At 59.0% G+C, this 56696-nt stretch overlaps 8 protein-coding genes across 13 annotated transcripts; 3 read left to right on the forward strand and 5 right to left on the reverse strand.

The window, feature by feature from the left end:
* Positions 1-17705: 17705 nt before the first annotated feature.
* SYT7 (synaptotagmin 7) lies at positions 17706-32305 on the forward strand (the record flags this gene model as incomplete). Of its 5 annotated transcripts, XM_079537702.1 has the most annotated exons (13): positions 17706-17736; positions 23040-23143; positions 23477-23556; positions 24284-24415; positions 24914-25129; positions 27115-27471; positions 28309-28434; positions 30007-30142; positions 30473-30743; positions 30818-30987; positions 31556-31670; positions 31768-31967; positions 32201-32305. In XM_079537702.1, 13 exons carry the CDS (start codon positions 17706-17708, stop codon positions 32303-32305), a joined length of 2043 nt encoding a protein of 680 aa, XP_079393828.1. The 5 variants fall into 5 exon arrangements, with proteins under 5 accessions (XP_079393828.1, XP_079393829.1, XP_079393831.1 ...); XM_079537703.1 differs by lacking the exons at positions 27115-27471; positions 28309-28434; XM_079537705.1 differs by lacking the exons at positions 24914-25129; positions 27115-27471; positions 28309-28434.
* Positions 32306-36026: 3721 nt separating this feature from the next.
* Positions 36027-36830, reverse strand: LRRC10B (leucine rich repeat containing 10B; the record flags this gene model as incomplete). The annotated part of the gene is made up of 1 exon (XM_079537717.1): positions 36027-36830. One exon carries the CDS (start codon positions 36828-36830, stop codon positions 36027-36029), a length of 804 nt encoding a protein of 267 aa, XP_079393843.1.
* A 529-nt stretch (positions 36831-37359) lies between these two features.
* On the reverse strand, positions 37360-39019 carry SDHAF2 (succinate dehydrogenase complex assembly factor 2; the record flags this gene model as incomplete). Its single annotated transcript, XM_079537722.1, has 4 exons — positions 37360-37504; positions 37579-37688; positions 37787-38010; positions 39005-39019. 4 exons carry the CDS (start codon positions 39017-39019, stop codon positions 37374-37376), a joined length of 480 nt encoding a protein of 159 aa, XP_079393848.1. The 3' UTR covers positions 37360-37373.
* A 493-nt stretch (positions 39020-39512) lies between these two features.
* CPSF7 (cleavage and polyadenylation specific factor 7) lies at positions 39513-44498 on the forward strand (the record flags this gene model as incomplete). Of its 2 annotated transcripts, none has more annotated exons than XM_079537710.1 (8): positions 39513-39566; positions 41219-41437; positions 41678-41781; positions 42042-42196; positions 43338-43803; positions 43879-43997; positions 44089-44257; positions 44330-44498. In XM_079537710.1, the coding sequence occupies 8 exons, from the start codon at positions 39513-39515 to the stop codon at positions 44496-44498; spliced, it is 1455 nt and encodes a 484-aa protein (XP_079393836.1). The 2 variants fall into 2 exon arrangements, with proteins under 2 accessions (XP_079393836.1, XP_079393837.1); XM_079537711.1 differs by having other exon boundaries at positions 42042-42187; positions 43395-43803.
* A 2642-nt stretch (positions 44499-47140) lies between these two features.
* TMEM216 (transmembrane protein 216) lies at positions 47141-47795 on the reverse strand (the record flags this gene model as incomplete). The annotated part of the gene is made up of 4 exons (XM_079537049.1): positions 47141-47346; positions 47430-47522; positions 47588-47689; positions 47783-47795. The coding sequence occupies 4 exons, from the start codon at positions 47793-47795 to the stop codon at positions 47141-47143; spliced, it is 414 nt and encodes a 137-aa protein (XP_079393175.1).
* Positions 47796-48299: 504 nt separating this feature from the next.
* On the reverse strand, positions 48300-49673 carry TMEM138 (transmembrane protein 138; the record flags this gene model as incomplete). The annotated part of the gene is made up of 4 exons (XM_079537724.1): positions 48300-48412; positions 48516-48591; positions 49296-49467; positions 49546-49673. The coding sequence occupies 4 exons, from the start codon at positions 49671-49673 to the stop codon at positions 48300-48302; spliced, it is 489 nt and encodes a 162-aa protein (XP_079393850.1).
* An 811-nt stretch (positions 49674-50484) lies between these two features.
* On the forward strand, positions 50485-52453 carry CYB561A3 (cytochrome b561 family member A3; the record flags this gene model as incomplete). Its single annotated transcript, XM_079537718.1, has 6 exons — positions 50485-50546; positions 51015-51220; positions 51285-51493; positions 51564-51718; positions 52117-52279; positions 52430-52453. 6 exons carry the CDS (start codon positions 50485-50487, stop codon positions 52451-52453), a joined length of 819 nt encoding a protein of 272 aa, XP_079393844.1.
* Positions 52454-53184: 731 nt separating this feature from the next.
* On the reverse strand, positions 53185-56437 carry TKFC (triokinase and FMN cyclase; the record flags this gene model as incomplete). The annotated part of the gene is made up of 16 exons (XM_079537051.1): positions 56251-56437; positions 56060-56170; positions 55816-55997; positions 55667-55745; positions 55360-55449; positions 55216-55250; positions 55059-55143; positions 54898-54987; positions 54712-54828; positions 54436-54555; positions 54203-54340; positions 53888-53994; positions 53704-53807; positions 53602-53635; positions 53438-53527; positions 53185-53337 (listed from the first exon to the last, which is right to left on the reverse strand). Exons 2-16 carry the CDS (start codon positions 56151-56153, stop codon positions 53185-53187), a joined length of 1518 nt encoding a protein of 505 aa, XP_079393177.1. The 5' UTR covers positions 56154-56170; positions 56251-56437.
* Positions 56438-56696: the final 259 nt, after the last annotated feature.

A 56696-nucleotide genomic window follows, 5' to 3' on the forward strand; every position in this document is an offset into this window, starting at 1 on the left:
TCAGTAGGAATTTCATTCAAAATCATCAACAAGGTACAGCAGTATTCTGTTCTGCATTTAAACTCAAATTTTGTGTGTGTTCTATGCTAGGACATTCTAATTCTCTGTATGTTGCTCCTTCAAAGCCTGCAGCAGCACTGCAAACAGTTAATTGCCTTCTCCAGCAGACCAGCTAAGGGTACGTTAGTTTCATAATGCTTTTGGATTCATATGCACCATATGACAAACTCAGGCACTCAAACAAGCCAGCAGGATGAAGAGACTGCTCAGCATCTTGTACTACAGAACCATACATACAGCAATTGCACTCAGAGGAGACATGAAGCATGCTGTACTATCAGGGAGCAGAGTGAGATGTAGGTGTTCGTTTCCATTGGACAAACTTTTCCCATTTTTTCCTTAACTCCCATTCCTTCACATTTCAAAGCTCACACCTAGATAGATTCTGCTGCAGGCAAGTTTTTAAGGTTTTTCCCTCAGGTTTCTCTTCAGAAAAAGTAAAGCCACCAAGTGTCAGATTGAAGCTGAAGGAATGCAGGTCTAACCAGAAGTATCACAGCCATTCCCACCACCATGACAAACATGTCCTGCATGTTTGTTTTGGCAGACATGGACTTGAATGCCATTATCATGTATGTACAGTGAGAATAAAGAAGATACCTGCACAAAGCTTCAAGTTAAAAGCTTGATTTACTCAAGAGGAATCTGTTCCTGCATGAATAAACATCCTAACGCTATCCACATACCTCACAAGTCCTGTTGTCAGAGTACAGATAATATAAAAAGGGTGGTGAGGCACTGGAACAGGCTGCCCAAGGAGGCTGTGGATGCCCCATCCCTGCAGGCATTCAAGGCCGGGCTGGATGTGGCTCTGGGCAGCCTGGTCTGCTGGTTGGTGACCTGCACATAGCAAGGGGTTGGAACTGGATGATCTTTGTGGTCCTTTCCAACCCAGGCCATTCTGTGATAAAGGGCATTTTCATAAACCCCAAAGTCTTCCTTCTAGGAATCAACCAGCCCCAAAATTCTCTAAAAGCAGATGAAAATAATGTCACTGCTCCAAGCATCTCAATGGCTGCCTTACTGAATATAACTCCCTCAAAAACTGCTGCTGAACCCAGCTCAGGAGGTTCTTATCCACCTGCTGCATCGTTCTTAGAATCTGATCATCAGCTGTAAGCAAGGGCTGCTAATTGCCACCAGGGTGGCAAGTTGAAAAGTGAAGGTTTCTCAGACAACAAGCAGGGCACAGGCAGATTCCCCATCACACAAACTACCAGAGCCGTTTCTATGAGTTTCTAGAGTAGCTGTAAAATCTTTTGCTGTGCAAGGAAAAAGTCCCAAGCATCCTTCCCCCAGCAGCAGGGAGCACAGAATCCCCTCTGAACTAATGCAAGATCATGACACTGCAGGCAAGACCTTAAGTGATTCAAAATCCCCCCTCACCTCCCAAAGTCAAGCAGCCTACCAAGCATATTGGGGTTTATGCTCTTGAATGTTAGCAGCCCTGCAATTCTGCAGGCCCCCATCTTGCCTGAAAGGCATCTGCAGAAGCAAAAAATCTGATGTTTGCATTGCTTTTGGAGAGTTTTCTAAGTCACGGAGGCTTGAAGGAACACGTGAATCCTGCTTGCAAATTCATACAATTCTACTGTAACACAGAAACCAAACTGACCTAGTTTTGAGACTCCATCTGAAGATTAATTCACTTCTATGATGAGGCTGCACCTGAAATACCCCTGTGCCCGTTTTTGTCTTTGGTACCGTAAAAAACCATCATAAAAAACATCTGCGTCTTCAACACCCTAGGACTAAAGCTCACATCTCAAGGATGCAAGCTCCATCCCCACTGAAGAAATATTTCCGACCTCCTCACTTTTCTTAATTTTAATCATTCGCAGTGTTGCACAACTGTTCCTTCCTAGGGCTCAAAAAGAGGAACAGGCAGACGCAGCAGAGGGAAGTTTGCCCTTTTCATTGCCCATTTCCAGCGACAACTAAGCCTTCAGAAGCCACAGACATCCCAGTTTCTAAGAACTCTGCTATGATTCTGCAGACAGTGATTGAAAGGATCTAGCCTGGTGCCCTAAAATGGAACTCTGATCGAGCCTCATTTTACAGAGCAGCGCTAACGAGCTTGGTGCAGCAGTATGTAGTTCACAACACCAAGCCCAGAACTTTGCAGCATGCTGCAAAGGGAGTAAAGTTTTACAAACACGGCAAAGATGGTGAGCCCCAAACAGTGATCAAAAGAGAGAATATCTGTCCAGCTCCTTTCTGGATTTTAGTTACAGAAGTTCCATACTACATCCCTCACCCACAGTGGTGTTTCTGTCTGGACCTTGCCCATTAGCCATCACAGGGCTGCTTGCCTGCACATTCACCAGGCTGAGCAGTAATCTGATCAGCAGCTTTAGGAACCCAATGCAATTTTTATGACACAGAAAGCTAACACCTAGAACCACGAATAGCTTCACCTAGATAACATTCTCCATTTTAAAGCCTTTCCAGCGGTGACCAACTCCTCCCCAGTCACACACAAACCCCCTGAAAGGTTTAGACAATTCCCCACTGAAGCAGATGTCATAGAAGCCAAAGATTAAAGAATTTGGCTTTGCAGAAGACACTTTCTACAGCTTCATTGTCACCCAACCAGGGCTATTTTTAAAACACTTTGTCTGACCACAGGATTTCCGAAGCTTCTCCTCACTCAACCAGAAAGCAGCAGGATGCAGCCACACACCCTCAGGTAACGCTTTTATCCTGTAATCTCACCTTGGAGGAGGTTGCACTTTCACACAGAACCATTTTCTTCCAACAAACCATCAAGGACCGGCTCCCAACACACGACACTTACACCAGCGTACAGTCTACCTTCCCGCTGGGAACCGACTCCGCGCACCAGGATCTGCACAGCCAGCAACCTCCACGCTCCCCACGTCCCCAGCACACAGGCAGGCGGGCGGCAATCCCCACAAAGCTCACAGCACGGATCCTGGAAGCCCGGCAACGCCCCGGCTATAACACCTCGGTGACGCATCCCTCGAGCAGCAGGCGCATCTCTGACCTTAACTACAGACGGGGCCGGTCGCCCGCCGCGGCAGACGCATGGCACGGGAGCGCTCGCGGTGCTGGGAGCTCCTCCAGGCGCCGGTCCCTGTGGAGATGCGACCAAGGCTGAGAGACGGAACCCGCGCGTCACACCCACAGCGCTCAGCTGTCGCGGGCGGCGACAGCACGGCCGGCGCGGTGCCCCCGAAGCCGCCCGCGGGAAGGGACCGGCTCCTCCCATAGAGCCACATCGCGGCGGCGTCCCCGCCGAAGCCGAAGGGCGGCAGCGACAGCCGGTGGGACGCGGCACCCCGGGGGCGAGCAAAGAGCCGGGAGCGGCCGCAGCCGCTAAGGGCCGGAGGCCGCCCAGGCCGGCACCTGCCGCGAGGCCTCCTCCCTTCCCCTCCGGGCCCTGCCCGCCCCTCCTGCCGTGAGGCCCTGCCGCTGCCTGCCTGCCTCTCCCGGGGCCGCCCCCGCCGGCCCGCTACTCTCCGCCGGCCCGTTACTCTCCGCCGACCGCCCTCACCTCCGCGCCGCCTCCCCCGCCGCAGGCCCAGGGCCGTCGCCGCCGCCTCCGCCTCCATGCCGGGGGCCGCGCGGCCCCCCGATTCTCTAACACCGCCTCCGCCCGTGCCGGGCCGCCCACTGCGTCAGCTTCGTAAGGGCCGCTACGCAGCCAGCGGTCGCCATGGAGACGGCCGAGGGGAGCGGGGAGGCAGGGGAGGCGGCGGCGCCCCCTGGCGGGGATGAAGCCTTCCTGCAGCGCTGGGGGAGCGGCCCCGCCTGGGCCAGGGGGGCTGATGATGATGATGATGATGATGATGATGATGATGATGAGTATTATTATACCGTTTGCTTTAATTACCACCACCCCAGATACAGCACATCCAATTGCACTGCTCTTAAATTGGGCTTATGCTCACCTCAGTCAGCCCCACAAACTCCTCCAGGAGAATTGCAATAAAGTCATCAATGGAAAAACAAAACAATATCAACAGGACTCCTACTTAGCATCCTCTGAGAGCACAGAGGACTCCTTGACAGCGTCTGCCTCCTGTTCGGTCACTGGGGTAAATCCATAAGCCAGCCTCATGCCTGGTGCACCTCCATGTATAGTTTGGAGCCGCCCTGAGATCACTTCATGCGTCTGAACAAACTCTCATCACCAGGTGATCATCGCAGCTGCTTCAGCAGTGGATGGCACAGGATGTCTGAGCCAAACGCAGAGAGAAACCAGCCCAGAGCTCTGCTGGGCACAGCTAAATTCAAAGGGAAGGACAAGAAGGACCACCTCCAGCAAATGAGCAATAGCCTCACTTCAGTGTTCATAGAGTCAGAGAATGGTTTGAGTTGGAAGGGACCTTAAAGATCATCCAGTTCTAACCCTCTGCTGTGGACAGGATTTCTACCCAGCAGATCAGGGCCCCATCTAGCCTGGCCTTGAGCCAGGGCCCCTACCTCCAAGGGTAGGGCATCTACAATGTTCTACAATGTCCCCCCTGGGGGATGTACCCTAGCACTCACCTGCTGTGTGTCTCACTCTGGGAATTAACTGCATTTCTATCGAGAACGACCTGCAAATCAGAGACACACCACACTGACGCCAATACCAGAGACAATCACAACATCAGAATTTTGAAAATGGAAGCAATAGGATCTCCTGGCCACCGTTTCCATTGCATCAAGTGCCTGCCTGTGCTTTCCCCAGCCTGCTGACTCTCCACCACCGTGTCAGCTCCATCATCTGCCACTGAAGTGCTTCAAAACCAGCACCTTTGGGCTGGCTCTGCCCAGCTCAGGAGCTCCTCACGCTGTGAGCACCAGGTCATTCACTGTCCACACCCAGAGCTCCCTGGGAAAGCTGCTCAGCCTCCATGCACACAGAAGAAGCTGTAATCCCAGCCACCACCTCTCTGGAGAGATGTTGAGGGTCAAAAACAGGAGCTTCCACCCAGTGGGGCACTGGAAACGGACATTTTGGAGATGCTGGTAGCACATGGCCAGGTTCCTAACATGTCACACTGGAGGGCTACAGGGTGCTCTGGAGCTGAAACGCCTCCCAGAATCGGGTAGGGCAGACCAGGATCTCCTTGCACACAATGAGGAGCATCTGTCACACACACGTGTGTGCTCAGTTATTGCACTGGCCTTGACAAAAAGCCTTGAAGCTGTTTCTCCCGCAGGTTGCACTCAGCAATTCAGTGCAACCCTTACTGCTAATGATTCCAAGCACAAACTCATCCTCCAGCTGCTTTTCTAAATCTGTGCCAAATCTAACTATGGAAGCCAAGCCCCAAAGACTTGCTATAAATCCTGCCAGCACTTCCCCCTCCCAAGGACATTATCCAGCATTACCCAAGCTGTGACTCTTCAGCCCCAAAATTTCTCACTGGTAAATAGCCATCTCCTCTGAAGAGGAACGTTAAATAATATTTAAGTGGTGTTTTCCTCACTGCTGAGGCTGGCCTGCAATACTCAGGGCCTTCTCCAGGCCACCAGCTTTTGGTGGGCTCTCCCCCCGGGGACCTTTGGGTGGGGAAAGCAATGCTGGTGGCTGGTGGTAACTTACCCTTCTCCTCTTGGAGGAAGCCTCAATCTCAGCAGTTTTTTTCTGCCCTGCTTTTGTTCCTCCTCCCTGCTCAACTCTCAGATGCCCTTGGCTCCATCCTCCTTGTTAAAGCCTCTCTCAGAAAGGTAGCTCCAGAAATGAATCAGAATTTTTAACGGCAGCCTTAGGGGCATGAGATGGACTCACCCCCCAAGCAGAGAGCCAGTCCCTCCCCAGGGCTCTGCAGGGGAACACCAGCTAAGACACAAAATGTGGGAAGGTAGCCCAGGGGCTTACCAAGAAGAAGCCGACGGTGGCTTCCTGCAATGGCAATCAGAGCAGCAGGAGAGAAAAGTCTGCAGTTCAGCTGTGTTGTGCCTATCGGTGGTGGAGAGAAGCAATGGCAAGAGAGTACAGAGCCTGCTGTGTGCTCAGCCAGCAGCCCCGCAGCCTCCCAGGCTCTCCAGAAGGGACCACAGGTTCCACTGAGGGATGCAGGCACTGCACACAGGGCGCAGGTGCCGTGTGGAGGATGCCACTGCTCTTCTGTTGCCTCATCTGGACATCAGTCAGATGCAATTCAAATCAGCAGATGGAGCCAGGGCACCGGGGTAATTCCATTAGGCCAAATGCACTCTCATCTCTGCTAGCCTGGGAATCTGTGCTGGCTCTGGAGGTGGTCATTAGGAGGGCTTGGGTGGCTGCACTGAGCCAAGAGGTTTCACATCAGGGATTCCTCTCTCCTGGCTCCTTTCCCATTCTTCACACCAGGCCACCCCTCCATAATCAAGGACCTCTAAGACTTTTCCAACACACTTGGCTTCAGCCCAGCTCCACTCAGATGGATGGGGAATCTCTGCTCTTGCCTGTGGAGTGCTTCCCAGCTCGTGCCACTTCCTCCCAGCTGCACCAGTCAGTGTGGGCAGCCCAGCATGCAGGTGGAAGGGGAGACTTGGGGTAATGCAAGTGGTACTACAGAGACCTATGTCCCAGAATAATTATCTCACAGAGAAGTTGCCAGTTTTCTCTTGCAGCTTGAGTAGTATGGGTAGCAGAGCATCACTCCTTCCAACACAGATTGCTCCATACTTGCAGCAGCAGCAATGTCAGAGCTGTGCTCAAAGCCCCACGTGGCCTTGGCTTTAATGAGGGGGTTCCAGGAACTGCCCTCGCTGCCCAGAACCCATTTCTGATGGCAGAAGAACAGCAGCACCCCAGCTGCTCCTTCCTCAGTCTCCTGTGGGACATGGCACAGCCAGCCAGCTGGAAGAGCCAACAAGCACCAAGCAGCTGGGTAAGCATCAGGGCTCCAGGGTGGATGTGCACTTCTGGAGCGCCACATTCCTCTGCCTGGTTCTGCTGGGAGGAAAATGCAGCATGAGAAGCAAGTGAGTGAGGAGGTGTGGAGGTAGTGTGGAGGTGCTGGTGTGTGAGTGCTGAGAGACAGGGACCTGCGAGCAGCCTGAGCCCCAGCTGTGCCCACGCACCTCCACTGCTGCAATTTTGTTCTGCGAGTTACCAGCTCAGCACACACATCATTAGCCAATCAGCAGCCATCAGATTAACACATCACAGCTCCAGCTCTGCTTCTCCAAAGCCACATCCCTAGAAATGAGGGTTTGAATTCCCTGAATGTTCCCAGAATGTGAGCAAATGGAGCCGCGTGAGCAGGGTATGTCCCCTGCATGGGACACTGCTCTTTGGGGTGAGGGCAGTGACAAATCAGGGATGATCTGGAGAGCAAAGGGAACTGAGAGAAAGGGTCTGGTGGTCAGGATCTGCTTTGGATACCCAATGAAGGAGAAAAGGACAAATGGTTACTAAGGGAAATGGGACAGATGGCTGGCATGGGAACTCGCTGACACCTGGAGACTTCAAACTCTTTTTAGGGGAGCGGCAGAGGAGAGCAAGCAAATACACAGCAGAAAGAGGATAGCTACTGCCTTCCTCCACCTCTGAGTGCCAGTGCAGCTTGGTTATTAATGGGAAAGGTCAGATGAGCCACAGGAGACACGCGTCAGCTTATCAGGATCTCTGGCCCTGGCAGCCCAGCATCACTGTGAGGGCAGGGACACAGCACAGTCCTCTGACATGCCTGTCACCACAGGGCAGGGTAAAGTCACGGCCCCGAGAGGCAGTGCTGGCTCTGGGAAAGTGGCTGTCTGCAAAACACCGTCACTCCTGGCCATGCTGTCTCCGAGATGCATTCGCACCTCTCGTTGACATTTAAAACCATCTGAGCCTTTTGGCTTCTCGCTGCTGTCATGCCAGTGCCAGGTCTTTTCTGGCTCTTGAAGTCTTCCAGCCCATCTCCCTGCAGAGGCAGCCGTGCCAACAGGTCCCCGAACTGCAACAGTGGGGCGAGGAGGAGTGGGGCGAGGGCGGGCGGCTTTGCTGCAGTGTCATCTGCCGGGGTGGGAGAGGTGCCAGGAGCCAGTCAGCTCCCGAGGGCCATAAACAAGTCTCTGAAGGGAAGAGCTGAGGAGCAGAAAAAAAGCTTTGGCAGCACAGGCAGCAGAGCTCAGGCTGAGCCACGCAGTGCTGAGGGGCTGAACACAGCTCTGCGTGCTTGGGAATTGGGGAGGAGAGGTGTTGCAGGCTGAGCTGTGGGGCTGAGGGTGATCCCACCACCCAGCAACACCACAGACTGCAAAACACAGTAGGGCTGTGCCACACCATGGGCACTCGGAGGACTGAGAGCCACCCCAAAGGTCCTCGAGGAGCTGCAGAGCTCAGCAAGCAAGTACCCAAAAAGGGTACCGACCAGACACCTGGGGATGGTCCCAGCAGCTGGAGACAGAACCAAGAGCATAGCTGAGCTCAGAAGGATGAAGAACGTGCCACCATTGCTCTGCATCTGTGTGAGACCGCTGCAGGTCCACAGGGAAGAGGAGGATGGTGGGGATGGGCACCAGCTTGCCTTTTCTGTTGCCTGTGTAGGCAGCCCCACCACAAAGCCACCGCTCAGAGCAGCTACACATGTCAGCAGCTAGCTTACTGCGTGCCAAACTGCCGCTGCTGCTGTTGAGATAAACCCACACAAACAAACAAATTTTTTGGCAAGCCAAGGAGATATATTATCTCACACTGCTCACATGCCACGGGCTAACCATACTCCAGTTTGTCCCCTCCTGGTGGGGTGGAGTAGCCAAAGGCACATCTTGTCCCCTTGCAGCAAGGGCTGTGCAATGGGCACAGCCCCCACTGTGCCACATGCCATCAGCTCAGGCATGCAGCAGGCAGCATGAGCTGGGAAAGCTGACACAGAGCTGCCTTAACAGCAAGGGAATAAGTCTTGCAGAGGACTCTGTGGGAGCTCCTGCACACTGGCTGGGCTTGCAAGCACATCTGGAGCTCAAGTGCAGAAAGGCTCAAATATTTTTTTCCTAAGTTCTCTCTCCTTGCTCCATTACCACAATACCAAAGATGATAGAGGGAAAAAATGAGGGTGCCCCAAGCACCTCTGGCACCTCCCCTCCCACACAGGGCACTGCCAATGCAAGGGAAGCCCCTCAGATGGGACAGACATGCTCTGTCCATCACTGGTGGCCTCAGGGCTGGGCACAAGCAAGCATCGCAGCACTAAGGCTGACAGCTGGACACAATGAGTCCAGCTGTGACAGGACTGTCCTGTAAATAAGCCTGGTGAGAGGTTAAGAGCCTGCTTTTCAACATTAGGCTGGTGTAATTACTCACATCCTAAAAGCCTTGGCCTCAGCTGCTCATGGTGACACCAATTACACACCCATGGCCACATAGTGCCAGACAGCTGCTGCCAGTGGGTCACCCAGCATCCTGCTGCTTCTCACAGAGCACAACACAGACACTGCCAGCCTCAACATCTCCCAGCATCAGGGCAGCTCATGCCACCAGCACAAGGTGGTACCACAAGAAGGGCTGTGCGAGGGGGGCAGGCAAGGGAGGGGACAAAGGCTGGAGGCTCATACAGCCTGCAACCCTGAAAGCTTTAGCTTTAGACTGATACAGGTTTTGTCGATGGGAGGGACACAGCCCATGCATCGTGGTGACACTGTGGCAGGGCTGAAGCTAGCTCAGGGCCACAGCTTAGGGGTTTAGCCACAAAGAGCAGCATCAAAAGGCAGCAAGACAAGGTTTGGGGACAATACAGCCAGGACTAACAGCTTACCTGACTCCAACATGCCACCTCCAAACATCAGTGAGCACACAGCCAGCCCCTCAGCCCTAGCACAGAGCCAGAGGCACAGCACATCTCCTGACCGTCATTTTACCGAGGCAACCTCACCCTGCACTCATCCCCTCCAGCAGCAAGGGTGGCACCACATCTCCATCCATCCATCCATCCATCTATCCATCGATCCATTCATCCCACATGGATGCTGCCATGCATCCCACTTCCCAGCGTCAGCTCACATGTTTTCCTCCTGATCTCCTTGCAGTACCGTCCCCTGCTTTTCTCTGCCCCCAGAGGTCCCCGCCTCATCCAATTTCCACATCCTCATGTAGGTGTGCTGCAGAGGCAGCAGCACATAACGAGGAAGCTCATTTAGCCTCTCGCACTGCTGACCTAGATATGCCACCATGCCTGCTCCCCTGCCTCAGCATCTCTATAATACCAGGGGGAGAGGGGCCAGCTCTCTTCATTCCCACGGGAACTCCTTTTATCTTCTAGAGCTGCTGCTGTTCACTGCCCTGCTGCTGCCCCTCTGCCACATGTGATCCCAGGGAAAACGGGGACCTCGGTGCAAAGAACATGGTCTGGGATGGCACAGGATGCGGTGGAATATTCCAGCACAACCACAGCCTCATCTCCTCATCTTTGGATGCTGCTGCTTTTTAAAGCCCGCTTCCCCTTGGGATGAGGCAGCTCATTTAGACAGAGGTCGGTCTCTCTGGGTCAGGATTGAGGAAGGCTGCAAATGGGACAGACTGCTATTAAAAGCGGCTTGCCACTGCCTTCCTGTACAGCGAGGTATTGATTTTTCCCTGCATATCTATAGCTGGAGGCTACAGCATAGCATGCTCTGCCTGCATGCCAACAGCTGCCCCTTCCAATCGCTGGGCGCAGCTTCCATCCCTCCTCTTCCCCCGCTGCCAGCAGTGCCCACTGGCAGAGAGGGATTCCCGGAGTGGGCACGTTGGGTTCTTGGATACCACTGCATCCCTGCCCCAGTCTCCCATGGAGCAGCAGCAGCCTGACACCCGCATCTACCCGGGCTTTCCCACTGCACCACATGGGAAAAGGAGTTCCCTGGTTCTCTCCAAGGGTCTGGGAGTCCCGCTGCCCCCCTCCGGGCCACGCGGGGTGCTGTGTCCGGTAGTTCTCAGCGGGAGCCGCCAGGAGGAGCTTTTAGACCGCGCCGAGCCCCCCCCCCAGGCGTATCCCAGTGCCGGCGATGCTCTTAAGAGCAGCCCTGCGTACCCAGGGCATCCCGGCGCTGCTGGAGCATTCCTACACGCCGGGTGCTCCCCAGTTTCCTCATGCTCCTGGCATCCATCTGCTCCACACGGTGTTTCCAGTGTTTTTACTTCTCCCAGCACAGCCCAGCGCTTGTGCTCCCAGAGCACCCGGAGCTCTTGCAGCGTGCTGATGCTCCCAGGGTTCCCAAGATTCCCATTGTTCCTGCTTCTGCCGCTACTCGCAGTGCATTTTGCTGCTCCTGGGTTTCTTTGTGCTCCTGCCACACCCCCGTTCCCCCAGGGCTCACGATATTCCTGCTGCTCCCAACACAGTCCAGAGCTCCTGGTTCTCCTAGGGTGCTCCCAGGATTCCCAAAATTGCCAGTGCTCCTGGAGCATCCCAGGGTTCCCAAAATTCCTGGTTCATCACAGTGCTCCTAAGAGCATCCTGGTGCTCGCAGGGCTCCCAGTGCTGACGGTGCACCTGATTTGTCCCATTCCTTCACAGTGATCTCCGTCTCTGCCCTCCCAGGAGTGCTGAGGGGGTCCCCACTCATGGGCAGGACATGTGGCACTGCACTACTGGAGAGCAGCCTGCTTGGAGGTGCAGCTCTAGAAGAGGATGGGGCACCCCAGCATGGCATGGAGTGACCTCAGTGTCCCTTAGCTGCCCTACAGTTGGAGGTTCCTCCCCCTCCCCCCCATGGCACACCACATATGGGGCTTTGCATGCCTGTCTCCTCTGCACTGGGGCTGGGGGTGATTGATTCCTCCTGCCACCTTCCCCAAAATCCTTCTAAATCTGGAGCTGGCATTGAGGGTGGGAGGATTTGCGTCAGCGGGTGACACTCAGCCGTGGAGGGGGATTCCGTCAGGGAAAGCAGCTGCAGTTGAGTCACAAAGAGAGAAGCTCCCCGGGTTGGGATGGAGCCCGTGACAGACCTGGGATGTGCAGAGAGGGTGAGGATGAAGAAGCAGGGAGCGGAGCCTCTGGCTGTACTTCCTGTGCCACAGATCCAGGCCACTTTCCAGCCCTGGGTCTGCACCAAGCCCCTGTCTGCTCCTGCCCCCTGGAGCCTTACCAGATCTTCACTTAGTTTGGCTGAGCCCTGCCCCACTGCTCCCTCTGCACCCCCTGCAGGAATTGCCTGCCTTGGAGTGTGTTTCCACTGGCTGAGAAGGAGCATGGTCTCACCCACACTTTGAACCCCAAAATTTTGCAAATAGGGCCAGAGACACTTCGCTCAGATACTCCTCAGAGGACACGTTAACCATCCCATCTCATCCCTATGCCATTTCCATTCATCCCCATCCATCGCCATCCCATCTAAACCCTGCCCCATCCCACCATGTCCCATTCCATCCTGCTCGATCCCCTCCCATTGCATTTCCTCCCCTTCCATCCCATCCCAGTCCCACCCCATAGCCCATAGCCTATCTCACCCCACATCCCACCTCATCCTCTGCCTACCCTGGTGACTTTCCCCCCAGTGAGTAGAATAGTCTGACTCCAAGGTCCCAAAGGGCAGAACCCTGCTTTGTCCCCAGGCCAGAGGGGTCATTCTGCTCTTCCCATTGGGGACAGGCTGCCTCCAACAAAGGTATGGTGTAGGAGAGCCCAATTAAGCACTGGCACTGCCCCATCCTGAGGTGTCTTCCCATGCTGGCCCAGGGAGCCCATCGGTGGAACAGGAGTGGCAAATCCTTGTGCTGCCCCAAATTGCACACTGCTACTGTCCCCATAAGATGCCCCAGGGCTCACGACTGTCTGGGTCTTCCCGTTCCCTGCAGGTAGCATAGAATGCATCCGCTCCTGACGAGAATGTGGGACCAAGGGGCTCTGCCCCAAGTGCACTGCCAAATGTCCTCAGATGCCACAGCCCTGCAGGGTGGGGCTGCATGGGTGCACCAACAGCATCATCTCCATCTGCCTGGGAAGGGTCCAGTTCCTTAATGAGTGTGCCGTGGTACTGCTTGAAAGGCGCAGCGCCGCTCTGCCCTCTGCTCTCTTATCTTCTCCATCAGCGATTGCATTTAAGGACGCTATTAGAGGGGTTTGGCACAACCTGTTCTTAATAACCACGGCCATTAGGAACTTTTCTGCTAAGCACATTCCCCACCGCGCTCCCTGCTGGGGCTGCTCCTTACTGGAGCAGGATAACCAAGCCCCTTCCTCATATTCCCAGTGACTGGCTGCACCCCCACCCCCCATTCCCCTATTGGGGAATCCTGCCTCTACCCCAATGCTGGAGGTGCCAAGGAACCCAGACTTGTGCCCACTGCCTGCTGTACAATGCCCAGTTTGTGCCTGCTGCCTGGTGAAACACCAGTGGTTGTGAGCAGGATCCATGGCTAATGGCATAGCCTGGCTGCCTTCTGCCCACCCTGCAATATGCTGTGGGAACTCCTGATGGGATTAAGGGCGTACCTAATAGAGGGCATCATTCATTGTGGTGCACCTTTTACTAATGGCACAAGTGCAGAACGCAAAATGCTTTAGCTGGGAGGGCAGAGCAGCACGGGCAGCCATTCCCAGTACTCCAGGGCCAGCATCACCCCCAAACCCTTTGCCAGGGGACCCTATTTCCAGCCCCGTGGTCACACCCCAAGGGCACACCATCCCATCCACGGGTGCTCCCGTGGTTACTGGTGCCCAGGACGTACTCATGGTGCCCAGCTCCTATGGACCTGCTGAGTCAGGGTGAAGAGAGCACTACCTAATTGATGGCAACCTGACTCCTGAACCACAAAAACTGTCCTCTAGTGACTGCTGCCCTGCCCTGGGCCCCCTGCCCAGGCGTCGGAGATGCATCAGGCCAGGTGCTGGAGCAATCATCCATCCCTTTATTTCATGGCAAATCAAACAAGGGAGGGCACCACCTGGCAGCACGGCACGGCACAGCGTCAGCACGGGGGGAAGGAGGGGAAGAACACTGGCTTGTGGCTTGGTGCTGTCGGAAGGACAAAGCTGGGTGTGGGATCCATGAGGCACTGCTTGCCAAAATATACCTTGGGACTCCTGGGGTGCCCTTCATCGCATGGCTGCTGCGGAGTAGAGGAGTCTCAATGCTGTCCTGCCAGCCACCAGCTGCCAGGCACGGGCAAAGTCTGAAGTGTGACCTTCAGCCCCCACCTGCTGCCTTTCCCAGTTGGTGGCAGCTGCTACACAAGGTCCCCACGGTGCACAGCACTGCTCACACGGCACCCAGCGTCGTCCCCAAGGAGGGTCTCATGCTGAAGATGCACAGGGCGAGGTCAGCCAGGAGCAGGCAGGGATTGAAGATGCCCAAGCACTACTGCTGCCCTTGTGCTCATCCTCCCTTGCATCACATTTACCATCCTTGCCACGGGGTGCAGCCCCAGGGAAAGGAGCTTCGGGGTGGCTCAGGTCCTCATGGTGGTGTTTCCACCACTCATGGCTCAGCAGGGAAGAGATGCCCAGACCCATCCAGATGCAGAGGAGGAGATGGGGGCTGCAGCTCAGCCCTACACTGGGCAGGAGGGTTGCACTGGCACGCTCCATGCCAGGGGTCTCCCAGCTCACCCCACAGATTTCACTTTGAAATCCCCACTGTGCTTTCCTGGAGAAACAACGTACCTTGGGTATCAAAGACTGGCACCCGCAGACACACTGTCTCTTTGCACTGGCGTGGCATGGCACAGCACAGCATGGCACCCTGAAGGGCTGGTCCCCATCACACAAAGCAAACAGCATTGCCATGCCCATGGCAAACTGCATCGGAGCTCGGAAATCTCCACCTGGTTGGCAGCTTTTGGAGTCCCCCATCCTCATCACCCCTGGGGAAACCTGCAGCGGGCCAAAGTGCCCAGAGAAGAAGGAAGGAGATGGAGAGCTGCCTGGTTGCTGTGGTTCATTACCATTTTTATTAGCTGTTACAAGTGCCAGGTCACAGCCTGCTCTTGTCAAAGCTGCAAAATAGTTTGCTTCCTAACCCCCTGTAATTACTCCTGTTAGGCTCAGAGAATTTCATCATTTCACATGAAATTTCCACAGGCTTGGCCTCCACCCAAAGATTAATTTGTACAAAAGGCTTTGAACAATGGAAAAGAAAAGAAAAAGTTCTTTTTTTTTTTTTTTTTTTTCAGCAGGGAGAGAGGGGAAGAAATGGTTCCCCTCTCATTTTCTCTCCATCAACAAAACAAAAGAGGAGGCAAGAAGAAAGACATAGAACAACCCTCTTCTGAGCTGTGCTAGAGCTGAAGTGGCTGGGAACTGAAGACTGCAATTTGGTGGTGAAAGCCCCGTGCCCGCACCTCCCCCAGAAATGCAGGGTTGGGATGGAGGAGCCTTGGTCTGAGGGTGGGCAGACTGAGGCTGCAGTGTCCTCATGCTACCAGCATGAAGACCATTGGGCATGTTGGGCTGTGGTGGGGGGATCAGGGGTTTGAGGTGGCAGGATCGGGATCGCTAGGGTTTGGGGTGGATGGGGTTAGGGGTACCCAGGGGTTCTGGTAACCCAGTGTGGCAGAGCTCTGATTGTCGAATGGTTTGGAATGGCCAGAGGGTTGGGATATCCAAGGATTTCGCTGGCAGAGCTCTGGTTGGCCAAGTGGGTTGCGATGCCGAAGGATTCAGGGTGGCAGAGCTCTGGATGTCCAGGAGTTTGTGATGCTCAGGGATTTGGTCTGGAAGAGCTCTGGTGGTCCAGAGGTTTGAAACGCTCGCGAGTTTGGGCTGCCCTCAAGATAGGGGATGGTATAGCACTGGTTGCCTGGGGATTTGGGGTGACCAGGGCTTTGAGGTGCCCAAGGATTCAGGGTGGCAGAGCTCTGACTGTCCACAAGTGTGGAATAAACAAGTTTAAGATGCCCAAGGTAGCAGAGCTCTGATTGTTCAGGGCTCTGTGATGCCCAGGGGGTTGGCAATACCCAGGGATTCAGGGTAGCAGAGGTCCAATTGTCCAGAGGATTTCAGACACCCGTGGATTTGGGCTGTCCAGAGACTGGGGATGCCAAGGGCTTTAGGCTGCCCAGAGATATGGAATGGCAGAGCTCTGCTTGTCCAGAGCTTTGGGATACGCAGAGATTTGGGATGCCCAGGGATTCAAGGTGGCAGAGCTTTAACGGTCCAGAGGTTTGGGATGCTCAGGGCTTTGGTGTGGCCGAGCTGCGTGGGCCACGTACGAGGAAAAAGATGGAGCTGGGGCACATAAATCCACCGTGAGGAGGCAGGGAGCGGGGGGACTCCAGGCACAAAGCGAGGTCCACCTCCACCGCCTTGGGAAAGCCCAGGACCGGATGGGAAGGGGAGCGCTCCCGGCGCTGTGAGTCAGCAGTGCCGCACACCCACCTGGCCCCCATGGAAGCAGCGGCGGCAGCGGCTGTGTGGGTGTGGGAGGTTACGGAGCTGCCGGGACGTCTGAGCGCAGGGACGGGGATTTCAGCGCTCAGTGCGAGAGTGCGTGGGAAGAGAACGGAGAAAAGCAGAGCGAAAGCAGGGGGTTGTGCCAAGGGTTTAATGAGAAGGTTCCCATACGGGGAGGGAGAGAGGAAAAAAAAATCAAAATAAAGCTACACTTCCCCTAGTTGGCATGGCAGGAGTCGGGCTCACGGCGACTCGTTGGCTCCAAAGCCACCTCCCCCCCTGCTCAGCACCCACCCCTGGTTTAAAGCGAGCTCTCTGTTCCCAGCAGGTGCTCGCAGATTCACAGCCACCCTGCGTGGGTTTAGCCCCAAGAACTCCCGAACTACTTCGGGTTCGTGGCTGTGCCCGACTCGGGATGGCTCCCACTGAGCCCCCCTCCCAGCTGGGCCGTACCCGTGGCTCCCATCAGGCGCTGGGATGCGATCCCATCCAACTGCCCGCACCGTGTGCGCGCAAGAACAGACCCCCAGCAATCCCCCAGCCCCTCCGCCTCCACCGGGGAGGCTGCCTCAGGCCCACGGCCGCGGCCCCGCTCCGAGGCTGGGGATGCAGGAAGGTGCCGGCCCCGCTGTTTGCACACCGCCGGCAGCCGCTCTCCCGTTTGTTTGCTCTTCGCCTGCATCTCTATAGCAAATGTTAACGAGGCAATAAAAGCCGGGCACAAATTGCCCAAGGGCGGGGCCGGGAAGGGGGGGGGGGGAAAGGGGGGACGCCCCGCTCCGTGGCTCCGTAGCTCCGCTCCGCGTTTTTCACCGCCCTCCGCCACCGCTCTGCCCGCAGAGCCCCGGCACCGGGAAAAGCGGGCGTGGAGCGGTGCGGAGCGGGGCTGCTCCGGGAGCCCGAGGGCTGGGAGCGGTGCGGAGCGGGCACCTGACGCGTGTCCCCGCGGGATAGCGGGCAGGGTGCGGCTCCCCGTGCGTGTCACCGCGCATTAACGCGTCCGTGCGCTGTCCGCGCGCATCCGCTCCCACCCCGCACCTATCCCCGCCACTCCCCGGGTGGGTCCCCAGAACCGGAGCCCCCCCGCCCATCTCCCCCACTCCTCCCTCTCTCCCTCCCTCCCTCCCTCCCTGCCGGCTGCAGTTTCCTCTCCCGCCAGCAGCGAGCAGCAAGTGGATGCGCGACCGTGGCACACACCCGCACACGCACACACACGCACAGCCGGCAGCAGGCAGCGGGCGGGCGGCACCGAACACCGCGAGGCTCCCGGGCCCCCCCCGCCGCCGCATGCCGGCCCCGGCCGCTCCGCCGCCCCCCGCGGCCCCCGCGGCACCCACGCCCCGCGCCTCGCCGCCTCCTGCAGCCGCCGCCGTCTGATGAGCCCCGCCGAGCCCCGCCGCCATGTACCTAGACCCGGAGGCTGCGAGCGCAGGTGAGGCCGCCCCGCACCGGCACCGCGCCCCGCGGGTCCCCCCTTTTTCTCCCGCACCGAGCGCTGCTCCGCGGAGAAAGTCACCGCTGCCGCTTTCAAATGAGTCACGCTCCTGCGGAGCATCCCCTCCTTTCCCCCCCCTTTTCTCCCCCGCGGTGCAGCCCTCGACCTCGCAGCTCCCTCCCTGGTGGGATTCCGCAGCCCCTTCCTCCCCCCCCCGCCCGTGCTGGGCTGCGTGCTTTGGGGAGGGGGCTGCACGCCGCCGTTTTGCTGAGCTCACGCTCTCCGGGCGCCGCTCGGCCCCGTCGTCAAGAATGTGGGGCGCTGGCGGGGAGGAGGTGGCGGGGGTGCGGCCACCGCGGTGCCCGAGCGGCGATGGCACGGCGTGGCTCGGTGATAGCCGCCGGCAGAAGGACACGGGGACATCACGGGGACGCGTGGCAGAGCACCGTGAGCTGCAGGCCTGCGGGATGCGGCCGCGCCGAGGGGCAGCACCACGCATTGTTGCCCGTGGCGGGCGGCAGCACTGACAGCCTTCGAGGGGACGTTGTCGCCCGCTCGGTGTCACTGCCCGGCTGGGATGCCCTGCGGGATCGGCCGGTGGCCCAAGGTCACCCGGCATTGTGATGACAGTGGGGAGATGGGACAGGTCCCCAGCAGCCCCTTGCTCACCCTTTCTGCAGCCCAGACTCTGCACCTGGATTCATTCCCCCTCCAATGCTCCCCCGATTTGCTCCCGGAGTCACATCCTCCTTGCCCCCTGTGTCTGCTGTGCCTTCACAAGGTTGGCACTGGGACGGAGCACACACCCCTTCTGTCCCTTGGTCCCACTCCTGGCTCTCCCACTACGTGGGGCATCCCTACAAAACTGGCCCTATAGCATCAGGGTGCCGCAGTGGCTGACACCAGGGCACCATCTGCTCTGCTTGCTGCTCCCCTGCCTGCCCCTCTGCTGCTCCATGGTTCCATTCCCCCTCTGAGTTTGGCACCCATGGCCAAGCCACTGGATATAGGTGGCCTTGAGGACAGCTGGGGTGCCAAGAGGAGGACAGCATAGGGACCGGGTGCCAGCAGCACTCTCTCCCCAGTGCTGCGCTCTCCATGGGCACAGCCAGCACTGTTGTTGTTGTGGAGGAGATGCACGGGGTGATGGGGGTAACTTCAGTGTCACTAGCTATTTGCACAACGGGTGAGACCTCCTCTTCCCCTCTCCCACAGCAACTGCACCCAAATGCTCCATTCCTGTGCCCCAGACAGGTGCTGGGAGCTGTTGTCCCCGCTCCCCACCTGCATCCTCGTCCCTGCGGGTGCAGATAAATAACCCAGTGTGCCTTGCCAGGAGCCAGGCACCTGCTGTGTCCTGCACATTCCCTGCCTGTGCCTGTGTCCCCATGCAGCTCTGTCCTGTTCCCATGGAAGTGGGGTGCCCATGGGAGTGCCTGGGATGGAGATGGGGACAGAGATAGTGACAGGGATCAGGATAGGGATAAGGATAGGAATGGGGATGGGGATGGGCCAGTTGATGGGGACGCAGGGACATGGAGATGGGGAGCTGTGGTCGATCCGCCAGTGCCAAGGAGCAGAGCAGAACCAGAGGTGGCTTTCCTCCGCCTGCTCTCGCGGCTTTTCAGCCTGCTGGAGAAGGGCGGGGAGAGAGAGGGGAATGAAGACAGATGAAGATAATATCACTGCCACCCCCCAGCCCCTGGGGGCTCAGCTCCAATATCTATTATAGATGAATTCAGCAGGGGAAGGGCTTTCGAAGAGCAGACAGTGGGGCTGGTGCACGGTGGCTGTGTACAAAGGCAGAGCGCCAGCCTGAGTATTGAGCAGGAACAGCGGGGACCTGGGGACAAGGCTGAGGGCACACCGTGGGGCATGGTGTGCTGGGGGCACGGCAGCTTGGTCCTGTGCCCCATGGTGCCATCGTACCATCATGCAGTGCCACCAGCTGTGAGCTTGGGGTGCCCCGGGAGCGTGCGGGGTCCCCCTGTCCCTGGGTATCATCCCCGGGCAGCTCTGTTCCTGGCCCTGCTGCAGGAGGGAGCGGGTCACCTTGGGGGGAGTTAATGAGGTTTGAAAGGGAAGCGGCTGATGGCGCTGCTGGAGACGGAGCAGAGGCATTGAGGGAGGGAGAGAGGGAGGGCAAAGCATGTGGCACGGTTCTCTCTGTCCAAGCCAGGGTATTCCTATGGTGGGATGCATGAAGATGGAGAGGGAGATGGGGGCCCGCCATAGGAGACCATTCCCACTGTCCTGGGGTCTGAGTGCATCACTGAGGGTGCAGCTCAGGGTCCCTCCATGAAGATGGGGGTGAGGAGAAGGAGGAGGCTGTACACATGGGGCCATGTTTTGGGAAGACAGCTGGGGCTGAGCCAGAGCTATCTGTGCTGCAGGACACGGGATGTCACAAGGATGTCAGGAGCTGGGATGCTGACAAGGAAGGTAGTCCTTGGTTTGATGGCTGGGCATCTGTGGGTACGCAAAGTTCTGGGGGTCTCAGGTGCTCATCAGAAGCGGGAAGCACAAAGCAGAGAAACCACGCATGTCTCCGGAAATCCTGAGCTGAAAATAACCTGACTGCAGGAGAGCACTGGGGGAAGAGTGCATCCATGTGCTGCCCTCTGCGTGCGGATGCACCCGGCCGACGTGGGCATGAGGACATGGAGCCCTGGGGGTCCCCACTGCTCCTCCCTGTGCCATGCTGCAGAAGGGTTTGTGGCACCAGGAGGGCACAATGCTGGTATTTTGGAAAGGTGCCTATAGGCACTGCTGCCTATTGCAGCTGAAGCGTTGGCATTCCCAGCGGGTGCCAGCAGAGAGGGACCTGGGAAGTGGTGCGGGTCCCTGGGGCGGGTGGCTTGGTGTGGATGGGGACAGGGATGGACAAACTGGCAGCTCCGGGGGCTGGCCAGATGGCTGGATGGAGAGACAGCTGTGTACAAGGGATGGATGGGTGGTTGGAGAGATGGATGGGTGTGTTGGAGAGGGGGGCCTGCGGATAGGCAGACAAATGCACAGATGGAAAGCAGACGCCTGTTCCCAACCCTCTCGCCCTGGGCGCTCCTAGCATGATGAGCAGCAGTGCTCGGTGGAGACAGGTGCTGAAAGCGTGGCCAGCAGCTTGCTGGGGTGGCCACCAGCAGCACTGGGCTGGGCGGGTGGCCGTGCCCACTCTGCACTCTCCTTCTGGGGGTTTCCATCGCAGCTCCCCCTGCATCCTGCACAGGAGCACAAAGCTGCAAATTCGCAGCTTCTCAGCTGCAACCTAAAAATAAGAGCTTTGGAAAATATCTAGCAAATGGGTAGGAGGATGAGCAAGGGAGGAACGAACAGCGTGGCACCAGGCGAGCGGCATCTGGGAAGCCCCGCTGTGGCACCGCGGCCACTTCACTCCTGCCCCGTTGCACGGCGCAGCGCGGGGCGGTGCTCCTGTAGCGCACAGCGATGCTCTGAGCCCACACCCACCGGGACCGGGCGCCCCGTTTCCTTCCCTGGGCTCGCCATCTCATCCCTCGGTGGCTGCGGGCGCTCTTGGAACCCTCGCCCGCTTCCCCTTCCGCTGTCGGCGCTTGGCACGCGACAGAGCCTCGGCGCGGAGCCGTGCACGCCGGCTACGGGGAGCGGCTGCGATCGCGCTTCCCGGGAGCGCAGCAGGCGGGGGTTATTTTGGGAGCTTCGAGAGGAGGCTCCGTGCTTTGATGCTGCCCGCAGAACATTTGGGGAATTGGCCGTTTTTGGGCTCCGTGCCCTTTTGGAAGTGCTGTGAGCGTGACAACGATCATAGGGGTGCCCACCCTTCCCAGCGAGGGGCCACGTCTCCCCCCGTGCCGCCTCCCTGCGCGCCGGGCAGCACCTGCAGCTGGGGACGAGCCGGGAGCTCTGCGCTCGGCTTCTCTGCTTAATTAAGCGATGCTAATTGACTGGAAAACAACTCATTGTGAGTGCTGCTGCAGCACTGCCCAGCGGTGCCGGGAGCGTGTGACCCTGCGATGTCACCGGGGCAGGAGCCAAAGTCCCCTTGGTGACAGCATCCTCTGCTTTCTCCTTCACTCTAAGAGGGATAATCCTCAGTGTCGTGCCTGCAGCACGCTGTCCTTCTCCCTTTTAATTTCCCTTTATGGGATTATACTGGAGATGAACTTGACCCTGTGAGAAGTGGCAGCCACTGGCACAGGCTCAGTCCCTGTGTCCATGCACTTGCATCACTGGAGCTGCATTTTCCAGCTGGCACCTTCCCATCTGCCCTTCCCTCGGGGATACAGTGGATACCAGAAGGGCAGAAGCACGGTGGATTCTCAGCGCTTGGAGCACTGGGATGCAATGCCAGGACGGTGTCCCACGTGTCACCATGTCCCCAAATGGGGCAGCTGCGAGCAGGGCTCAGTCCCATTGCCTCCAGCACTGTGCTAAGCGCCACGCTCCTCCATGGCTCTTTCTAAATGTTAGAAATTAAGGGCTGGTCCCAAATTCCCTCCTAGGCAACAGTTGCTAAGCGGGTTCTATACACGGGGCCTCGTGACCAAGCGCCGGATCCCCCCCTCCCTCCCCGCCCATTCTGTAGCACATGTGTATCCCAGGTCTCCATCCCACTGTGCCACCCATCCCTGGTGGCACCATCACCTGCTGGCCCCTGCGGGCACCCGGCTCCAGAGGCACTCATCCAACTCTCAGTGCCACCGTGCCCCCTGCCTCGCCCTCCAAGGATGGGGGCTGCCAGTGCTTTGTCACCTGTTGTCCCCCTGTGGGCTTCAGGCATGGGAGCAGGGCGTGGGGTCCAGCTGCCGTGACTCATGAAAGCGCCGGAGCCGCTGGCAAATTTCATTACAATAACAAGGGCTGCGGGTGAATTAATTATTAACCATTATTGTTTAATATTTATACTGCAGCATGGCTCGGGGTGGGCTCGCTCCAGCCTCTCTGTCCACGTTGGTGGTGGGGATGTCTGGACATGGATGGCACTGCGGCCAGGTTTTAAAGTTATTAGGAATCCATTTGACAAAGTAACTGCTATTTTTGTTCTGAACTTTTAGCATTTGCTCATCTACCTCTTTCATGGACATACAGCCTCTGAAAACAGCAGCTACAGTCAGGTAGCGGCCATGACATGGATGCCAGGGATGGGGTCCCACCAGCCCCCGCAGTGCAGTGGGGCAGGGTGGTGGCCCTGCCATGTGTCCCTAGTGATCCTCTCCCCATTTGTGCCCACACCACAGGTGCTGTGGAGTGGCTGTGGGTCCCCAGAAGGGCCGTCCATCCGCCCTTAGGTCCCCCAGCCTCAGCTCTGCTCTGCTCCTCCCCAGGGGCCCCCTCCCGCGATGTCGTCCTTGTCTCGGCCATCATCACCATCAGCCTTAGCGTCACCATCATCCTGTGTGGCATCTGCCAGTGGTGCCAGCGCAGACTGGTAAGTGTCCGTGGGGCAGGGTGCAGGTGGTGAGCGCACCCGGGGGCAGCAGGGCGGCCATGCTCCGTAGCAGGACAGCCAGCCCTCCCCGTCCCTGTGCCTGTGTCCCACTATAACCTCCTAGCTCGCTAATTGTGCTCCTCCCTGCTGAACATCCGTTGAAAATCACAGCACAGCGCTGCCCCGATTCCGAGCCCCAGTTCCTCTGTGTGTGCCACCACATCCCTTATGCTGGGAATTGCAAATCGACTAACCCGGGGTCAATTAAGCCTGAAATTACCTCCTCCGACCTGGGGGCAGCGCCTGGCTCTGACCCCTCTGCTGTCCCCACAGGGAAAACGGTACAAGACATCCCTGGAGACTGTGGGCACACCAGATTCCAGCCGAGGCCGCAGTGAGAAGAAAACCATCAAGTAGGTGCCAAGGCAGGGGGAGAGGGGCTGGGATGGCACTGCCACAGTGCCACAGTGCCCTGCCTGCTGTCATCCATGGACGTGTGGGGACACCAGGATCAGGGCATCCGTGGGAGGACGCACCATGGGGACAGAGGTGGCTGTCCCAGTGATTTTTAAGCTGGGGATACCGAGCAGTGCGTGGTCTGCAATTATGCCAAAGCATCCCTGGTCTTGCAGTGCCCTGCAGAGAGCTGCTGTCCCCTTGGTTGGAGCAGAGGTGTCACCATGGCCACCAGCAGCAGAATGGGGTGCCGCTGTGGCACTGGAGCTGGGGCGCACGTGGGGGACACTCACACACTGTGGGGATGGAGCACGCTTCACCTGTGTGGATAATGGCAGGGCACAGGATGGGGTCCCTGTGTGTCCAGACATGATGTGCCAAAAGGAGCACACAGGGGGGACGGTTCTGGCAATGGGATCCCCTCTACTCACTGCTGCGTCCCTCTCCGGATCTGGCTGCCAGAATGCTGGGAAGCAGCCCTGCACCGCATTTCTCTAACCCTCTGCACCCTTCTCTCCCCTCAGCCTGCTCCCATCTCTCTGCAGCCATCCGTCCGTCCATCCGTCTTGTCTGTTTCTCTCCACAGGGCCCAGCCGGGGCGGAGGGCTGCGCTCCCCCTGGCAGGAATTCAGCTTTCTCTCTTGTATTTCCCTCTTCTTTCTCCCTCCCCACGGTCTGCTGTAGCGATCTAGACAGAGACTTTTGGAATAACAATGACAACACAGTGCAGCAGAAATGGAGTTCGTACCCTCCCAAGGAGTTTATTCTAAACATTTCACCTTACGCCCCATACGGTGACCCGCGCCTTTCCCTCAAGTGAGTCTCTCCTTACCGGGCTATGACTACATGGGCAGCACCCACGCGCCTTCCTCCTCCTCCTCCTCATCCTCCTCCTCCTCCCCCCCACCCCATGGGCAGCCCCATGGAGACGAGCAACCCCGGGGCCCCCGGCAGCAGGGGTGGTGTTGCACGTTTTGGACAGGGCTCCTTTCCCCTTTGTCTTTTGGTTTTTTTGTTTGTTTCTTTTTTTTCCCTTTTGGATTTGTACCATTTTGCCCCGCACGCCTTCCAGGCCCCCCCTCCTCCCCCGGCCCATTTATTTTGATTTATTTTTTTGGCAGTGCTGATGTATCTCTCTCTCTCTCTCTCTCTCTCTCTCTCTCTCTCTGTCCGTCCCTTGTCTGTCTGTCCACCTCTGGCTCTGTGCCCTCCTCCTTGTCCCTCCGCACACCATGGCTCCCCGACACGTCCGTCTGTCTATCCGGCCCCTTTCCATGTCTGTCCTGGGGGGGTCCGTCTGCCGGCCCGGCCCAGTGGCTCTCTGTTATCAGGGGCTAAGCTGACGGCATCGGCCACCGCAGGCTTGGCCGGGGACCGCGACGGCCGCCCCGGGGACAAGCAGCAGTGCGCCGAGGACGGCATGAGGAGCAGCATCTCTGCGCACAGCGAGCCCGGCACAGGGAAGGCAGCGAGGGGCCGCTGGCACACGGTGCAGAGCCACTTGGCCGCAGGGAAGCTCAGCCTGTCCAAGTGAGTGAGCACGCACAGCCCTCCCGGATGGATGCCCCCCTCTCCACTCCCCTCCCAGGGGGGTCAGGAGCCGCTCGCCCACATCCCTGCGGTGCTGGGACATCACAGGGACACGCTGCTCCGCCGTCCGTGTGCCATCCGCAGTGCAACCCCGTGCACTGGGGCACGATCTGAGCTTTAGGGGAAAAAGTGGTGGCAGCAGGTTGCTGGCCGGGGTCTCGATGTCTCTGTATTCTCCACCTGCTCAAGCTGGGGCTGCAGCAGCCCCTGCTCCATCGGTCGCTGGGTTCAGATCCCAAAAATGTGCCGGCAAAGTATGTGGGGATGCTGGGGCAGGGCCCAGGGCAGCGTGGCTGTGCTGGATGCTGCTGAGCTCTGCGGGATGCGTGGTGCACTGAGCCAGGTGCAGGGGGATGGACAGTTAAGGGGATGGCAGCGCCGCCCTCAAAGCCCTTGGGATTTTTTGGCATCTTTGCACACAGCCTACTTGCATTCGGGTGTTGCTGTGGGATAGGGTTCCTCTTGTGCAAGGCGTCCTGGCAGGAGCCACATGGGTAGCACTTGGTGTCATCACACTATGGCCATTCCGTGCCCTCCCTGTGCCACCATCCCATGGCCACTCAGTGCCGTCCTTCCGTCACCGTCTTACAGTCACTCACTGCCCTCTGGTGGCATCACCCTCAGCCACTCAGTGCCCTCCCAGTGTCACCGCCTCCCAGCCCCTCAGTGCCCCCCAGAACCCCATGGGGACAGGTTTGGGGGCTGCAGTGCCCTGTCTGTGGGCGCCTCCCACGTGGTGCGGTGTTGGCAGATCCGGAGCTTCCAGCTGGCTTGGGGCCGAGCAGAGCCAGATTTAGTTTCCCATGATGGAGAGGTTGTAAATGGAACTAATTTCAGATTTGATAGGAAACTGAAAGGAGGTCGGCGGCGGGCGCGGAGGAGGCACAGCGCCCCACGTGCCTTTGGGCCCCGGGGGCCTCAGGGCCAGATCTGTCCCAGCTCTCCACTCCCTTCCCTCTTCTCTCTCTTTTTTCCACCTCTCACTCTTTCTTTACCTTTCCCCCCTCCCCTTTTTTTTAAAATTTATATATATATATATATAATATACATGTGTATATATATATATATATGCATATATACAAAATTTACACTGCCTGCAGCTCTGCCTCCCCACTGCTGCAGTGCACAGCGGCACAGCTTTGCCCCGCTGGCCCCTGGGCAACAAAGGAGCCACGGTGCTGGGGAGGGAGGCTGCTTCTGAAGAAGGCTCCCCCCTGCACCAAGGACCCCCTCAAGGCTTTAGCCAGGCTGGCTGGGCTGCATGCCCTTACTCAGCGCAACGGCACCATGCCACGCACCTGCTGCTCTGCACGTGGGCAGCACCCAGCACCACACTTTGTCCCCATCCACGAGAGTCACGGGCATCCCAAGGGTGCCCAACAGCAATGCGCATCCCCATCTGCGCCAACCCAGTGGGATCCATCTGCTCTCCCTGTTGCTGTGTGCCTGTTGTGCTCTGTTTGTGCCCGGCTTCACCCTTGGGAACGTGTGGTGCACCGTGCCATCCCAGCATGCTGAGGTGCTCCGGGGACGGTGGTGCCACGCATCTTGGGTGCTGCTGTGCTGGGAGGGATGGGGTAACGGGGACAGGGCGGGCTGGCTGCAGCACGTGAGCGGCGCCGTGTGGCACCAAGGGACCCGCCTTCCCACAGCAGCAGCCTCATTACGCAGCTGGCAGAGGAGGTCAGACGGGCGCTGCGAACACACCGGGCAGGCGGCAGTGGTGAGATGGCAGCGCGGGAGCGCAGAGAGGCTGTGCTGCAGCCGGGAGGCAGAGAAACCGCTGGCTGTAGCCTCTGGCCCCTGCCAGAGTGCTCCCTGCACTGGGGCATCTTCTCGCTAACTCTCTTCTTTTCCTTCCTCCAATTTTGCCCTTTCACCTTCTTCTCCTTTCTCTCCTCTCCTCTGCCCTTCCTCTCCCTAAGTTTCGAGGACTCCACCCTGTCCACAGCCACTACCCTTGAGTATATCCCCACCTCAGCAGGCGACCCTAAATGCCAGAGGCCCCGCACGCTCATGCGCCAGCAAAGCCTGCAGCAGCCCCTCAGCCAGCATCAGCGCAGCAACCACAGCCAGCCGACCACCAGCCAGAGCCTGGGCCACCTCCAGGCCCACAGCAGCTCCTCCGGCAGCGCCAGCAACCCCCGGGGCTCCCGCGGTGGCCAAGTGCGCCAGGGCATCGCTGCCAGCTCCAAGCAGCGCACGAGCCGCTCCAACCCCGGCAGCTGGGACCACGTGGTGGGGCAAATACGCAACCGTGGCTTGGACATGAAGTCCTTCCTGTAAGTTCGCTCGCGGGCTCCTCCTCTCCCCGGCGGTTCCTCCAGGCGTGGGTAAAGCCCACGGCAGGGATTCAGGGAGGGCTCCCATCTGCCCAACCTGGCTCGGTGCCCACGGGTCCCGTCAGCTCCGTGGGATGAGGGGATGCAACGGTAACAGTCCCCCTGTGTGGGGTGCCCAGCTGCATGGCCCCAGTTTCGGTGCCCGCTCAGGCTGCAGGGTGCTCCATGCCATCCCTTTATCTCACCGTGTGCTCTCCCCGTATCTTATTGCGCACTGTCCCCATATTTTGCCATGGGATGCCGTCACTGCTCAGTATATCGCATCCTCTGCATCCTCCCCGTAGTCACCTCCCCTGATGCAAGGGTCCTCTCAGCTGCAGGCATCCCGTCATCCATCCCCAGCTCACTGCCGGTGGAGACCCCCTCTGTGCTCCGCTGTGTCTCACAGGCTCTGCCCTCTCCCTCCAGCCTCCTGATTTATAGTTGAGGCTCATCAGCCGTCCCCAGGGTCGTGTTGCTCTCTGTTTCGATGGGTTCCAGCCCCAGTTTGTGTGGGAGCCCCCACCCAGAGCTGGGACGCACCAAGCGAGCTATGACCATTCTGTGGAGCCATTAATGCTGCTTTTGCTTTTTGCTTTCTTTACTTGGCACCGTGGTGCCATCTTGGCCCCAGGATGCCACTGACACCTGTCACCCCACGGCCCTCACCCACCCCCAGATGCCATTTCCTCTGCAGGGGCTGCGCTCCCGGTCCATCCCCACCTGTAGTCCCCATCCTGATGCTGTGTTCTCCTCTCTCTTTCTCTCCCCCCGTCTTGCTCCCTCCCCGCCGGGCAGGGAAGGCCGGATGGTGGTGTTATCCCTGGTTTTGGGACTCTCAGAGCAAGATGACTTTGCCAATATCCCCGACCTGCAACCCGCTGGGACGCAGCCGAACCAGCCGAACGCTCAGGGGGACAAGAGGTAGGAGGAAGGAAGAGGGCAGTCCTGCAGGAGGACGAGACGCAGGGTGGAGGAGGAGGAGGAGGAGGCGGCCGGCCTCGCGGAGCGCCCAGGTTGGAGCGACCAGGCAGCGGGCACGGCGACGGCTGCAGCTCTCCCCGCCAGAGCGGCAACGCCGAGCACACCCTGACCCCTTCCTCCCCATCCTTCCCTCCTTCCCTCCGTCCATCCCCATCCCCATCACTGATGGCCGCATGCTGGGGGGGTTCAGGGCACCGTGCCAGGAGAGGATGCACTGCCGGGACAAGGGGATCCCCAAAATACTGCACCACACTGTGGTGCACACGCAGGGATGGCTCCGTGGGAGCTGTGCCTCCACTCTGGGGCTTCTTTTGGGGCCACCTCAAGCTCCCAAGTGGCACCAGGAGTCCTCATGTTGGTGGCAGTGCCACCTCAGAGGAGAGCAGCTGTGCCTCCCGGCACGATCGCCGTGAGAAGGCAGTGGCCCCACTCTCTCCCACCAGCTATTTTTACCCCGCTTGCCTTGGTTTTGCTCCATGTTTTAGCAAGTTCCCCAGTGCCGCCGTCACATGACCAACACTTCCATCTCCTTCCTCCATCTCGTGGCCCGGCAGCAGGGACAGCTCTGCGCCTTGTGACGTCTCCGTCCATCTGTCCCCATCTCTCAGCTCCTTCCTTTCCTTGCAGCCCATCCTGGAGGAGCACCACAGCACATCTCCCGTGCCAGCAGCCGACCTCTCCGTGCGTCCCGCTCCTCTCTCTCCCTTCCCTCCCACCAGGCCCACTGCAGAAGTCGCTCCTCCTCTCCTCTCTCGCTCTTCCTCCCTTTCTCTTGCTGGCTCGGCGCACACCACCAGGCAGCTCCAGGCACCTTGGCTCTGTTCTTAACCTGACTTTGCCTCCCCAGCTCTCTCTGTCCTCCCTGTCTGCCTGTGCGAGGGGGCTGTCCCTGTGCCGCCTCCATTCCCCTCCCACCCCAGGTCTCCAACATTTCCATCAGTGCTGCGTGTGCTTGCCGTGCTGATGGGTGCCTGCATGCCCGTGCCTTTTTTGCCCCAGGGTTGGCACCGCCGTGCTCCGTCTGTCAATGTGCCCCCATACCGTGTGCTATCCCCGCAGCTGGGGTGCGCATCCCCTCCTTCCTTGGATCTGTCCCTGCCACTCTGTGCCCATGTCCCCATCGTGCATCGTGGCAGCGTGGTCCTGGCGTGTGCCCATTGCTGCTCTGTCCATTCGCAACTCCATGCCCAGCTCCTGGGATCCACACAGGGACAGAGGGGGCTGAAGGACCCCGGGTCAATGGTGACAGCAAAGGGGACACTTATCAACCAGGCACTGTGGCATAAAGCAACTGGGCTTGGTCACACTAAGGGGACCAGTGGCTGTGCCATACCACGCTGGTGGCATGCCAGGTTTGAGAGACCCATGTGCTGGCACAGACTGTGGGGCATCCAGGGCAGCAGGCTGCTGCAGGCTGCCAGCATCTTGCAGCCTGGATCTGGCACACCCCGTGCTGCAGGCACCTCCTGTTCCCCTCCGCCCCCCTCTAGGGCACTCCTTCTCTCCCTGCAGGTTGCCAGCTGGTGGCAAGGCAGTGAACACAGCACCTGTGCCCGGGCAGACACAGCAGGATGAGTCTGATCGCAAGACGGAGCCACGCTCCTCTGTCTCCGACCTGGTGAACTCCCTGACCAGTGAGATGCTTATGGTAGGTCCTGGGGTGGGAAGGGGCTCTGCCGTGGGGTTGGCTGCCCCTTCTCTGGTCATAGCTTGCTGGCTGTGCCCCCCTCACGGGGACATGATGGCTGCACTGTCAGGAGGGATTTGGCTAATTGGTGCTCCCCGTTCCACTGGAGGGGAGCCAGGGGTCAGCTGAGGAGATGCCTGCGGGTGGGAGATGGGAGATGGGAGACGGGCTGATGCCTGCTGACAGCCGCCGAACTGCAGGAGCCAGCACTTGGAGCTCTGTGCGGTGCGGCCAGAGCAGCTGGGATGGGAACAACGGCCCCTCTCACTGCTCCTTGTCCCTTTCTCACAGCTTTCGCCGGGCTCCGAGGATGATGAAGGCCATGATGGCTCCAACCGGGAGAACCTGGGCCGCATCCAATTCAGCGTGGGCTACAACTTCCAGGAGTCCACCCTGACCGTCAAGATCATGAAGGCACAGGAGCTGCCAGCCAAGGACTTCAGCGGCACCAGTGACCCCTTTGTCAAGATCTACCTGCTACCTGACAAGAAGCACAAGCTGGAGACCAAGGTGAAGCGGAAGAACCTCAACCCACACTGGAACGAGACTTTCCTCTTTGAAGGTATGGGCTGGCAGGGAAGGGGATGGACACCAACATCCGTGGGTGTCACCTCATGGCCTCCGTCTCTGGCGCAGGGTTCCCCTACGAGAAGGTGGTGCAGCGGGTGCTGTACCTTCAGGTCCTGGATTATGACCGCTTCAGCCGTAACGACCCCATTGGGGAGGTGTCCATCCCCCTCAACAAGGTGGACCTCACCCAGATGCAGACCTTCTGGAAGGACCTGAAGCCCTGCAGCGACGGCAGCGTAAGGCCCATGGGGAGGGGCCCTGGGGGCTGTGACTGTCCTTCTGATGTCCCATTAGGGTTAAGTCCTCGTTTGGGGTCAAAATGAGATATTTCAGGCAGACGTAAAATGAAAGATTTCTTTTCCTTCTTCAGGAAATGTCCCACTTGAGGCTGGCCCCGAAAGAGACACACTGGGGATTGCACTGAAATGTGCCACTGAGGTTGGCCCAACGTGTACCACAAGGGCTGACCTCAGCAGTGTCCCATTAGGAATGACCCCAAAAAAGTCCCACTTGGGGATTTCGCAGAAGCATCCTACTGGGGATGGCCCCAAGATCATCTCACTGGCTATGGCCCCCAAAAATGTCCCACTGGTAGTGACCCTAGAACATTACCCCAGTGATGGCCACTTTTCCTTCTGCCCAGCCCCAAAGCCCAGTCTTGGGCCAGTTCTTCATGCCCCCATTCCACCACCCTGGCTGTCTGGTGGGACCCTGAGGGTTTTGGGTGCCCTGCAGGACTGAGGCTATCCCAGGGAGCCCCTCTTGGGGCTGGGGAGGCTCTGACAGCTTCTATGTGCTCCACAGGGCAGCCGAGGAGAACTCCTGCTGTCACTGTGCTACAACCCCTCCGCCAATTCCATCGTGGTGAACATCATCAAGGCACGGAATCTCAAAGCCATGGACATCGGGGGCACATCAGGTATGAGCATGTTGGGCATCACCCCCAGTGCTCGATTTGGGGGGCCGGGATGGTGCTGTCTGCCTGGCTGGAGCTGAGCACCACACTGTGCCCCCAGACCCCTACGTGAAGGTGTGGTTGATGTACAAGGACAAGCGTGTGGAGAAGAAGAAGACAGTGGTGATGAAGAGGTGCTTGAACCCTGTCTTCAACGAGTCCTTCTCCTTTGACATCCCCACGGAGCGACTGCGTGAGACCACCATTGTCATCACCGTCATGGACAAGGACAGGCTGAGCCGCAACGACGTCATCGGCAAGGTGGGTCACCGCTGTGTCCCCACCATGGTGGAGGCAAAATGAAGACAACCAAGGTTTAATTTGCTTGAAGCTAAAGATGACAAACGAGCACAACCACTGTTGCCGCAGAGAGGCACCGCGTTGAGTCTATGAGGGTTTCACGGGGGAAGTGCAGCGGCACTGTTGTCCCCGAGGGGTTGGACGAATGGGTGGATGGGCCGCTGCGTTGCGCTGATGTCTTGTGTCCCCTGCAGATCTACCTGTCCTGGAAGAGTGGCCCTGGCGAGGTGAAGCACTGGAAGGACATGATTGCGCGGCCCCGGCAGGCGGTGGCGCAGTGGCACCAGCTGAAAGCCTGAGCCTCCAGTGTTGGGGACAGCACTGGGGACGGCGCTGGGGACATCCCTGTCCTCGTGTCCCCACTGCAAGTCAAGACTTGTGCGAGTGCTTCCAGCCAGTCCCCAGAGCCCTCACCCCAGTGTCACCCCACATTTTGGGAGGCTGCTGGTGTAAGGGTGGGAGGGTCCAAGCCAAGCTCCCCTCCCTTCCCACTCAACACAACCTCTCCTAGCCGCCAGTGTCACCCTAATGGGATGATGTCCCCGCATCCTGCCCCGTCCCCACCCCGGGGACACCCAAGGGATTGGAAGCCATGCCGCGGTTCGTTTGCCAAAGCAGGAGCATTCATCACTGCCTCTGGTGGGGTTTGCTGCTTTACCTCCCTCCTGGCTTATCCCCTGCCCCCTCGCACCGTGCTATCAAGTTGTCACCCCTGGTAGGAGCACCTGGCACAGTGTCCCCTCCTGGGCTGACATGCACCACCTTCCTTGTGGGCACTGCATGAGGATGGAGCAGTGCCACCATTGCCATCCCTGTTGTCATTGTCCCCACTGGTGGCTTTGGGGGCTAGCCTCCGGCCGGCACAGTGCCAGCAGTGTCCCTAAGGTCCCTCGGCACCGTGACGGGCATCCCCGATGCCAGGTACCGATGGTGTGGGTGCTACAGGAGCGCAGATGACACTGCTTGGCACCCCTCCAAGGGCTCCCTGCTCTGCTGGGTGTCAGGGATAAGGCGGTCTGCAGGTGTCCCCAGAGTCCTGTGGGTACATCACAACGTTCTCTGGCAGGACACAGGCCACCCCTGCCCGCCTGGGGACACCATGGGGACTCTGCACCCCAGTCTTCCTGCTGCCACGTGGCACATGTCCCCTTGGTCGGGACATCCCCAGGATGGGACATCCTCAAGGTTGGGACGTTCCTGTAAGCATCAGTGGCTGTGCCCCAGCTGCTGGGGTTCATTCATCGCGTGGGGAACCCCGTGCCAAACCCAAGGAGCAGCCATCACAGGGGTGCTGCCCTTCCAAGTGGCCCTGGGTCACAGTGGCACTGTCCCTGTCCCACCACCAGTGAGTCCACCGGAGAGCCCCATCAGACCACTATGGACAATCTGGAGTGAAGTCATAATTCTGCTACGACAGTAATAATAATAATAATAATAATAATGACGACGACGATGCTTTTAGGGACATTTGTATTTTTACCACATCCTCTCTTTTTTTAACATAACAGAGGAGAGCCATGCGCCTGGGGAAGGGCCGCACAGAGCTGAGGGGTGAGGGGTCCCCAAAGAAGGGAGTGGGGCAGGGTGCCCACGTCCTCCCCCCGCCCCCCATCACCTCGGGGCTGTGTGTTCATTTTTAACTCTAGAGCTCTTAGCCGTGATCTTGTTCAGGTCTCTCTCTTCTACATGTAACGGTAACATCCAAATGGTGTGTAAAATACAGAGACAAAACAGAAACAAAACAAACACCAAAAAAAAAAAAAAAAAAAAAAAAAAACCAAAACAACAACAAAAAAAGAGATGAAGCACGGGGGGGGGGGGGGAGAGGGGGCAGCCTGGTGGAGGCCTCTTTGCAGAATCCTATTTTTAGGGAGCGGGGACCCTCATTTTCTGGAGGCAGCTCCCACTCTCGGTAATAAAGGACTGTGTGAATCTGCCCGTGTTCCTTATCTTTATGGGGTGGGGGGCAGGGGAGGTCACAGCGTCACCTGCAAGTGTTGTGCACGCCCTCAAGCACACAGCAAATCCCCAAGCACTGAGTGTCACCCCCAACATTGATCATCCCCCCACAACGCTGAACATTCCCTGTTGGGATGGGATGGGGGTGGGTTTGGAATGGCTTGGGGATGGGATTGGGGATGGATTGGGGTCAGGGCTTGGGGTTGGGTTGGGGATGAGGTTGGTTATGGAGTATGGGGATGGGGTATGGGGACAGGGTTTGGGGATGGGGTTTGGGTTAGGGTTGGGGATGGGGTTTTGGGATGAGGCCTGGGAACAGGGTTAGGGAACAGATTTAAAGATGATGGGGTAAGGGAATGGGGTTTTGGGAATGGGTTTAGGGAACAGATTTAAAGATGGGTTTGGGGATGAGGTTTTGGGTATGGGTTTAGGGAATAGATTTTAAGATGGGTTTGGGGATGAGGTTTTGGGTATGGGTTTAGGAAATGGATTTTAAGATGGGTTTGCGGATGGGTTGTGGATGATCCTTGGGATGGGTTACAGGGTGAGATTTGGGCTCATTTCCCCCAGGAGGTTCTGTACACACAGGGCACAAAGCCACCATGCCCAGCACGGCGCCTGTCCCCAGCACAGGGGAAACACGGCAGCCTGGGTTGCTGGCAGCATGGTCGAGGCTCAAGTTGCTGTGATAAATAATTGTGCGGACGCTGCTCTTGAATAAATAAAAGAAATTCCAGATGCAGGGCTGGCGGAGAGCGATGCAGTCATCACCTTGGGAACATGGCTCCTCTCGAGTGCCAAAACAGGAGACAAAGCAGCTCCCTGGTGCCACTGGCTTAGGGCTGCACCCTGCTGAGCCACAGCTCAAAGTTTTGGCAGCGTGGAGCCCTTGATAGCAGCAGGGCTACGGCAGAGCCTGGATTCCTGTGGCATCTCCGCAGTGATCCCCAGCGCCTGCAGTCAGCGGGAGCAGATGGAAATAGCAGCACGTTCCCAGCTGCAAAACACGTATGGGGATCTGTGAGCGGGCGGAGAGGGATATATATAGTGACAGACGTATGGATGATGCACTGCAATGGGGCCGGCACCCAAAACACTTCCGATGCCTGCAGCAGGTCCTGGATCCCAGCCCCATCCCAGCACATATCCCAAAGCTGAGAGGGATGGGGAATCAGAATGCAGGGGGGGAAAGGCATTGGAAAGGCAGGGAGACCTCTGCAAGCATCACAAGCTGTAGGCACAGGCTGGTGATACTCAGGACCACCCGCATTCTGTGCCCTGCCCCTGTTCCCCGGGGGCAGACCCAGACTCCAAAAAGGTGACCAAAGCCCCACGTTAGGTTTTATCAACCCCCATTGTGGCAGGGCTGCCAGCACTCCCAGGCACCCCACTGCTTCCCTGCAGCCCAGAAAATAGCTGTAAAGGAAAAAGGATGTGGAAGGCACGCGGGCTGGCTGCCGGCCTCCAACCCCAACCCCCTGCAATTAGCAGTGGATGTGCAGTCGGTGAGCCCAAGAGCTTAGGGATGGGGTTGCATCCCGACACACAAATCAGAATAAGGCCACACACTGCACTCATAGCCCTTCCCCAACAACCCCCCTGCCCTGAGAACTGACCCCACTGCTTTTCTCACACCAGATTTGTGCTTTTTATTGCCAAACACAGCTGTGGACCATGAGCCTCAGTACTTCTAAGGCACGGCATGGAGCTCCTCTGCATGGTGAAGGCTGCAGGTGAGGTTTTCCATTGCCTTCTTCCAAAAATCTGGAGAACGGGAGCTCAGCATGCAGAAGAACTTTGTGTGTCCATCCCAAAACTCAATGGGCAGTGGGACCAGTGACTCCTCCCTCCTCGGCCAAGGAGCCAGGAGCAGAGAGAATCCACCGAGGACGTACCATGAAAGGTACCCAGCGCTGCACTGCCCATTCTTGGGACAGAGGCGTCGCACGGTCAGAGTGGAGTGACGCTTCCTCCATCCAAAAGCTGAGCCCTGTGTCTATTTGGGATGCTCCAAGGCACCCTGAGCTCCTCAGATCTGGTGCTCAGCGTCTCCACAATCCCTCACGGCTCGTCCTGCAGCAGCGGGGATCCATCATCCCGCAGGATCGTCCCAGTGCCTTCCGCCTCCTCTTCCTCAAGTTGCTGCTGCTCCCGCAGCCGCTCCTCCCGCGCCTCCATGTACTCCACGGCCCCGCTGCCCACCAGCCGCACCGTGTCAGCCACGCAGGGTGGCTGCCGCACGGGGTTGTGGTCATAGGAGAGCAGGCAGAGGCCGGCCAGGCACTGCAGGTCAGGGAAGCGGGCAATGCGGTTGCGATCGAGGTCAAGGATGCGGAGCTGAGTCATGCGCAGCAGCACCGGGGGAAAGTGCTGGAAACGGTTGCCGTACAGCCAGAGGCCCTGCAGGCCAGCCATGCGGGGCAGGCAGGAGGGCAGGCGTGCCAGACGGTTGTCTCCCAGCTGCAGGCTGCGCAGGCCGGGCAGGCCTAGCAGGGCGTGGGGGAAGCGACCCACGAAGTTGCCCTCCAGCCAGAGGCAGCGCAGGCTCTGCAGGTGGCTGAAGGCAGGCGGCAAGCCCTGCAGCCCGTTGCGGCCCAGGTAGAGGTACGCCAGGCAGGGCAGTTGGCACAGGGCCTCGGGGACCTCCATCAATTCGTTGCCATCCAGCGCCAGCGTGCGGAGGTGCCGCAGGGACGCCAGCTCGGCCGGCACGTCACGTAGCCCGGCACCGCTCAGGTACAGCTTGCGAAGCCCATTCTGTGCCCACAGCGCCGGGGGCAGCTGCCCGCCCCGAGCCTCCAGGCGCTGCTCCACGCCCGCCGGGCCCTCAGCCGAAATGGGACACGTGGAGCCGCCGCTGCCCATCGCCTCCGACTGAAGACACCGGCACCCGAGCAACGCAGTACAGCTGGGGACGGGGCCGAGGGCCACGCCCCGCGCTCCTAGGCCACGCCCCCGCGCTCCTAGGCCACGCCCTTTCAGCGCAGAACCAACCCGAAAAGCCACGCCCCTACGCCACAGGCCACGCCCACCACCCGATGCCACGCCCCCCCCTACTTCGTGCCCCTCCCCTCAGCTGTAGGCTGAGCCCCCCGACACAACATTTCCAGCACGGCTCCCTGTATTTCAGGGATCCCACCATCCTGGCCCATGCGGGGTTCCTGCGGACCCTGTGAAACGGCACAGAAATCCATGAGGTCCCCACAGTGCCACGCCAAGACGATGCCTGGTCCCATGGCGGGTGAGCAGTGGGGCAGAGACCACAGCTTGGTATGGGGACAGACAAACAGACGGGGGAATGGCAAGCTGTGGGGTGACCCACTGTGCCTGAGTACCTGGAGGCAGCGGACACTAGTACCAGGAGCTAGCAGTCACAGCTTTATTTGTTGTGCCCTGAGGGAGAAGCTGTCAGTTTGTGGACTCAAAGAGGTACTCCAGGTCCGGCTGCCGTAGCCTCTGCTCCTTCTTCTTGTTCTTAGCAAGCTCCTTCAGCATGGCCATCACCTCGTTGTCGAACACAGCCGGCGTGGGCTTGGCTCCTGCAAATAAGAGGCAGAGCGTAGGAGAGCAGCACAGTGCTGCCCCAAGTTGCCCACATGCGGTGCACACGTACCTGTGGCCCAGTAGTAGATGTCCCAGTCATTGCTAGGCTCGTTGATGAGCCGGTCATAGAGGTTCAGCTGCCGCTCGTCCATACGGCTCAGGTTCTCCTTGGCAAAAAGGCTGCAGGAGAATACATGGGGGTAAGCAGGACACAACCTCCAGCCTGAGAAAAAGCTCCTTCCTGCCTTTGCCCTGTCACTGTCTGTGCAAGGCCCCACCTGAGCAAGATGCAGTTCTCAAGCATGCCCCTCTTCCTGCTCTCATACAGCAGACGCGCTCTCTTGGTGGGCAGAGGCTCATTGGGGCGCTCCTTCCAGGGCGGCAGTGGGATCTCCAGCATGTCCTTCCCTGAGTCACCCAGCGATGCCCCGCTGTAGCCACGTGGCATGCACAACATTGCCAGCACTGGGCGGCGCAGTGTGCAGTGGGGCAGCGAGCACAGCTGCCAAGGAGATGGGAAAAGATGAGGAGAGCCCTAGCAGAGCCCCACAACCCCCAGTCACCCCCATTCCACGTACAGCCCACCTATTCCCCAACACAAGACACATCCCAGGCCCTGCTAAGCCGCCGACCCCACACATTGCCCCTCGTTCCCCCTCCAGGCTCCAATCCCTCCTACCCTGCTCGTGGCTCCATCCTCTCACGCCCCCCTTATGTCCACACTCAGCTTCACATTTCACCCCCAGACTTTGCTGCCCCATTCCACACTCCTCTTTGGACCTTCCCCCCAGACCCCTCATCCCCTTCCAGTCCTCAGAAACCCCAGTCTACTCCCATGCCACACAGCCCCACTGCCTCCAAACCCCTTCATTCCACAGGCCCTGATGTTCCCACCCTACATACAGACTCCAATCCCCTCCAAGCACCAATCCCCTTGTATTCTCCCCCAGGCAGCAGTGCCCTCCAAGCCCTACTTTGTCCCCATTTCCTCTGCAGATCCCAATGCCCCCATCCCTCATAGGACCCCCCAGACCCCTCATTCCCCTCTGGTCAGAAACCACAATTCCACAGAGAGTCTTCAGGCTCCCCCATTCCAAATCTCCTCCATCCCACAAACAGACCCCATTTCTCCCCATGCAACAATTACCCCACATTCCCCACCAGGCCCTATTCCTGCCTGTTTCCCCTCCAGGCCTCAATCCCACTTCCCACTCCCCCTCTAGGCCCCATTCTCTTACTATTCTTCCATTCTAGGCCCTAATCCCCCTCCTCCCCCGTTCGTCTCTAGCCCCAACCCCCTCCCTGTTCCCCTCTAGGCCCCAACTCTCCCCCATTTCCCCCCTATTTCCCTTCAAGCCCTAGTCGTCACACACAGCGCCAAAGCAGAAGCCCACTCCCACTTTCCTCACTGTCCCCCAATCCCTCGCCCCGGTATCCCCAATTCGCCCCCCAAAAATCCTTCCTACAGCCTCCGTCAGCCCGCAGCCCCTTCTCACCCTGCTCATCGCCATGATTCCTCCCAACCCCACCACCACCAGGGGGCGTTCTGCACACCCAGCCCTCTCGACTCTATGGCAAGCAGGGAGGACCGGAAGGGGCGTGACGAAAGCAGGAGGAAGCGGAAAGGGGCGTGGCAAATGCGGGCGGGAGCCGGAAGGGGCGTGTCAAAGGTGGGAGGAGGAAGCAGGAAGGGGCGTGGCGTGGCGGCCCTGGAGGTGGCGGTGAGCGCTGTTGGCGCGGGAGCGCGGGAGTTTGGGGCCTACAGCGGGCGGGGCCTCACCGGGTGGGGGACGTGGGACCCCCGCTCCCCTCCTCATCCCTAAATCCCGAGCGAGGGGACGTGAGGTGGGGGAGGCTCGTGCTTTGGTCGAGGGGCCTGTTGTGCTCGCAGGGCCCGTTTCGGGGCAGGCAGGGCCCTGAGGGGGTGTGATGGGGGCAGTAAGGGTGCTGTGGTGACTCATTCCTCGCCGCAGAGCCCCTTCGGTGTGCTCTTCGCCTTGGAACATGTCGGAGGGAGTGGACCTGATTGATATCTACGCTGACGAAGAGTTTAACCAGGTGTGGAGTTTGGGAGGGGGAGGCACGCAGAGGGGGTCTGGGCAAAAAAAAGTGGGTTTGGGGGCACACGTGGGGCTGGGATCGGTCCCGTGGGTCGGGGAATTCCCCTGGGACTGCTCTCACTGCGAAGAGTGGGCCCTGGATGTCTAGGGGCCCCACTGGGACAGCTCTCAGAGTGAGGAAGTGGCCTCAAAGGGCAGTGAGATCCTCCTAGAATAGTTTCCGTTGCTGTTCTCTGCTCAGCTTAGGGGTTCTTGGGCAGTTTCGTGGTAGTTAGTATCCATGGAGCTTGGGAGAGGTGACTGGGGAAGGAAAAGTAGGCATGCAGAGGTTGTAGGGCTGTAATTCCAGAATAGAAAATAATGGAGAAACTCTACAGCAGTTCTGTGGAATGCTAAAGTGAGAGCTGAAGAAAAAGAGGGGCTGCTCTAGACTGGGAGTTTTAGGGGCAAAACTGAGAGGGACAGTGTGAGCCCAACCCGTGGAAGGCATTGTGGAAAAGCATAACCACAGAGAGTTTGGGGTGTGGGGCACAAAGGGTGCTGTAGCACAGCTGGATGGATGGAAGCTTCAGGAACTGGAGCTGGTTGTGGTTGGAGGAAAGATGGTGGCAATGGGCAGCGCTGCAGGTTCAGTGTTGCCTTGCTAGGATCTTTGTAAAGGGGAACATCAAAACACAAGCAAACCCGGAGGAGCTATGAGAGTTCCCATGTCACAGCAGCTCCTGAGCGATCCCTGCCCCAGCACCTATTCTCCAGATTATTCCTATTCTCCAGAGCTCCCCCAAGCTGACCTCACAAGCAGAAAGCTTCCAGGCCTTGGGGCAGGAGTGTGGGAGGCAGAGGAACTGGGGCTGTTTAGAGAATGAGGACAAAAATAACTCCCTATTGGAATTTCTGTAACCTTTTTATTAGCCAAAGGAGCCTAATGCCAAAAACTATGGCTTTCTTTAGGAACGGTTGTCAAGGAGAGAGCATCAGAGAGGATATGGTTTCGTACTGGGTTTCTCTGAACCTTAGGGCTGCCTGCTGACGAAGAGTGGCATCTTCTGCATGTGGAGATGGCCTCAGGGGTCAGAGGGTGGCTTTCTGGAGGACTTGGAGAGGGGAGGGATCAGCCCTTGCAGTGCTGAGGCAGATCTCTGGGTTTGTGCTGCCCGGGAGCTGGTGAGCTTCCTCAGTCACAGCTTCATCGTAAAGGCTGAACTACTGCAGAGAGCGCACGGAGAAAGTTGGTGGCCTGAAAGAGAGTGCAATTGTGCTGGTGGAGCCAGGTGATGGAACAGCCTGCGGGCAAGGAGGGGTCTGGTACCTGCTGAAGGGAGTAGGAGGCTCAGCCCTGAGGCGTTTGGTTTCTGCTTCTGCATTGATGAGATTGGTGCATAGAACAAGCTGGATCTTGCCCAGTTGCTGAGGTCACAGCCAGCAAGCCAGCTATGGAGAAAGTGGAGGAGGTGGCCCTGGGGACGGCAGAAGGCTTTGGGATGTGACACTCCGTAGGGCTGAGAATTGGCTTCTTCTGGGCGGTGCTGGGAGTGTTTCAGTAGAACAGGGCAGTTCACATAGCCCCCTGTGTGCCCTAACAACCCAGAGAGCCCTTCCTGAGCCCGAGTATCAACCCCAGCTTCCCTTTAACCGTCTCTCCCCTCGCAGGACTCCGAGTTCAGTAATGCTGACCAGATGGACCTGTATGACGACGTGCTGACTGCCAGCTCGCAGCCCCCTGAAAGCCGCACCGGCAGCTTGGAGCCCCCCCCTGAGATCCGCCAGGAGCCCCCCCCCAAACCCAACAGCAAAGCCCCTGCCATCCTGTATACCTACAGCGGGCTGCGCAACAAGAGGGCAGCTGTCTACGTGGGCAGCTTCTCCTGGGTGAGTGCTTTGGAGGCACAAACAAGTGAGGGTTCTTTGGAGACGTAGGGTCGCTTGGGGCAGCGGTTCTCCTTCCTCTGTGCTGAGCCAACACTCCAAGCTGGGCTTGGCCTAAGGGAAAAGGGACTTTGTAGCCCTGAGAGGCCATGGAGCCAGCGGGAGGGCTGCCTTTGGGCCTGGGGTGCCGGGGAGGCTCCCGGAGCTGAACACAATCCCAGCCTCTGCCTTGCTGCCCCACAGTGGACAACCGACCAGCAGCTGATCCAGACCATCCGTTCAGTGGGTGTATATGATGTGGTGGAGCTGAAGTTTGCAGAGAACCGAGCCAATGGCCAGTCGAAAGGGTGAGAGCTGAGGGGTAAGGGAACGTGGGAGAATGGGGTAGCCCGGCCCCCCATAGCCACGTCCTGGGGGTGGGGAGGGGGCAGAGCTTTCCCTAGCTGGCACGGAGCAGGGAGGATGAAACGCGGGCTGTCCACAGCACAGGCATTGGGAAAGGGAGGGGGATTGATGGAGGCACGAGCTCCGTGCTGCTTGGTGTGGGTTGTCAACCTGCGAGGGGGTGAAGGGCCGGGAGCCTGCTGACCGCCAGCCCTCCTTGCAGGTACGCAGAGGTGGTGGTGGCCTCTGAGAACTCGGTCCACAAGCTGCTGGAGCTCCTGCCTGGCAAAGTGCTCAATGGGGACAAGGTGGAGGTGAGGCTGGCCACCCGGCAGAACCTGTCCCAGTTCGAGGCTCAGGCTCGCAAACGTGAGTGGGGTGCAGGCGCACCGCGGGCAGCTCCCTGGGCCCCACTGAGCCGTCAGGACAAGACCTCGGGGTGTGGGGGTAAACCACCAGCAGCCTCTGGGGTTATGTCCGGTTGCTTCTGAGTCTGCTTAGATCCTGACCCGAGTCTTTATGATCCCCTTTTAGGTGCTCACTCACTGCGAAGATCCCTCGTAGCCTCCTCTTCCTCCTCTCCAAACTGAATGGGCTTAAGCCTACCAACATAGCTAAGACCCTCCATATCTATTAGTAGCTCTTCTCTGGATCTCCTCCAGAATTTGTCCATCCCTGCGGAGGTAAGGTGCCCATCACTGGACACAGTATTCCAGCTGGGGCCTGGCCGTGGGCTTTCTACAATGGCCATAGATGGTCCTAGCCTCACTCCGCAGCGATGTGACGCCCTGGCCCCGCACTGGGGGGCTCTGCAGAGCCCGCACGGACGGACTTGGCAGGAGCACGGACGAGGAGGTCTTGGCCAGCTGTGTTCATTGTAGACCCCGTGACCCATTTCATGCAAGGAAAGCCCATCTTTCTAAAGGCTTTGGCCAAGGTTCAGGGGGGTAGCTGCAACTATCGCACTCTTCCTTTGGCCCTATTGCTGCTTGGCAGCACTGTTGGGCCGCGTCCCTGCCCACCTTCGTGGTTCAGTGGCCAGGGTTTGTGCACTTTCAGCCTCCCTGAGGGGTCTCGTAATGGCTCGGCAGCTTTCCCAGAGCTCTGTCCCCTCTTCTCTCCTGGCTCATCCCGAAAGCCTCATCCTCAATTCCTGCCCTTCTCTTCCAGGGCAGTTTTTCCTTCCTACAGCTGTTGGCACTTGGTTCTGCCCCTGCATCCATGCTCATGCTGCCTGCTTGAGCAGACTGCAGGCGCTTGGGGCTGTTTATTGCCTTCAGGAAGCTGGGCTCTGGCCATCTCTCCCCATTTCTTTTCACCCCTGTCCGCATCCCCGCTCTCTCTGTGGCCATGAAAGCGAGCGTCCCCAGGACGCTGTGCGGGTGGCCGCGGGTGACCCTTTTGGAGAGGCACGCGTAAGTGGAGGCTACGTTTGGCTGGCTGGATCTTTCCCTGGGCACCTTGAACTTTCCTGAGGCCGAACCTCACGCGCGTGTAGGGAAGAAGAGGAGGAGGTCAGTGCGGGGCAGGCGGGACCTCTTGCCGCAGCTCACTGCCCTTCCCGTGCCCCTTGCAGGCGTGCCGCCGAGGGCCCACTCACGGGACTCCTCTGACTCGCTGGATGGCCATGCCACACCAACGGAGAATGCGCTGCCGCCCGGCCGCCTGGAGAAGCCCCCCTCCATCCTGCCCTTCTTCAACCGCCCCCCCGCTGCCCTGCCCCTCATGGGGCTGCCCCCACCACCCATGCCCCCTCTGCCGCCCCTCTCCTCCAGCTTTGGCGTCCCCCCCCCGCCGCCCGGCATCCACTACCAGCACCTCATGCCCCCTCCACCCCGACTGCCCCCGCACCTGGCTGTGCCCCCCCCAGGGGCCGTCCCCCCGGCCCTGCACCTCAACCCGGCCTTCTTCCCCCCACCCAGTGCGGCCCTGGGGCCTCCACCAGATGCCTACGGCAAAGCTTTGACCTCGTACAACCACAGCAGGTGAGCGGAGGGCGGAGGGGGGCTCGGCGCCACCGGGGGGAGCTGCGCTGAGCCCTCCACCCTGTATCTGCACAGCCGGGAGCTCGGTCCACCACCTGCCCCTGTGAGCGAGGTGGAGTTCGAGGAGATCATGAATAGGAACCGGGCCATCTCCAGCAGTGCCATTTCCAAAGCGGTGTCAGGTGCCAGTGCGGGTAACGGTGACTGCGTCCCTGTGCCCCGTTGTCCCCTCAGCCCTGAGCCTGCAGCTTGCCGCATCCCTCACCGTTCCTGTGCTCCCCACAGGTGATTACAGCGATGCCATCGAGACCCTCCTGACGGCCATTGCCGTCATCAAACAGTCCCGCGTTGCCAACGACGAGCGGTGCCGCGTCCTCCTCTCCTCCCTCAAAGACTGCCTGCACGGGATCGAAGCCAAGTCCTACAGCACAGGCTCCAGCAGCAGCTCCGCCAGGTACCCTGCTTCGGGGGGCTGCACGGCTCCTTGGGGTCTCTGCAGGTGACCAAACGCTCTTCTTCCCCCCAGGAAAAGACACCGGTCTCGGGAGCGCTCTCCCAGCCGGTCCCGTGAGAGCAGTCGGCGGCACCGGGACGTCCTGCACAGCGAGGATCGGCACGAGGATTATTTCCAGGAGCGGAGCCGGGAGCACGAACGGCACCGGGACAGGGACAGAGAGAGGGACCGGCACCACTGAGACAGGTGAGGCCAGAGCGGGTGCCGCTGCGCCGATGGCTGGGGACGCGTGGTGCTGCAGTGCTGAGCTCGCTTCTCTTCTCTCTCGTGCAGAAGTTTTCAGTAAGTGGTTTTTAATGGACTCGTATCTCCTCACCTTGACCAGGACTGCGCCACTGACGCTGCTTCACCCCTTGCCCGCCACCCACAGCTCTTCTGGGGCACCCAAGGGACTCCCTGACACCTCGTGGCCTTGGGGCCTGAGCCCTTGCTCACACCCACTGCTACCGCTGCTCCCGGAGGAGAGGCTGAAAGCCAGGGGGCTCTGCTCTGTGAATACTTGGACCCAAAGAGAAATGGTGCTTTATTTTCACGGAGGAAGGCTCCTGAGCCCTTTCCTTTCACAGCCCTCCAGGAGTGGCTGGAAACGGACAGATCCTCGGGGGCACGGGGGCTCAGAGGCACGCAGCTTTCCGTTTCAGCTGGAAGAGAGCTGGGCTGGGGTCACCCCCTTTGCCCCAACTTTCACAGCAAGATCGCAGCCAGTTCATCTCCCAGAGCAGCAGCTCTGGCTGCCAGGAGTTGGTGGGGCCTCGCACGAAGCCAGCCTCTCCCACAGAGCCTTCCTTGTTTTAGAGGAAGCAGAGCTGCAAACGCAGGGACTGTGTCTCCCCTTCCCAGCAGCATTTCTGCGCACAGTAGTGCACTTGCAAGCTGGGACAGGTGGCAGAGACAAGGCCACGAGGTCCCTATGCCCAGCGGGGCTGCACAGTGCTGTGCACAGCTGTTTCAAGGCCCAGGAGGAGCTCATAGCCCCATACAGGTCCCTCCAACTAAGGTTGTGCACTGGAGGAGCCCAAAGGGTGTAAGGCAAACTAAGGAGCCCCAAACCACCAGCCAGCCCCCCGGGATGCCAGTTGGGTGGCATCGCCTTCAGAACTGTTGCTGGACAGGAGAAACGCGGCTCCACAGGTCTTTTTTTAGGCTAAAATCACACAAAAGAAAAATTCTGTCAAGTACCACGAGGTGCCTGCCAGCTTAGCAGGTGAACGCTGGGGGGAAGCATTTGGTGGGTGAGTTCTGGTTTTTGTTTTTTTGTTGTTTTTTTTTTTTCTACTTAACGACACAAGTTTATAGTTTCTTTCCAATTAGTGGGGGGAAAAGTGCAGAGTGAGCCCCTATTAACCACCTGGCGAGGCGCTGCCCCTCCTGCCCGCAGTGACTAGGTTTGTTTGTCTTTCTGATAGGTTGGAAATTGTGTAATAAACTTGATGACATTGTCAGTCTTTTATATGGCATTTTTGAAGAGATTCTGTCGGGGATGAAGGTGTGTGCGTCGTAGGGGAGTGCAGCCACATTTGAGGGATGGGCAGCAAAAGCCAAGCACCTACATGATCTCCCCACCCAAAGTCTTCCAGTGCCTTCCCAAGAGCTTCTGTGCCCCCCCAGGTTAGCTCAGGGCAGGGGTTGGCACTGGTAATGAGGTGCCTGAAGCCTCTGAGCACCCTATGGCCAGCCTGCTGCCCTCGGGGATGCCACAGACTGAGGCACCAGGTAAAAATACATATTTATTGGAAAATAGTGATTTCTTCTGACAATGCTGTAAAAAAAAAAAAAAAAAAAAAAAAAAAAAAATTCTCTGTACCTTTGACCTGTGTGTCACAAGCCTCAGGGTCAGGTGGCAGCAGGGCCAGCGCTGCCTGGGAAGGCAGGAAGAAGCACCCTCCTGGCACTGGCCACAGGTGCTGGCGTGGGTCTGGCTCACTGCCACAGGCTGGGAGATGTAGCCAGTGCCACCTGCTTGCTGCCATCTCGTGTACCTGTGCTGCTGTGGTCCTCTGTTGCAGGGTCTCAGTACGCATCTGTGCTGTAAAGGACAGAGGAGGACATGTGAGGAGAGGCTCAACCACCAGAAGGCTGTGCTGCTGTTCAGTGAGACCTGGACAGGCTAAGATTTGGGTGGGGGATGAACCTGATGAGGTTCAGCGAGGGCAAGTGTAGGGTCCTATGCGTGTAACTGCATACAGCAGTGCTGGAAGGGATCTGCAGAGAAGGATTTGGGTGTCCTGGTGGATAATGGGTTGGCCATGAACCAGCAGTGTGCCTTTGTGGCCAAGAATGCCAATAGTGTCCCAGTTGACGAACACTTGTCCATATACTAGCAGTCTGCTCTCATGGCCAAGAAGCCCAACAGGACCCTGGGGTACATTGTGCAGAGTGTGGCCAGCAGAGCAAGCAAGGTTTTCCTCATCCTCTGCTCTGCCCTAGGGAGGCCACATCTGGAGCAATGGGACCAGTTCTGGCTTCCCTGGCTCTTAGTAGATAGGAAACTGCTGCAGTGCTGCAAAGATGGTTGAGGCCTGGAGCACCTCCCTTACAAGGAAAGGCTGAGAGCCCTGCAGCCGTTCTGCCTGGAGAAGGGAAGGCTGAAAGGGGATCTGATCAATGCTTATCAATATCTGAAGGGTAGGGGTCAAGAGGATGGGGGCAAGCTCTTTTTGGAGGTGCCTGGTGGCAGGAACAAGGGACAACAGGGAACCAACTAGAAGAGAGATGGTGGGGATACCCACCTGGATGCTCTCCTTTGTAACGTACTCTAGAGAACCTTCTTTAGCAGGGGGTTCGACAGGAGAACCTCCAGAGCTCCCTCCCCTCCTGTGCCACCTACCTAGAGAAGGAGGTGAGCGCCAGGCCACCCAGCAGCAGCTCCGCTGCGTAGAAGAGCAGGAGGATGGTGCTGAGGATGGCCTCCAGGCGCAGGGCGTAGGTCTGCAGCAGCAGGCAGTAGGTCGCCATGACAGCCGCCGGAACGGTGAGGGCCAGGCAGACGGCCAGAGGCACCTTGCGCTGGCACAGATTGCCTTTGGAACCTGCAGGGCACAGGGTGAGCAGTGCGAGGCCCCGCAGCGTGACGAAGGGCTTGGGGGGAGGGAGAAAAGGGACGAGGCCTCACCGAAGAAGATGCGCGTGGTCTCAACGCCGAGGTAGAGCAGCAGCAGCAGCACGTCCAGCAGCAGGTTGGTGAGCGGGTACGGCAGCAGCAGCACTGCGGGCACGGCCACGCTCAGGGCTGGGCGCGGGGGGCGGAGGAGCGGGAGGGCGGGAGCTCACCCTTGTAGACGAAGATGAACGCCTCCAGCAGGAAGTAGGTCGCGCTGTACCACCCGTTGAGGAAGAGCAGGACCTGCAGCGGGGCCGAGGAGCGCTGGCGGCCTGCGGGGATCGTGGGACGGGATGGGCGAGGTCCCGCTGTCCGCCGCCCGGTTCACGTTCCCCGCCGCCTCCCGCTCCCGGCCCCACACTCACTCCTCGCCGCCATCTTCCATCTCCATGGGAACCGCCGCTGCCGGCGGGAAGCCGCCCGGCCGCTCTCTCCTGCCCTCTCTATGGCCCTGGAGGACCGAACCCCCGGTTCGAATCCTCAGTTCGCCCGCTTCGTTTCTCCCCCTTGCCGTTGCGCCTGCAGAACCCCAGGGGGTATTGCCCAGTGGGAATAACCCTGAATTTTGGAACACCGAGCAGGCCAAGGCTGCGTGACAAGCAGGAGAGACCCAGGACACACAGATTGGAAAATGTAGACAATTTATTTCCTTACTACTCATAAAAACGCCCAAATCCCACCAGGGGCTGTGACACCGGGATGGATCCTCCCTCCATGCAGCCACAAGCACCCTGCCAGCTCCCAGTGCAGAAGGTCTGATCACCACGAGGAAGAAGAGGAATACAGCGGGGCTGGATCTGGGGGCTGGGACCCTCCAGCCTCTTGGCTCCATCCCCCCAGGGTGAGGAGCTGCAGAGGGGGCAGCAAGCTGGAGTGGGGCCATCAACCACGGAAGTGAGCAAACTCCTTGCGCAGCCAGAGCGAGTCCTGGTAGAAGAGTGGGTCACCCAGGTGCACCGCAGTCCTCTTGTAGAAGTAGCAATAGAGCACAGCCGCTGCGGGAAGAAGGGAGGTGAGGGCACAGGGACTAAGCTGTGGGGTGTCCCTCAGGCAGGTGACAGAGTTGTTCCTGCTTTCTCAGCAAGCGTGAGCCCTTACCCAGCCGCTGGAAAACAAATAGTGTCTGCAGGCCTTCTGTCCAGATGAAGCGACTGGAATCCCTCCAGCGCAGGTTCTGACATAGACAGAAACAAGAAAGAACCCATGGGCTAATTTAGGGGTGCTGATGATCCCACTGGGATGGAGCTAGCCCCACAAGGGCTGTTGTGCTCTTGGTGCCAGCTCCAAAGGTTAAGCAGCTCAGGGGATTTGGCCAGCAAGTCAGGACCTATTCTTGCTTCAGACTTTAGATCCCTGCAAATCCCCACCAATCTGCTGTCCAGACAGTGTGGGTACAACATCCCTGGGTTGCTTCAGTCACAAACTGGCCCTGGGGTAGCAGGATGGACCCTCTCCCCAAGCCCTGTTGAAGAGCATACAGGAAGCACCTGTCAGCTGCTTTGCTTGACAAATGGTGACTGTGGCACAGGATGGGGGAGCTGAAATGGGGAAGAAGGGGCTGCTTGGACACAGCAGGGACCCTTAGGGCTTGTTTTCAACAGGGAGGGGGCTGCCTCCAGCCTGAGTGCTGGTGTTTGCTGGGGATTCATCCCAGGTAAACAAAGCAGGAGTCCCCTGGCCTTCAGCAGGGACTATTCCTGTGTGGTGAGTTTCTGTGCAAGGCTTTCCCTGCGGATTTTCAAGCAGGTCACAGTGCTGAGGCTGGGGCTGAGATGAGGTAGCCCAATAGCTATAACAAGTGGGAGATTATGGCCTTCCTTTCACAGGGGAGGGACAGAAGAGAGAAGCGAGCTGTGAAGCTGGCAGCCCTGAGCCTACCATGATCCAGACGTGGAAGGAGATGCTGAGTGCCAGATAGGCTGCCGACAGGAGGATGGTCCCCTTGAACTTGTGGAAGAGAAGGTTGACCAGTCCAGCTTGGAAGACAAAGGTATTGAAGAACATGAGGAAGATGATGATGACATTGAAGAGAATGGCAATATCCTGGATGCTGCGGAAGAAGAGAGATGCAGTAAGAGAGAGGAGAGAGTGATGTGGGAGAGCCCGGACCTCCTACCCTGGTGCTCACATGAAGAGGACAAGCTGGACAGCAGGAGCTGTGCGGAGCAGCTCCGAGAAGGAATTGACAAACAGGTCGTAGAAAAGCAGCAGAAACTGCAGGAACAGCACCAAGCTGTAGTTGCTGGTCTGGAGCATCTTCCTTTGGTGGAGGCTTGAGCCTTCAGCCCCAGCATCCCTAGCGCTGAGGGCAGCTCATGGCACAGGGCTAGGAGCTTGGCATCGCTGCTCCCTACAGCTGGCACCTGAAGGAAGCAGAGTTCAGCTTGTAGGGCTGGGCACAGCCAGCAAACCCAAAACAGAGTCAAAGCCGTGACAAATCCCAACAGCGTTTGGCACACTGCTGCCTCCGGCTCCCCCAGGCCATGCCATAGGAATGGGCTGGAGCACGCCATGACCCAGCATTGCTGTCCATTGCCCCACCCCAGCCGCATGCTCCCGGCTTGGGGCGGATCGCACAGGAGGAGACAGGTGTGGGGACGAGAAGGGAGCCAGAGCCTTCCTTCCCATCTCTCACAGGTAAGGCACTGCCCAGAGCTGACGGGGGCCAGGAGAACGGGAACTGCCCGTATCGCTGCCACAAAGAGTCGCGAAGCTGAGAATCGCTCCCAAAACCCCACACCGCGCCCAGCCCGGCTCGCGGCCTCCCTCCCCATGGAGATCCACAGGGGCGCTCCCCCGGGCCTTTTCCCAGCCACGGAGCCCCGCAGTCTCGTCTCCATGCCGCTCTCGGTACCGCTGTGCCCGCTTCGTCCACCTCCGGCCCTGACCGCGGCCCAATGCTCACCCACGGCCACCATTCTCCATCTCCATGGGAACCGCAGACGGAAGCGGGGGCGGAAGCGCGAGGGGGCCGCTCTACCCACAGCTCTCGTTGGTCGCGTTGGCCTCCACCCCGGCAGTGATCACACCACCACCGAGGCGGGCCGCTAGAGCGGCGCCGTCCAACATGGCGGCGCTCGCTGAAGGGGAAGGGGAGGTGGGGCCCAACGGGTCCCGGGAGGGGTTGAGGTGCGGTTTCCTCCGACGCAAAAATATCTATTTCTGGGGACAGATGCAAATCCCCAGGCAAACAAGCGCGGCCCCGTGCCTGTCCGTCACTTCTTGGGGCTGTGGGGCTGCACTTCTTTGGGACGCTGGGGGCAGCTTTGTCAACGCAGGAAACAGCTTTGGAGGTGCTGGGCCCAGATTTGGGGGTGCTGGGGGCACGTTGGGGGCTTGGGGGTGGGATTTGAAGGTGCTAGGCTCCGGTTTGAGGGTGCTGAGGGTGGATTTAGAGGTGCTGGGGACAGTTTTGGGCTGCTGGGGATCCGCAGAGAACGTTTCTTCCTGCCTGCCTGCCCCCACTGGATGGGGCCACCCTCCCCACCGCAGCTGCTTCCCCTTTCGGGTGGCTCCTCCCCAGTGTGCCTGCATCCAACTAAGCAGGTGCAGCAGGGAGCCTCCAGGAAGGCTGAAAACTCCTGTTTCCCCCCCCAGGACCCTGCAACTTGCTGCGGTGATGCTGGATCTGCCTTTCCTGCCTTTCTGCGCCTTCCTGGGGAGCCTGGGGCTGGGCTGCGTGGCCTTTGTCAGTGCGTGGTGCCAGCACTGGCGAGGTGGCTTCGCCTGGGATGGCAGCGCCCGCATGTTCAACTGGCACCCGGTGCTGATGGTGACAGGCATGGTGGTGCTGTATGGAGCAGGTAAGCAGCGCGTGCGGGGTGGGGCGATGTCCCATTGTCCCTCCCTGACACTGTCACCCACCAGCGGCTCTGGTGTACCGCCTACCCCCCACCTGGCGTGGCCCCAAGCTGCCCTGGAAGATGCTGCACAGCACGCTGGCACTGACAGCCTTCATCCTTGCTGTGCTGGGACTGGTGGCTGTCTTCAACTTCCACAATGCGAGCGGAACGCCCAACATGTACTCGCTGCACAGCTGGCTGGGGCTGGGCACCATACTACTCTTCTCCTGCCAGGTGAGTGCTCGCCCTGACACCCCACATCCCTGCCCCTTGTGCCACCCCTCCTCATCTCCTGTCCCCACAGTGGGTGGCTGGCTTCAGTGCTTTCCTGCTGCCCTATGCACCCATCTGGCTCCGCACCCTCTACAAGCCCATCCACGTCTTCTTCGGCTCCACCATCATTATGCTCTCCATGGCCTCCTGTGTGTCAGGCATCAATGAGAAGCTCTTCTTCAGCCTGTGAGTGCTGGGGATTCGGGCTGCGTGTTGACTCTCTGTGATTACGCTGGCGTTGAGTGAAACTAAATGTGGGCTTAGTTAAGGGAAGTGTGTGATTTCCCCCCGTGCCAGGTGCACAGTTCCTGGGTAATAAATTATGTGGGCTGAGAGGAAGACGGGGCAGTTCAGGAGGGCTTTCTGGGAGGGTTTAACTCCACAGATGTCACCTCCTTCCATGCTGCCACATACACTGGCCGCTTGTAGCTGGTGCAGCATTCATCTTGGGTCAGCGGATTGGGACAGCACCCTTGGGACAGGTGACCATGGGAGCAGTGTTATGGAGCCACCAGGGTAGGTGGGAGCTCAGCCCACAGTCCCAGGGCATCATGTGAGATGAGCACTGTGATTCTCCTCCAAAGGAAGAATGGGACAGCGTCGGTGCCATACAAACTCCTTCCACCTGAGGCCGTATTTGCAAACATTTTGGGGCTCCTAATCATCCTGTTTGGGATGCTGGTGCTGTATGCCCTGGCCAAGCCCAGCTGGAAGCGCCCAGAGGCCGACTCCCTTGACACTCACCAGGTACTTGCCTTGCTCTGGGGCTGCTCCCAGTACGGCTTTGAGGAGCTGAGCTGGGGGTCTGCCCCTGCCCCCCACAGCCCCAGCTGGCTTATCTTCAGGGTGGGGGTGGCAGGCAGCATGGGCTGAAGGTTCACGCATATCTCCTTGCAGCCTCTGCTTGGTGCTGAGCACTGACACCTCTGAGGTCTCTCCCATTGCTGCCAGCCCCAGGCTCTCTGATCCTGGCTCTGATCCCCCATGCCTGGACTGCGATCTGTGCCAAAGCCCTGCAGTGCCATCCTGAGAGAGTCAGGTCAAGAGCTGCTAGAGAAGCTCTCTGTGCCAAGGGACCTGGCCCAGGACAGGCTGCCCCGGCTCCATCTCTTCTGCAGGAACAGCAGGAGCCTTTGCACCATGCCTTGCCTGTTGTGGGGATGCTTGTGCGGAGGTAGAACCAACCCAGCAGTCAAATGGACACCTAATAAACTGCTGGCTTCCTTCCTCAGTGCTCCTGTGCATCCTTTGGGGCTGCTCTGCCAGTTCCTCAGCCCTTAGAGCCACCATGTGTTCCCCACCTCGTGCTGCAGACCTGGTTCCTGTTTTGTCTCTTGACTGGAGCCTCCTCCAGACCCCGTGCCTGCAGCCACATGAACCCCGTGGTTTCCCCACCCGGCACCCAGCCACGGGTCAGTGGCAAAGGCACGCGGATAGCCCAGCTGCTTCCTTCCTCCACGGTTCCGTTTTGCATGGGGATGCGTCCCTGAAGGGCCAGTTGCCTCCCACACCCCACATCCCACCATCCTGTCCCTCTCTCTATGAGAATAGATGCTCTAGTGGGACCGCAAAGGTTTATTAGGGGCATGCAGGGTGTGCCAACACCTCTCCCATCACCACCGTGGCCCTGGGGACCTGCAGAGGGATATAGCTCAGCCCTGCAATCCCTCCAGCACAGCTCGCAGCACAGCTGCTGCCGCCACAGCCCCGGGATCAGGCTGCAGCAGCTGGGCTGAGCTGATGTAGCTGGCTCTGCCTGCACCAGCCTCCATGTGCCGAGTAGACTCTGCTGCTGCCTCTGCGCTCTGTTTGGAAACACAGGTATGCTCAGCACACGGCTGGGACACACAAGGCAGCCCCAGATGTCACGTGGGTGCCACCCATCCTAGGACTCCATCCCCATACCTCCACAGCAGAGGCCAGCACCGTAAGCAGGTCAGCTCTGGGGCTGCGTAGGGCATGCAGTGCCTGTGCTGCAGCACACAGTGCATCCAGCTGGGAGACACAGTGGGGGGATGAGCACTGGGACCCTCGCCAGAGGCTCTGTCCCTCAGCATCGCAGCACTCACCATTGTCCTGTCGCCTGGGGCCGCTCCTCCGTACCTGCACAAGGAGCAGAGGGCTTGACAAGGTCCCACTCAGGGAGTCCCAGGGGGTCCTGCTGCACTCACCGCTGCATGGCTTCGATGCCAGCATCCACAGCGTCGGCCCACACTGGCAGGTCGCTGCGGTTGTGCAGGGGTTGGGCTGCTGCTGTCAGGAACAGTCCATATAGCTGCCAGAACACATCAGTGCATGTGATGGGGGGGATGGTGGGGGTCCTGAGACATGCCCCCTCCCTTCACTGGGGCTCACCACACCAGAGGAGCCACCCATCTTGTCCAGCAGGAGGTCGGCCAGAGCGGAGAAGAGATGGGCTGGAGATGAAGGCAGGGGCTGGGCACGCATCCATTCCTGGATGGCTGTAGGGTGGAGAGAAAGGGCTGGGGTACTCCCCACAGGGACCCCCAACTACCCTGGGGGGCTCTGCCCCTCTTGGGAGACAGCTGGTCTTCCCCCACGCCTGGTGTGGGGATATTTGTGGGGACCCAGCAAGGAGCAAATGGGGGGAACTGTGTCCTTGGAGGGGGTGCCCCAGCAGATGGCACTTCCCAGGGCACCAGCACCCACCTCGGGCAGCTCGGGCGTGCGTGTGGCCGCAGTCCCCATCACCTGCTGCACGGTCCAGCTCATTGAGCTTGTCCTGCAGGCCCAGCAGGGTGCTGCACACTCGTGCCAGCACCTTCTGCGCTCGCTCCATGCCGGGCCCTGAGGAGACATGACCCACCCATCCTCAAAGTAGCTAGGGAAACTGAAGCACGAGGAGGTGACAGCATCCTCTCTCACTCTACTGCTGCCCATACCTGTACTGGGCACTTGCTTTGCTGTCTCCATTCCCTCCTTTGGTGCTTCCACCTCTGGTCTCTGGCTCATGGCAGGTCCTGTGACCACGTTAGGCCATGCCACGGCAGTGGTCTCAGCATCTGGAGCAGCAGGAGGGGAGAGTGAGTCTAATAGACTCACTTCACCACAGCTAGTAGCCAGGTACTGGTGCTGCATGTCCACAGGGGCCAGTGTCTTGGGCCACCCCACACATTCCCATGGTCCCATGCCACCCCCCCCATGTTTCAGGTGCTCACCAATTAGCTTCAGCAGCTCCTTGTCCACCAGCAGAAGGGTGAGGGAGATCCCGGCCATCTCCAGCGCTGTCATGAAGGAGCCCACCAGTGCCCGAGCAATACAGACGCCACGCTTCTCTGCAGGAATGAGAAGGATGTAAGTGAGGAGGTCCCTAGAAGGTCCCCATGAGGTCCCCAGTGACTCACCCAGACTGCTCACAGCCACACCAGCCACAATGCTCAGCTCCAGGCAGGACAGACCGCCCAGGTTGTTCACCACCAGCACCACAGAGGCTCCTGTGGAGCAGTGAGCAGAGTAAGAGCCCCACTTGTAGCACAAGAGGTGCATAGGGGCCAGGGGGACTCACCAGGGCTCAGGGGCAGGTGAGAGGCATTGGAGGGGTCGGTCATGTGCGCCAGCATTGTCTCCACCGCCTCATCCACAGGCATCACCTAGGGGATACAAGGGGAGCGTGAGGGCAGGGAGGAGACACGGGGAGGATGGGGTGAAAGAACGATGCTCACTTTCATTCTGCGCACGCCAGCCTCGCCGTGGATCCCTGCAGAAGGGTAGCAGTGTCACCCCATGCTGATGCCTGGGGTTGGGGCAAGGGTCACATGGACCCATGCCCCCCAGCAGCTTGGCACAGGGAGGGGGCAGCTCCTCACCCAGCCCCAGCTCCATCTCATCATTAGCCAGCTGGAAGGTAGGCTTGGAGCCAGGCACGCTGCATGGTGACAGGCTGAGCCCCAGAGTGCCTGCAAAAAGGTGAAGGCAGAAAGGGATGCATGCCAGATTTCAGGGCAGGCATTGAGCACGTGGTTGGTTGGATGGGGAGGCAGAAGGGCGACTGTGTCCCAGGCACGCTGCAGGTGCGTGGGGTGCTGAAGTTCACCCTGTGCTGGTGCCTCTTATCAGGCACTGTGGAAGAACAGGGATGGGGTTGGGAACAGGGATTAGGCCCCATGCACATACCCATGCCTTTGGTGAGTGCTGACACCCTTGTGACGATCTCATCCAAGCTTGCCCCCGCCTCAGCCATGGCTCCAGCCACCTGCAAAGAGGCATCGATGGGTGAGGGACGCCCGCATGTCATCGCTGAGGGGCATTGCATCTTCACACACCTTGTGCACGAGGACAGTGCCACACAACCCGCGGCGCCCAGCTTTCTTCTGGCTGGCGAAGGCGCAGTCATCGCCCACCACCACCATCCGTACATCGGCGCCCTCTGCCCGTGCCCGCTCCAGTGCCAGCCCAAAGTTCAAGCGGTCCCCGGTATAATTCTTCACGATCAGCAGCGTCCCCACTGTGAGCAAGAAGTCAAACCACAGGCCCACGGTGTCCCCATGCCCCACAGTGTCATCATACCTGCACCAGCCGCTGTCACCGCCCGGATGGCTGCCAGGATGCTGCCCACAGCGGGAGAGGTGAAGATGGCACCGGCCACCACGCCGCTCAGCATGCCTTTCCCAATGTAGCCTGCAACGGGCACAGGGGGCTCGGGGACGCCCAAGGGGCATCAAGGCCACGGGTGGGCACTTACCTGCGTGGGCACTCACCTGCATGAGCAGGCTCATGTCCGGAGCCCCCCCCGGAGAGCAGTGCCACACGTCCCCGCAGGGCAGCCAGGTCAGAACGTAGGGCCACTCGGTGTCCCCGCAGCAGCTGCAGCCCGGGGTTGCATGCCACCAGCCCTGCCAGTGCATCCTCAGCACAGCTGGCCACCGAGCACACCAGCTTCTTGGGGACCTGGAGGCGCAGAGGGGTGGCTGGGTGGGGGGGCTGGAGAGCTGGGTGTGCGGGTGGGGAGCAGGGTAGGAGGCTGGGAGGCTGGCTGGGGGCTACGTGCTGCCCCAGGCTCACCTCCATGACTGGGGCGTGCGCGGCACCAAGAGGACACGGGGTTCTGTCCACTGTCACCGCGCTGCAGCTCCCGCACAGCCTTCAGACCCAGGTTCAAACTCTGTTTGGAAGTGAGGGAGGGCAAGGTCCAGGCTCCCTCGGT

The sequence above is a fragment of the Tetrao urogallus genome (assembly GCF_951394365.1).
Source record: "Tetrao urogallus genome assembly, chromosome: 6".
Taxonomy (NCBI): domain Eukaryota; kingdom Metazoa; phylum Chordata; class Aves; order Galliformes; family Phasianidae; genus Tetrao; species Tetrao urogallus.